General features: G+C 46.3%; 4 protein-coding genes and 1 long non-coding RNA gene across 5 annotated transcripts; 3 read left to right on the top strand and 2 right to left on the bottom strand.

Annotated features, from left to right (window-relative positions):
• Positions 1-14,942: 14,942 nt before the first annotated feature.
• LOC123103859 (BTB/POZ domain-containing protein NPY1) lies at positions 14,943-20,887 on the top strand. The gene is made up of 4 exons (XM_044525543.1): positions 14,943-15,527; positions 17,656-17,725; positions 18,584-19,750; positions 19,974-20,887. Exons 1-4 carry the CDS (start codon positions 15,466-15,468, stop codon positions 20,586-20,588), a joined length of 1,914 nt encoding a protein of 637 aa, XP_044381478.1. The 5' UTR covers positions 14,943-15,465; the 3' UTR covers positions 20,589-20,887.
• A 196-nt stretch (positions 20,888-21,083) lies between these two features.
• LOC123103860 (ubiquitin-NEDD8-like protein RUB1) lies at positions 21,084-23,007 on the bottom strand. Its single transcript, XM_044525544.1, has 3 exons — positions 22,755-23,007; positions 21,528-21,787; positions 21,084-21,358 (listed from the first exon to the last, which is right to left on the bottom strand). Exons 1-3 carry the CDS (start codon positions 22,845-22,847, stop codon positions 21,250-21,252), a joined length of 462 nt encoding a protein of 153 aa, XP_044381479.1. The 5' UTR covers positions 22,848-23,007; the 3' UTR covers positions 21,084-21,249.
• A 2,131-nt stretch (positions 23,008-25,138) lies between these two features.
• On the bottom strand, positions 25,139-27,416 carry LOC123103862 (uncharacterized). The gene is made up of 2 exons (XR_006449997.1): positions 27,213-27,416; positions 25,139-25,673 (listed from the first exon to the last, which is right to left on the bottom strand). It is a non-coding gene; the product is annotated as an uncharacterized lncRNA (long non-coding RNA).
• A 25-nt stretch (positions 27,417-27,441) lies between these two features.
• Positions 27,442-30,918, top strand: LOC123103861 (26S proteasome non-ATPase regulatory subunit 9). The gene is made up of 5 exons (XM_044525545.1): positions 27,442-27,693; positions 27,819-27,879; positions 28,506-28,613; positions 29,542-29,851; positions 30,618-30,918. The coding sequence occupies exons 1-5, from the start codon at positions 27,553-27,555 to the stop codon at positions 30,637-30,639; spliced, it is 642 nt and encodes a 213-aa protein (XP_044381480.1). The 5' UTR covers positions 27,442-27,552; the 3' UTR covers positions 30,640-30,918.
• A 7,300-nt stretch (positions 30,919-38,218) lies between these two features.
• On the top strand, positions 38,219-42,931 carry LOC123103863 (uncharacterized). The gene is made up of 5 exons (XM_044525546.1): positions 38,219-38,975; positions 41,630-41,687; positions 41,779-41,862; positions 41,941-42,082; positions 42,266-42,931. Exons 1-5 carry the CDS (start codon positions 38,408-38,410, stop codon positions 42,635-42,637), a joined length of 1,224 nt encoding a protein of 407 aa, XP_044381481.1. The 5' UTR covers positions 38,219-38,407; the 3' UTR covers positions 42,638-42,931.
• The last annotated feature ends 28,243 nt before the right edge of the window (positions 42,932-71,174 follow it).

Consider the following 71,174-nt stretch of genomic DNA (forward strand, 5'->3'; position numbering starts at 1 on the left):
AACCTTAGGTCATCCACTTGAGGGAAATTTGCTACTATCCTACAAAACTCTACGCTTGGAGGCCCAACACGAGTCTACAAGAAGAAGGTTGCGCAGTAGACATCAACAATCAAGGAATGAGCACAAAATGTGAAATACACGGAAAACGCTCGCACAACTCAAGGAGACGCTGGCATGATTGCTCAATAGGCGGATATGACACTTGTGCACAACCTATAAGATGCAAAATGCATCAACTTTCTATCCCAAGTATGCTATGTCTGTATGGTCTGGTGCTTTAGCACAAGATGATCCGAGATGATCGAGTATGCTACCATATGATATATTGTAATGCACTATGTTACGATGCTATGGATCTTGCTTACAAGCTTCTTTGTTTTTCTCTTTGCTTAAAAGCTTATTCTTTTTTTGATATGGTCAGTATGCGAAATGCACAAACCAAGATAGCAATTGTGTATATGCGGGGAACAATCTTGTGACACAAGAGATGATATGATACCAAGATGATACCAATCTGGTATGGTATATATGCAATGGAAGGTGTGGATCAATGATCACTAATGTGCATAAGTAACGTTCCCGGGCAATACTCAAATGGCTAGTCTCGATAGGCAAGTAATGCAAAATGGGCTAGGGGTTATCAATGCAATTGCAAGGGGAATATACAATGGTGTCGTCGAGGTTACCGTCAATGTTTTGTGATGTGTACATAAGGACGGATAATGATGAAGTGATCAATGTCGATGAAGACCTCGTGGCGATGATGAGTGGCGGTGTTCTTGATGTCGAACCGTTCCTAATTAGCCGGAACACCTTAGGAAACAGAAAAACCGCGAACTCAAAATCTCAAATGTGATATGGTGGTAGCGGGAAAGCGGTGGTGGTTTTGTGGAAACTCAATGGGATTGCGGAAATGCAATGATGGATTTGGGAGTAAGTAATGCGGAAGTGGAGGTTATGTTAGTGGAATATACACGATGTCAAAGTTGAGGTCACCGTCCCTAAGTAGCCGAAACACCTTAGGAGACTCGAATCACTACTCAAGCAACCGCTAATGCTATGGGGAACAAAATGAGTTAGGTTGCGGAAGTCGATGGTGGTAATGTTGATGATGTGGTTAAGACCCTAGGCAAAGATGCTAAAATTTCAAAAAAATAATTATAGAGTCAAATGATGTTGTAAGTGTTTTTGTGGCATGAGGGGTGTCAAGAGCTTCAAAATGAGCTAAAGAACGTCGAAATCGGAGTTCGGATGAATTAGTTATGGCCGAAACAAAAATCAACCGAAGTCGTTATCTATAGGGACCGGACGTCCGGTAAGTGTCGGATGTCCGGTGGACGGACGTCCAGAAAGTCTAGAAATCTGAGATTTCAGCTCGGGTTAGGGGTCCCGGTCATCCAGTGAAGGTCGGACGTCCGGTGTATCGGGGTCAACGCGAGATTTGAGTCCCGGGACGCGGTTTTGGGCGGAAATTGGGGATTTGGGGCTCAAAATTGAGTAGATTTTGTGGATGGAAAAGTGGGGAAACTTGGGGAGTTGCTAGATCCACTCGAAACCAAGCAAATCCATGGAGAAAAATCAACAAAACATCATCAAAACAACAAATCACAATAAAATTTGGGGCTATTTTTGGTAGGGATTTTCGAAATTTAGGACGAAATCAAGCAAAATAAGGCTAGAAAACGGTGGGGGAGACTCCAGATTCATGATAAACGTGGCTCATGATACCATATGATGTAGGGTAGAACCCTAGATGCCGGATCTTTCACAAAATGGAGGGGATCCCATGAAGAACACGAGGGAAAACACGAAGGAAAACGAGAGGAACAGTCAAGAACAAGTCCAATCACACATCCACTAGACAATCAAACACACAAGATCCACAAGATACATGAACAACAAAGGGAAAGATACAAGGTAAAGTTCATCTCCGTGAGGAGGTCTTGAGGGGGGTATTCCCGTGAGGCATCTTGAATCCGCTTGGGGGATCTTCTCCGAAGAGGTCGTGGACTTCGATGAAGAAGTAACCAAGTGGATGAGCAAAACTCTATCTCTCAAATGAGCTAATCCTTTGCTAACCCTAGAAAGGAGGTGGAGGTGGCCTATTTATAGTCTAGGCCACGAAGGGGTAAGTGGGAGACGGATACAAGGCCAAAGGCCTGGCTGCGCACAGGCACTGTCGGACGTCCGGTCGCTCGCGGGGGTCCGAACGCCCGGAGAGCGTCGGACTTTCGACGTTTCCTCTCTGGACTGGTGGCACCGGTCGTTTGGTCGGTGTCGGTCGTCCATGCGCTGGGACTTGTCGGACGTATGGTGGTCGTCGGTTGTCCGGCCGCTGTAGCGTCTTCGTATGTTGTAGTCGATCTGGCTGGTGGAGTCTCCAGGCATCGGACGTCCGGAGATCGTCGGTCGTTCAGAGGTCGTTGGACGTCTGAGAGCTGGAACTTGTAGCAACTCCGTTTCTTCCGTCTTCTCTTCCATGCTTCCTTCGCGGATGGCGTAGTTGTTCCTTGGCTCTTGCACTCTTCCTCGTCATCCATGAAGCTCCAGCAATACATATGCATACACACGAGAGGAATGTCAAGTAGTATACCATCTTCGAAGGGGTCAAGTGAGCACGTGTAAAGGAGATGATGATGTCTGTACGATGCTCCACTTTATGTATGTGAAGTGGAGGTCGCACGTGTCACTTGTTAAACGGACTCTTGACATGGTGATGTCTGTAGGATGCTCTGCATCACAAACGTACGGGTCTTTGCTGGAGTCCGAACATGCACAATCACATGAATGGTCTGCCTCTTCTTTTTCTCCTCCCAACCGCACAGGCATGGTCCCCTGTCCTTTTTCCTCCCAACCGGGAACAAAACCACAAATATCCCACCACATGCATGATCCTCACCTGTTTTTTCTTCTCCCAACCGGATACTTCGTGATTAGCATTTGGTGGATCACTCCCGCATCATGTATGCAGACCACATCCGAACATAAAAACAGACATATACTGGAGAGATTTACAAGTCAGCCTTGGAAATGCCCTAAACTAGGGCATGTACAATGGGGGCGGTACCTAGCTGCTGCCCCAGCCCATCTAGCTAGATTAAAGATGTGAGGCTACTAGTCAATTTTCTCTCATCCTATGCTAAGGCATGAGCCTTTTGTGGAGCCAATATGTTGAGCTCACCTAGATAGAGGATGTGTCCATCTCTCACTTCCTTTCCCTCTGCTTTTCCTCTCTCTCCTTCCTTTCTCCTTGGAGCAGCAACCTCCTCTGCAGGCTACACCATGACCTGCAGGGCGACCATTTTTTGTCAAGCATGCCATCCAAGCCTAAGAGCATCTACAACCGGACCTCTCAAACCCGTCTCAAACGGCCGGGTAGGTCGTCCGGTCATTGACTGGTTGTGAGAAAACGACCCAGATGGGCTCCTTAAACGGGCTTGAAACGCCCGGACTGACCGGCACCCCTCATATGAGCCCAAATATAGGGCGGATATGGGGCGTCCGAGCACGTCCTCCACGTAGGCTTGGCCTAGCCTGGCCCACCCAGACCCCACAAATATCCCCATCTGGAAAACCCTAGACACCAGTCAATGCGAACTCCACTTCACTCCTGTGCTCGTCCACTCCACTTCCGATCACCTCCCCGTCGATCCAATGGTCGGCAAGAGAAGTAGTGGCGGCTCTGGCGAAGAATCTGACGCCTCCACCATGGATGTGGAGGAGTGCCCTCCGCATTGCATTGAGTTGGTCGCTGCTCGACCAAGGCAGCAACGGCAGTGGTAGTGGCAGATCTTCTTCCCGAGCGTTATCACCTGTCAACGCAGCGTAGGGGACGTCGCCGGCCCGTCCCGCCCGGCGGGCAGCTCTGGCCGCTCCCCTCCCGTCATCCAGGTACGTTGGCAACCTCCCTCTATTCAGGAAGTGGTGCCCGGCTACCGCTAGGTCCTCGTGCCCGCGCAGACACCAGCGCGCACGAGGACGCTCGAGTCTGAGGCACGAGCAGCCCGCCGCAAGCGGCAACGAGCAAGGGAGAGGGCAGCAGTGGGGAGGCGCTGGCCGCATGGCACACGCGACCGCGCCGGTCGATCCCGATTCCGCGCTCCTCACGTCTGTCCTCCGTCGCTCTCTCACGACGGCAGAGACGGATGCGCGGCTCCTCCATCACAAGAATGCCAAAGCACTCTGACTCGCCATCGAGTTGTCGGAGCGCGAGGCAAGCAAGAAGGCGAAGGCGAAGGCGGCTTGCCATGCCAAGGAGCAGGACCGCCTGGTCCGCAGGCTGTCGAGCTGAAGCTGCTACTCGGACTCTGACTTGACCAGCGGCTCCACCTCCAGTTCCAATGACGACGGACCACCGCACGTCGACGCCTACACGGAGGAGGGGCATAGCCGCATCGACGACCGGAAGGGGAAGGGGCCGGCGTGCAAATGGTGATTTCCTCCGCCCTTCACCCTTGTCTTTATATTTTAACTAAGTTTTAATTAGTTTGTAGTACGAATTTCCACTACTCCGGCGAACTATGCTTCTTTTGTCCGGCGATGAAATGGTAATCTGATAAACTGCGTGTGATGATCGTCTTTTATGTAGCGTTGCATGCTTTTGTATGGTTTGAAGGTTTCAGACATGAGGGACACCTGCGGGAGTACAACCTAACAAATAAGGCGTGTCTGGTCTGTGTGGGCACGTCCAGACACGTCCGCGGGTGTTTGAGGGTCCGGATTTGTACATCTCGGCTGTAGATGCACTAAGTGGACAATGGGTCAGCAGGATTGGGGCATGCTATTAGTTCGAGCATGCACCTGGCTTCACCCTTGAACTCAAGAAAGGTGTAGGCCTTTCCACCCAGGTCACGTCCGCGGGTGTTTGAGGGTCCGGATTTGTACATCTCGGCTGTAGATGCACTAAGTGGACAATGGATCAGCAGGATTGGGGCATGCTATCAGTTCGAGCATGCACCTGGCTTCACCCTTGAACTCAAGAAAGGTGTAGGCCTTTTCATCCAAGTCTTCTATTTCCAGCAGTCCACAAAGTACCGAGCATCTGATCGTGGTGACTTTTCCAAAGCCGGTAGGGTGGTGATTTGATTAGCCACAAAGTTAACCATCCACGTCGTTTGACCGAGATTCTCTCCCCCGTTTAACAGAAGTGCCCGCGCCCGCCCGTTGCCATGCGCACCCCAAAGTACATAAACAGCTGCTGCATACGCTACCCACGAGGGCCGTGACGAAAAAGGATTATACATGACACCAATAAAATGTCGCAAAATAGAGTAAAGTTTGTAGTGTTTTGGGGGTAAAATTTTCGGCTATTTATCAAACATCATAACAGTACGAAAAGAACACAAGAAATTACACAAAATGCATCCATGTATGTAGACCTTTAACGACGACTACAAGCACTAGAGCGAGGCGAAGGTGCGTTACCGTCATCGCTTCTCCCTCACCGAAGTCGGACAAACTATGTTGTAGTGTACAGTCAAAAAATCGTTATGCTAAGCCCCCAAAAGACTAACGCCCCATAATGACATTCGTCGTCGATGACGAGAAGCATAAATTGATGGGATCCAACTTGTAGACATAACATAGACGAACAAAGATCAAATCCACGCAAATCTATCAAAAACAAACACCGACAAAATCCCGCAAGATCCGTCCGGACGCAAGATAAACTGCCGGGACAAAGGCTAGGCGGGTAGAACCTTATTTCATCGTTAAAGAGCCGCCGTTGCCTTGCCTTTCTTAGCAACACTAAAATGAAGCATGAGTCCTCCCGCCAACAAGGGTCGAAATCCAACGCGCCTTCATGACCCTAATGACACAGGAAACAAGCCAGATTAGTGATGACGCTGGCAGGAGGCGGGGAAACCCAAAGTACCTAGGAGCCTTTCTTTCTTTCTCAAGATGAAAGAAAACACATGTACCAGATGTGTTCCATTCAGTAGGATACAACTATAAATTCTATTTGTATATGCATATTATGCAAAACTAAACAGGAAAACAACAAAAATGTTTCAAGACCCAGACGCTCATACATATGCACATATACTCACTTCAATGAATGTATGCACGCATGCTCTATCCCTATGAGCACATCTAAGGGACTGAGCCAACACATTATCTTGAGATTGACGAAGCCGCCACTGGCGCCTCCGTAGTTGACGGAAACGTCTCTTCCCACAGAACGAATATCGTCAGAAAGCTTGAAATAAATCTAGAAAAATGGAAGCATCGGTGTCAAGTCTATGATTAAACCATGATGGACTAGTTCCATCCAAAAAAACTAACCATGTTAGTTAGTCTCTGGCAAAACCATATTTTGCTAACCCTAAACTGAGCATGTACCTCGCCCTAGCATTGAACTCAAGAAAGATGTAGGCCTTTCCGTGCAGGTCCTCTATTTCCATCAATCCATCAGTGGAGACGGTGGCTAGGCAGGGAGAACCTTATCCAGCCCTCCCACCTGCAGGGGGTAGAATCCATTGCACCTCCATAGCCCTAAAGCCATAGTGTTGGAAATATGAGCAATTTACGAAACAACTTTGCTGACCGAAATACTAGATAAAGCATGACTAATATAGCAGAGATAAAGCAAGTCATACAATTTGACAAAGAGAAGGTAAACAACATCTTCATATATGAGCTGTAAGTAAACATATCTAGAGCAGACAGTATAGCAAGTAGCATATATGAAGTAGAACCTATCATGTGTAGGACAAGGACTAGAACAAGGAACTGTGGCAGAACGTTTAACAGAAAAAACAAGAACACGTATGGGACAGCAGCAGCAGAAGCGCTGGACTTGGGGTCGGTGTCCTCGCCTGCCATGTCGTCGAGGAGGTTGTGGACGTCGGGGAAGAAGTCGTTGTCGACCGGATCGTCCGTGATGAAGAAGCCAGTAGTCGCGCTGAGCGCTCCCCAAAAACCTTATCACCCTTCTCCCGTACGGGACTCAAAAGGTGCGGTTTCAGAGGCCTACTGACCCGACTCGCGGTGCACGCCGCAAGCCGGGATGAGGAAGACAACAGCAGCTCAGAGATTTGAACCGGTGGCGAGAGGAAGGAGAAGTTCTGGTGTGTCTCTCTGGGAGGAGCGACCTCCCTTTTATAGGCGCAAGAGAAGGAGGCGAGAGGGCAACGACGGGAGGCGAAACGAAGAGACAGAGGCGAAGCGAACAGCCAGGAGCCGAAGGGCTGCACCGTTCGCATTCGAACTCCACTTTCGCAAAAATCTTTTCAGCTTCCGTGTGACCTTTCATATACCCATAGTGCGTGGAAAAAATTTAGACATCGGCTTGGCTCATTCCCGCAACCCGCGGTGCGTCGTGACGAGGCGTGGCGTGGATTGGCAGGCGGCGGAGGAGGAGCGCGCGTGGATATCCCTCTTGTTCTCATGCTCGTACAAGTGGGGAAAGAACCTCCCTTATAAGGAGGTCCAACTCCCACTAAACTAGCAATGTGGTACTAAACTTTAGTAGTATCCCTTGCCTTGCACAAATGGGCTAAGTGGGCCTCTAGGATTTATTAGGAATTCCTGAAATAGTTATTGGGCTGCCCAAAATAGACTAAATTCCAGCAATCCCCCACCAGATCCCAGAGGCACACAGAAATTTGCCTTTGGTTCCAAAACACTGTTTTATATACCGGTACTGCAGTGGAGACTGTTAAGTTGAATTTCCACCTAGAACTCTATGCTACACTAGTAAGCAACTTGAATAGTGGACTGGGCCTTGAACTGCAAGTTTTCTGTGAATCTAGCTTCACATAAAGCCTTGATCAATACGTGGCTACCGTGGGTCTTCTCCGCGGGTGGAGCTTATGCGTCATACTCCGTGACCTTTCATGAGTTTACTAGAGAGAACCCTACTCTCATAGATTGCGACGTTTGACAATCAGACTCATATAGGTGTGTTATTCAAAAGATGTTCTGCAGGATAACATCTCTGCTTAAATAAGCCACTTAGAACACATTAAGATATACATCAACCTGCCATGCAGATTAGGAAAGTATTGCATCTTCATGGAGTGGTATTGTGAATAGTAAGGATACTCTCCTCTCAGTTGACCAACAGCTTGTCTTCCACATCTAATTCACGGGATCTCCGATCACAAAGAATAGGTTACCACTGTGAACAACTCATATTGTGGGTCTCATACCCATCTCCCTCGATGCATTATCTATCACATTACGTGATAGACCCTTGGTAAAAGGATCTGCCAGATTTTTAGATGTTTGGATATAATCCAACGCAATAACTCTGGAGTTTTTCATTTTCCTGACAGACTTTAACCTTCTCTGAACGTGTCTTGATGACTTCATGTTATCCTTTGAGCTTCTCACTTTCTTGATCACAGTTTGATTTTCGCAGTTCATAAGGACACCCGGTAGAGGTTTCTCAACAACCGGCAAGTCATTCAAGAGCCGGCGAAGCCAATCAGCTTCAACCGTAACTGTATCTAGTGCTGTGAGTTCTGCTTCCATTGTTGACCTCGTTAAGATGGTCTGCTTGCAAGACTTCCAAGAAACAGCGCCACCTCCATGAGTGAATACATAACCGCTCGTGGCCTTTATCTCATCAGCATCTGAGATCCAGTTTGAGTCACTATACCCTTCAAGCATCTTTGGATGCCCGGTGTAGTGAATTCCATAATTTGCAGTGCCTTTCAAATAACGCAAAACTCTCTCTAGAGCTTTCCAATGCACATCTCCTGGTTTTGAGACAAACTGACTCAGTTTGCTAACAGCAAAAGAGATATCAGGTCTTGTAGCACTTGCTAAGTACATAAGCGAGTCAATAATATGAGAATATTTCAATTGATCTCTAGCAATTCTTGAATTCTTTCGAAGTAACACACTCGCATCATATGGTGTTGGAGAGGGCTTGCAGTCACTATAGCCAAAGCGACTCAAGATCTTTTCCACATAGTGAGATTGAAGGAATGTAATCCCACCATCATCGTCTCTCAACAACTTGATGTTCAGAATGACATCAACCACTCCTAAATCCTTCATCTCAAAACAACAAGATAGGAAATCCTTGACCTCCTTAATAACATTCAGATTTGTTCCAGAAATCAGTATGTCATCAACATACAAGCAAAGGATAACTCCCTCGCCCCCACCATGGCGATAGTACACACATTTGTTAGCTTCGTTCACAACAAAGCCTGCAGCTGTTAAAGTTCTTTCAAACTTCTCATGCCACTGTTTGGGTGCTTTCTTAAGTCCATACAAAGACTTCAGCAACTTGCACACTTTCCCTTCCTGACCATCTAGTACAAACCCATCTGGTTGTTCCATATAAATTTCCTCGTCCAACTCTCCATTTAGGAAAGCAGTCTTAACATCCATTTGATGAACGAGAAGACCATGCGAGGCAGCTAGTGAAAGTAGAACTCGAATAGTGGTCAGTCGAGCCACAGGTGAGTAAGTATCAAAGAAGTCTTCACCTTCCTTTTGGGTATAACCCTTAGCCACAAGCCGAGCCTTGTACTTTTCAATAGTACCATAAGGCCTAAGCTTCTTCTTGAATACCTATTTGCATCCTATAGGTTTGCACCCATAAGGACGATCAGTTATCTCCCAGGTTTCATTCGCCAAGATGGAATCCATCTCGCTACGAACCGCTTCCTTCTAGTAGTCAGCATCTTCAGATGCATAGGCCTCTAAAATAGAACTGGGAGTGTCATCTATAAGATACACAAGAAAATCATCACCAAAAGACTTTGCAGTCCTGTGTCTCTTGCTCCTAGTAGGAACTTCATCGTTCTCCTGCACAGGACTTTCAAAGTGTTCCATCGAAATGGCAGGTTGGGTAATTGTAACTGGTTCCTGATTCGATGAACTAGGCATCTCCTGATTAGATGAGGTAGCCATATCCTTCATGGGAAATATATCTTCAAAGAAAGTCGCATCATTCGACTCCATGATCGTACCGACATGTATGTCAGGTACCTCAGATTTTACAACCAAGAATCTATAGCCAATGCTATGAACAACATATCCCAGGAAAACACAATCCACAGTCTTTGGTCCAAGCTTCCGCTTCTTTGGAATTGGAACATTGACTTTCGCCAAACAACCCCATGTTCGTAGATAAGAGAGTTTTAACCTTTTCTTCTCCCATTCCTCGAATGGAGTTATCTCTTTGTTCTTTGTGGGAACTCGGTTTAGGATATGACATGCAGTCAATATCGCCTCCCCCCACCATGCCTTGGAGAGACCCGAAGTGTCTAACATGGCGTTAACCAAATCTGTTAGAGTACGGTTCTTTCTTTCGGCCACCCCATTTGACTGAGGTGAATAGGGAGGCGTCCTCTCATGGATTATACCATGTTCCACACAAAAAGCATCAAATTCATTGGAAAAATACTCTCCACCACGGTCAGACCTAAGCCTCTTGATTTTTCGATCAAGTTGGTTTTCCACTTCAGCTTTATAGATCTTGAAAAAGTTCAAAGCCTCATCCTTAGATTTCAGAAGATACACACGGCAGTATCTAGTGGAGTCATCAATTAACATCATGAAATATTTCTTTCCACCTTTTGTCAACACATCATTCATTTCACATAGATCTGAATGTATGAGCTCTAGTGGTGCAAGATTTCTTATTTCTGCAGTCGTGTGAGACTTACGAGGTTGCTTAGCTTGCACACACACTTGACACTTAGATCCCTTGACGGTGGTGAAACTAGGGATTAAGTTCAACTTCGCTAGTCGCGACATGCAACCAAAGTTAACATGACAAAGACGTGAATGCCACACATTGGATTCAGTATTGTTGCAAATATGATTAACAACTTTATTGCAAATGTCTGATAAGGATAAACGAAACAAGCCTCCTGACTCATAGCCTTTACCAACAAAGGTTCCATACTTGGATATTACAAATTTATTCGACTCAAAGACAAGCTTGTAGCCATCTCTACACAGAAGAGATCCGCTAACAAGATTTTCATTGACGGAGGGGACATAATGCACGTTCTTCAGCCGCACGATCTTCCCCGAAGTAAACTTCAGATCGACCGTGCCAACACCACGAACAGAAGCACTTGAACCATTGCCCATCAACACGGTTGAAGTTCCTGCGGTCTGATAAGACGAAAACATGGAAATATCACTGCATACATGCACATTAGCACCCGTGTCAATCAACCAGTCAGGAGAATGACATACTGAAAGAATAGTGGGAAATATACCATACCCAGCATCCTTCATGTCAGTGTCTCCAATGACAACATTAGCGGTCTTGCCGCCTTTCCCGGGATGACGCTTGTCATAGCGATTAGGGCAACTAGGAGCCCAATGATCAGGATCCCCACACACATGACAAGCACCTTTCTTCTTGCCATTATTCTTCTTGAAGTTCGTGTGTTGCACAGCCTTGTTCTTCCCATCAAACTTGCCCTTGTTCTTGAACTTGTGGGGCTGAAAGTTCTGCTTCTGTACCACATTGGAACTAGATCCTCCCTCAATACCTCGAGCATGTGTGTCCTTTGATCTCGCCTTTTCTTCCACATCAAGAGTGCCAATGAGATCCGGGACGGAAAACTCCTGCCTCTTATGCTTCAACAAGGTAGCAAAGTTCCTCCATGAAGGAGGAAGTTTAGTGATGATACCTCCGGCAACAAAATTGTCTGGTAGCATACAACTGAAGTGCTCAAGTTCTCTAGCAAATGATTGTATCTCATGAGCTTGCTCAACCACGGAGCGCTCTTCAGTCATCCTGTAATCATAGAATTGTTCCATGATGTACAGCTCAGTGCCAGCATCCGAGACCCCAAACTTGGCCTCGAGTGCATCCCACATATCTTTTCCATTATCAATTGACGCATAAGCATCAACTATGTTCTCACCAAGAACACTCAAGAGAGCAACCTTAAACAGAGTATCCATTTTCTGAAAAGCTTGTGCCTGTTGAGCATCAAGCTCTCCTTCAGGTTTGCCGAGAGTGGCGTCATAGCAACTCATGGTTTGAAACCATAAGACTGCTCTCACGCGCCACCTCTTATAGTGGATACCCTCAAACATAGGAGGTCTCATGGAAGCAGCAAAACCACTCGGGGTAAATTGCCTATAATAAGGTTTTTGGATTGTTGGAAATATGAGCAATTTACCAAACAACTTTGCTGACAGAAATACTAGATAAAGCATGACTAATATAGCAGAGATAAAGCAAGTCATGCAATTTGACAAAGAGAAGGTAAACAACATCTTCATATATGAGCTGTAAGTAAACATATCTAGAGCAGACAATATAGCAAGTAGCATATATGAAGTAGAACCTATCAGGTGTAGGACAAGGACTAGAACAAGGAACTGCGGCAGAACCTTTAACAGGAAAAACAAGAACACGTACGGGACAGCAGCAGCAGAAGCGCTGGACTTGGGGTCGGTGTCCTCGCCTGCCATGTCGTCGAGGAGGTCGTGGACGTCGGGGAAGAAGTCGTCATCGACCAGATCGTCTGTGATGAAGCAGCCAGTAGTCGCGCTGAGCGCTCCCCAAAAACCTTATCACCCTTCTCCCGTACAGGACTCAAAAGGTGCGGTTTCGGAGGCCTACTGTCCCGACTCACGGTGCACGTCGCAAGCCGGGATGAGGAAGACAACAGCAGCTCAGAGATTGGAACCGGTGGCGAGAGGAAGGAGAAGTTCTGGTGCGTCTCTCTGGGAGGAGCGGCCTCTCTTTTATAGGCGCAATAGAAGGAGGCGAGAGGGCAACGACGGGAGGCGAAACGAAGAGATATAGACGAAGCGAACAACCAGCAGTCGAAGGGCTGCACCGTTCGCATGCTTCCGTGTGACCTTTCGTATATCCGTAGTGTGTGGCAAAATTTTAGATATCGGCGACGAGGCGTGGCGGGCGGCGGAGGAGGAGCGCGCATGGATATCCCTCTTGTTTTCATGCTCGTACAAGTGGGAAAAGAACCTTCTTTATAAGGAGGTCCAACTCCCACTAAACTAGCAATGTGGGACTAAACTTTAGTAGTATCCCTTGCCTTGCACAAATGGGCTAATTGGGCCTCTAGGATTTATTAGGAATTTCTGAAATAGTTATTGGGCTGTTCAAAATAGACTAAATTCCAGCACACAGGAGATGAGGCAGATCGGCGACGGTGCCGATGGGAGGTGGGGAAACCCTAAATACTGGGAGCCTTTTTTTATTTTCTTAGAAGAGAGAAAAACACATGTACCACATGTGTTCATTTCAGTAGGATACAACTATAAACTCTATTTGTATACGCACATTATGCAAAACTAAAGGGCTCCGGTATGGAGTGGCGATAGCGACTCGGTCTGGCGGTAGGTGTGGTTTTTCGGCGGTCTTGAAATCTTGATGTAGTTTTTGTTACAAGGATGAACTTTTATTATTGATTTGCTCTTTTTCTTTTTGCCAAAAAAAAGAGAAAGGGCAAAAATGTCTCAACCAAACACATATAAACCGACCATGCACCTAATAAATTCACTCAAGAAAGATGATTCTCAAAAAAAAAAAAAAACTCAAGAAAGACATAGGCCTTTCCACCCGGGTCCTTTACTTCCACCGGTCCACAAAGTAACGAACGAGCATCAAAGCGCGGTGACTTTGGCAAAGCCGGCAGGGTGGTGATTTGTTTAGCCACAAAGTTAACCGCCCCCGTCGTCGTTTGACCGAGATTCTCTCCCCCGCGCGATCGACCTGACACCCTCAGCCCGCGCGCGCAGCGCCCGTTGCCATGCCATGCGCACCCCCAACCCAAATACATAAACAGTCGCTGCGTACGCCACCCATGGGCGCCGGCCGACGGAGAGCATCATCCTGCGCTCGCTCATTGGACCGCCGTATCTGAGCCTTTTAACTAAAGAACGCGGGCGGGGCACATGGGGCGGAGGACGCGCGGACACGTACCGGCGCGCCGGAGAGATGGAAAGCGCATGAGCGTATTTGCCGCGCTGGGACGTGGCGTGCGCGCCGGCCGGCCGGCCGACGGCGGGCGGGGCGTGGAAAGGTGGCGGCCGAGCGAGCGTGGTGCGCGGTGCGCCGGTGGGAATGCGTGACAAACCGAGGGCTACGGATGGATGGATGGCGCTGCCACCTTTTGCTGGTCGATTAACTTATTGTTGTTCCGATACGGGCAGATGATCCTGCGCTGCGTTTTTCAAAAGTTTTTATTTGCTCGCGGACGACGCAACTGACCTGACCCGGTGCTTCTCGTCCAAGCAAAAGTCCAGCTTCACCGCCGTTCAAAAGGTGAGCATGGAACGACTGCGCTGCGTTTGACCGAGTACTTTCTTCATCCGAAATTAGTTGACGCTCAATACATCTACCACATACGTCGGTTTTGATTCCGGGCGGAGGCAGTAGTACATACTCCTACAACACAACAGGGGACGGATCTGCTCTACTCTACCACTACCAGGCCAGAGCACTGCTGCACATCGTTATTACTGGGCATGTGTCCGCCTGTGAAGCTGGCGCGCGCCGCACACAGAAAGCGACCTGTGCCGCGCTGCTGCTGCTGCTGCTGTTAAACGCTGCGCGCAGATAGATTGTTTGTTGCACCTTTCTCTCCACCACACAGGCGCAGAGGCACGCAGGCGCTCCTCTCGCACTCGCACTCGCGCTCGCGCACGACAGGCAGGGGCAGGGGCAGGGGCAGGGGCAGGGGCGCGCCACCCCACCCGTTTCCCTGTAAAGTTCTGCCGCACCCTCGGGCATCAAAAGACTAAACGGATAATTAGCCCGGCTAGCTAATCCTGGGAGCATATTATACAATCAAACAGTGGAAGAAATACCACGCCCTTTTCCTAACCCAAAAAGTATCATCGCCGTGTGGTTTTCATGCAGCAGCAGCAGCAGCAGGAGGAGCAGCCGGGGGCGAGTTTTTAACATATTGCGCGTTGAGGCGAAGGAAAAGAGGAGCAGACGCAGAGGAAAAGGCTAGAGAGAGCGAGAGGGAGATACTGCTGCTACTGCGTCCTGCCCACACCACACCACGTTGAGCCATTGACATTGCGACGGGCGGAGCGAGCAGGAGAGGAGGCGGCTTTGGCAGCCGCGGAGAGCAGGCAGAGCGCAGAGAGCAGAGCAGCGGCCGAGGAGGAGTTAATAATACCAGCACCACCCCTTCCATGGCTCACACGCCACGCCATCACCATCATTGCCGCCTCCTCCCTCCCTCCCTCCATATCCCCTTGTTTAATTGCTGCTGCTGCGTTCAAGCCTCCCCCACACCAACCCAACCCAGCCGCGCCTCTCTCTTGCTACGACTCTCTTCCCCTGCTGCCGTTGCGTACTGCTGGGTGGTTTTTTCGTCCGTGCTCTGCTTCCCGCTGCCTCTCTCTCGCGCCGTCCCGGGGTGGGAAGGAAAGTGCATGGGAAGAAGAAAGCACCGGGCCGCCTGAGTGAGCGTCAGACGGACAGACAGTGAGGTCTTCTGCGAGGGTGCGAGGGAGCTAGAGGCTGCTGGAGAGGGAGCGAGGGAGAAGATGAAGTTCATGAAGCTGGGCTCCAAGCCGGACGCCTTCCAGTCCGGCGGCGCCGACGTCAGGTCAGTCACCCTCTTTCCGTCTTTCCTTCCTCTCTCATCCTCCTGTCCATCTCTACCGTTGCTTCCTTCCCGCTCAAACCGTGGGCGGGTTTTCCCTTCCCCTGCGCTGTCTGCTGTCTTACGTTTCTTGCTCGCGCCGCCGCCGCTTCTCCGGTTCATGGCGGCGGAGCAGAATCTCCTCTCGTCCATGTCCTCCCCCTCTTGCTCTACACGTAGCTAGGCGCGTTTCGCCGCAAGATTCTTGCCACAGACACCTTCGTCTTCTCCCTTCCTTCTGTTAGTGCTCCCGGTGAGATTCTTGCAAGCGTATTCATGCCGTGCGTCCCTTTGGAACAGCAGAGCTTATAGAATGGCGGCCGTTCGGGAACCGCTCTTATCGCATCACCACCTTCTTACTCCGACTGTCATGCTTGCGCCTCTTCCTCCTGTACCAGTTTATGTGGAGTTTTGGGCCTGGCATTGCGCTTGGATCTTGGTTACTCACCCCCTGTCCGATTGCTAATGCGCCATAAAAAACAGTTTTGCTCCAAAATACGGCTGTTTCATTTCGAGCCACGGCGTGAGTTGACTATTGGTTCTTGGGAAGTGCGGAGTGCTAGGCTGTGTGCGCCGTTTCTATCTATCTATCTCTACCAGTTTCTGCCTTGTCCTGTCCCCTCTGCCCGCCTTCTTTTGTTTATGCTTCCTCCATGTGTGGCTCTCTACGCTTCTCCCAACTGGATCTAGCACTATGATACCAGTAGCAGAACGGAGTTTCTCCAACTGATCCCTCGAGCTGGCATTCCTTGTTCCTCTCGGGATTAGTTGTTCGTGTCCGTCCCATTGTCGCCATCCTCCCCCCTAGCCTCTTATACGGTTCAGTTCACAGCGATGAGCAGTCCTCTGATTAAAAAACAACAACGAAAAACACTCTTCTTGTAATGTGTACTGTAGTTCATTCATCCTTTGGTTGGGTCTCATTTACTTACTTGAAATGTTCTTGCATCTTTTTCCCGGCGTCCGTCAGTGCCTTTCACCCTCATGTAGATTGCTCTGCATCATTTGCTCGCCCAAAAGAATGATTGACTTCCTTTTGTCTTTTAAATCCAAACATGTTGTAGCACTTGTTTTCTCCCCTCTTTGCTAGTGCGGAATAGATCTGAGTGCTAGGGGCAATGCGCTGAGCGCCAGTATTAATCTAATGCAGATGCCACTACGCCCTGCTGTTCGTCTTGGCATGGCAACTTGGTTAAAGTTGGCCAGGGTTAAGTTATTGTCAAGGAAGGAAGAAAACAATTGTCATCTCCCCATCTCACTAATCATTGATCAGGCCTCACTTTGCCTCCGGTTAATCTAAAGAATCCACTGCAAGTTGATGGTCTCTCCAAGCAATCCAGCATTCTTTTCTCTGAATGCCAAGTGCTGGTGGTAAAAAAGAAATGGGTTTAAAGCACAAAGCAGCACAAAGCAGAGCTTGAGCCTGACATATGTATCTTCTTGGCAAGGTGCTTTTGTAGCCAGTTAACTAGATGAAGAAACATTGGAAAGGGATGGTGTCAAGCTCAAGTTGAGCCTGTGGGATTTCTGGACCTTGTTAGTTAGTAATGAACTAATGATTAGTGGCCAGCCGATGGCATGCATACGTGTCCTGTTCACCAACTCCAGACCCCTAGTGCCCTGCTTCTTCCCTTTGCTGAACTGGAATAACTGGAAAGCGAGCCGCATACACAGTCTAGTTTAACTGCCACTGCATGTTTTTCCTCCATTATTGGTGTGTTGTAGATGTAGTGGAGGTCTTTACAGCTTAGGATAAGCTTCATGTCTACGCTGTTGTCATGTGTTTCGAGAGAGCGACTAGTCAATGGTCTGCGGGTGACGGTCGATATGTTGTTTTTTTGCGGGAGACTGTTAACATAATCTCAGATGTTTGTTTCATTCTGATAGTTTTGACATTTTCCTGAGCTTCTCCACAATTGGTATGCGTGATTTCGGGGGTGAAAGCTTTGTAGGAGCGTTAGGCGGGTACAAGAACTACCTGTATAAAACTAAATCTCTGTAATGTTTTTTTAACATTATCATGGTTACCAAAGAGTGTTTGTGTGTTCTGTTTCGCAATATGATATGCTTACAAGTTTGTTCATATGCACAGATCGGTGGTCTCTGACCTTGCAACGGATGTTATTGTGCATATTGGTGAAGTCAAATTCTACTTGCACAAGGTCAGTGTGCTAGTATTTTCAGCAATTTTTGCTGAAGTCAACACTAAGCATTTATATTTGCTTCTACAAATAACGGCAAGGGTGGTGGAAGTAGATATGTGTTACGTCCTGGATACGTAGTTCTTCAGACACCGAATGTTCAACTGTCGGGGTCTCTTTGTCATGCCATCAAGAGTAGTAACATCATCAACATTTATGCTTCACGTCTGATTGTTGTTGGGCTGTCTCTTTCCAATCTACTGGGTCCTGTTTCACACACAAATTATTTTCACTGCCAAGCTGATTATCAACACCACCTTAAAATATTTTTGATGCTTAATAGACTGCCTTCAGCAATCTAACCAAACAAATCGAAGAATCATCCATTGCATTTATGTTACCATTCTTCAGCCTAACAACACCTTGTAGCAACCCTATGCCGTTTTTTTTCTTAACAAGGTCTGCTTGTAGCTTAAAGTAAAGAAAGTGATTTGTGTTGTCAAATTGTGTTGAATCAAGTAAAACCTACCTGCATGGAACACTTCAGTACTTAATATTGGTGCTGGTAAACTTTAGTTTTACCAGGGTATCAGTTAGCTATTTAAAACTTGCCTAAATTTTAGGGTTGCTTCAGACTCCCATGACAATAATTCAACTCAAAACACTGCTGAAGGAAAGAATACCCTGATAGCATTTGCATAGATACAAGCTTAATCATTTTCATCAAGTGCTTGGCATTTTGTTACTTCAGTGTTATAATCACCAGTGCTGCATTATGTAAATGATTTATTTTCTAGCTGGTGATAACTCATATGCAGAGCAATATCTGATTACCAATCATGACTGAAAATTTATGTCTGTGTTGATTGTTGTATGCAGTTTCCCCTTCTGTCCAAGAGCAGCAAACTTCAGAAGCTAGTCCTTAAGGCTACTGAGAAAGGGACAGATGACATCCACATAGATGATTTACCCGGGGGAGCAAAAGGGTTTGAAATATGTGCAAAATTCTGCTATGGGATGGTTGTCACCCTCAGTCCCCACAATGTTGTTGCAGCAAGATGTGCAGCAGAGTTCCTTGGAATGACCGAAGATATGGACAAAGGGAACTTGATATTCAAAATCGAGGTCTTTATAAACTCCAGCATCCTCCGGAGCTGGAAAGACTCGATCATTGTTCTCCAGAGCACGAAGGCACTGTTACCTTGGTCTGAGGAGCTGAAGGTTGTCGGTAGATGTATCGACGCCATTGCTTCGAAGACCTCTGTAGATCCTGCAAATGTATCCTGGTCATACAGTTATAATAAGAAAGGAGTAGCCTGCACTGAAATAATTGAGCCGGCAGGAAAAACTTCGGTAGCTCCCAAGGACTGGTGGGTTGAGGACTTGTGTGAATTGGATGTTGATCTCTACAAGAGAGTTATGGTTGCTATCAAATCCAAGGGGAGGATGTCACCTGACTTGATAGGAGAAGCCCTCAAAGCCTATGCAGTTAGGTGGCTGCCAGACTCTTACGACGCTCTGGTCGCTGATGATTACATGAGAAGGAACCAATGCTTGGTGGAGACCATAATATGGTTGCTGCCGTCAGATAAGAGCTCGGGTTGCTCTTGCAGGTTTCTCCTGAAGCTCTTGAAAGTTGCTATATTAGTTGGGTCTGGGGATCATGTGAAGGAGGAGCTCATGAGAAGGATCAGTTTCCAGCTGCACAAAGCTTCGGTGAAGGATCTCTTGTTGCCTGCTGCTTCGCCCAGTGAGGGCATGCATGATGTTCATTTGGTCCATAATCTTGTTCAGAGATTTGTTGCAAGAACAGCATTGTCTCACAATGGCGATTTCGTCGAGAAATCTGATGAGAAAATGATTGAGCTCAACTTTGAGCAAGAATCCACTTTGGCTCTAGGGGAGTTGGTTGATGGGTACCTATCTGAAGTAGCTGCAGATCCAGACCTTGAATTCTCCACCTTTGTAGAACTAGCTACGGCGGTGCCAGAAGCAGCTAGACCTGTTCATGACGGCTTGTACTACGCGGTTGATGCGTATATCAAGGTATGTTCAATGCACTTGATGAACCTAAATTTGCTCAATGGTTGCTGTCAGTACTTTCTGCTATACTGAATGGAAACTTGATCCTAATAATCTTATACAAATCTTAACCATAGTTATACTAGTCTTTGGTTAAGCATGGAAGCAGACTTGATAAATCGCCTGTTTGCTATCTCACCTTTTATAAGACCATAACCACACCTGATCATTTGCTTCTTCTAACCAGGAACATCCAGACATAAACAAAGCAGACAAAAAGAAGATCTGCAGCCTGATAGATGTCAAGAAGCTTTCGACAGATGCATGCGTGCATGCCACACAAAACGACCGCCTGCCTCTCCGGGTGGTGGTGCAGGTCCTCTTCTTCCAGCAGCTGAGGGCGGGTTCAAGCAGTGTACCAGCCCCAACTGACGGCGGAGAGCATGCTTGTGCAAAGCCTGTGCAGGAACAAAGCGAGCACTGCGAAAGGCGGATACCGAGGCACCCAAACAAGCTGGATAAGCAAGTGACAAGCCTAAGCGCAAGAGGAGAGGGCGAGGACCGGCACGTCGAGCTCAGGGGAGGCAGAAGCAGCTTCAAGGATCAAGTTGTTGGCAGAAACAGCTTCAAAGATCAAGTTGTTGGCAGGAACAGCTTCAAGGACCAACTCGGAGGCCTCCTGCTGCAGTCGCGGTCGAGGAGGATATTCGACAAGCTGTGGAGCAGCAAGGGGCATGGAGAGAACGGCAAGGGTTCAGAGACGTCCGGCAGCTCACAGAGCCCGCCATCGACGGCGAAGCCCACGGAAGTGAAGCCCTCTCCTCTCCCCCCTCTTAGGAACAGAAGGTATTCTGTTTCATAGGGGCTCTTCTTACTCCTTGTCCCCCCTCTTGTTTTAGTTTAGCTTTGGGTTAGGTTTGTACAGGAAAGAGAAGTTATCAGCTGATGCTCATCATTTTTGTTTGCTCCCTGCTCTGGTCAATGAAGAGAAAATATGTTTGGGAGGACTGTAAGCAGCTCAATATGCTGCTCTCTGTATGGTTATCTAAGTCAGAGGCCCGTAGCTTACCAGTGTATCTTAACTAGAGGAAAGATCTAGTATGCTTGGTTCTTCTCTGAAATGTTTATGAAGAAAAAGTTAAAAGGGTATGTGCGAACACTCGTTCTTGTGTCCAGAGCAGAATGTTTTCAGGATTCGGCGAACCAGCCTCACATGAATATAATTTATATTTTCCGATCAATCTTTCTGCATTTAGCCCTACATCAAACTTGAATTCAGGAAAGAGTGGCGAAACACAATCAAAATTCAGGTGATATATGGATCTTACTACGCAGCAGAGCTAATAACAGAGGCGGATAAAGTTGCGACTAGTTTTGTCAAATCATATAGGCAGATAACATGGAAGACAGCCCCTCCCACTAAGCAAAGCTAGTTTGTTATTATCTCTTTGCAACACCAACACAGGTTCCATGCCACCAATGGTCACTTCTCTCAGGAGGCAAGTGTTTCCATTACAGCTTAACTAGTAACCACCCCTCAGAGCAAGGACAAGATGGAGGACCGAGCCACCTTCGATGTTGTAGTCCTTGGCAGTCTTGTCATCTGCAAGCTGCTTACCAGCGTAAATCAGCCTGCAAGCAGAAAATAATTACACCGTTAGTCTGGGCCATCCAAATACTAGATACTACAAAGTGTCCCCCGCCGTTGTTACAGATATGAGGAACAGAGAGAGTTCATTTGAGCAGAATATAATGCACGTAGAAAGATCGAAAGAAGAGTAATATCAGGCTTTGTTATTACCTTTGCTGCACAGGAGGAATGCCTTCTTTCTCCTCAACGCGCTCCTTGATCCTGTCAATCGTGTCGGTGGGCTCAATGTCGATTTCGATCTCCTTCCCAGTGAGAGTCTTGACCTTGATCATCGTGCCGCCCCTGAGCCTGAGGACCAAGTGAAGAGTCGACTCCTTCTGAATGTTGTAGTCAGCAAGCGTGCGTCCATCCTCCAACTGCTTGCCAGCAAATATCAAACGCTGCTGGTCCGGAGGAATCCCTTCCTTGTCCTGTGACAGTGCACAAAATAGCGTGAGTTTCCACAAGTGCTTGAGGTAGGATATAGCCTGCCACTTGACCAATGCAGTAGCTATCTTGATACAATGCCAAGTGAAGAAAGCAAAGTTCGCAGTGCAGAATTATTTTCTGGATTATGGTCACAGCTGTGACAGACATGACGAAGAATGGATGCGTGATTTGAAAAAGAGCATAGGTACCTTCACTACAACAATTATACAACAGTGAAAAGCATAAAGGATGGATGTGTGATTTGTAACAGATTAATAGGAACTACAAGAATGAAACGCATAAAGGCAGTGATCTCATCATTTTCTTGGGGAACAAAATAAAGGCATTCTTGGATATATTCTACCCTATCACAAGGAGCAGCACCAGCACAAGATATCAAGTGAGATATCCATGTGTCACAACAAAGAATGTACTGTATTCCTTTTTGTAATTAGTTACTGAATCAGATACCCACTATACAACACAATGATAGACTTTGTATACAACTACAGTCTCAGCTTCACAAAGAGGAACTACCTTAATTGTTCTAATTTTGCATACCAAAAGGGATTTGTTTAATCTAATTTGACAGAAGAAAGGGGTGAACCCTTGCATACAACTTTAGGCGCAGCCCCGCAAAAGAAACCCTACAGAGTTTGCTAAAAACGTCCCGGCATGCTTGCCCTGATTCGGGCAATCCGAACTTCGCCCGATAACATCCCTGCCAGGAAACCTGAACACAACTCCGAGTGCCTGCCCGAATAAACGCAGCGCAAGCTGAAATCCTAACAAACATGCGCAGAAACAGCACGCCGTCTAAAGAACTAGGGCAGAACCAGATGGTCCCCGGGCGGGATAGGAGCGGCACACCAACGATTTACCGGACGCATCGCCTCAGCAAAATCAAACCGGACCAATCAGCGGGTAGACCTAGAAAGGATTAGGAAGGGGGCGGCGGCGGCGGCGCACCTGGATTTTGGCCTTGACGTTGTCGACGGTGTCGCTGCTCTCGACCTCGAGGGTGATGGTCTTCCCCGTGAGGGTCTTGACGAAGATCTGCATCTTCCTGCTGCTCGTGCGTGCGGTGCGGGAGGGAGTCAAGCTGCTGGTCGCGTGAGGACGACGGAGCGGGGGCGGAAGCGGACGAAAACGAAACGAAAATCCTTTCTTTTCTCCTCGGGTGGGGTGGGTGTCTCTGCGGCCGGGTCCGGCTGGATTTATTGGGGGAGGGGTGGCGGCGTTGGCGTCGGGAACCCGCGGGCCGGTGGGTGTTCCTGTTCCAGTCGGGCCCGACCCGACGCCTCCTTTTGATTAAAAAAATACATTTTTTATACTCGCTCCGTTCCACAATATAATTTATATTTACACCCTAAAAGAATTATATTTTGTTTTTTGAAAGTTTGTTTGATGAACTAAAAAAAATCAATACTCACAGTACAAAAACCACTGTTATTAGATTTATCATGAAGTGTACTCTTTTTTTTTGTATTTTAGATGTCTATACTTTATATCCCATGAAGTACTCACTCCGTTTCTAAATACAAGTCTTTTAGAGATTTCAATATAAACTACATATGGATGTATATAGACATATTTTAGAGTGTAGGTTCACTCATTTTGCTTCGTATGTAGTCCATATTGGAATATTTAAAAAGACTTATATTTAACAATGGAGGGAGTATAAACTTTGTCAAATGTAGACTATCTACAAGAAATATTTTAGAGTGTAGATTCGCTCGTTTTGCTTCGTATGTAGTCTATATTGAAATATTTGAAAAGATTTATATTTAGCAATGGAGGGAGTATAAACTTTGTCAAATGTAGACTATCTGCAAGAAAAAGACATGTTTGACTTTCAGAAAACAAAATATGCCATACGTTACGTAATGGAGGGAGCAGAATTTTTATAGGATAGGATGTGTATCCTTATAATTTTCTCTATATATAGTGTTTGATTTGTAGGATTAGAATCCTTGGAAAAACATTCAAAGGACTAATTTGCACGCTATCTTAGAGGAAAATTTATATCCCGCGCAGATCATTTTTTCACCATCATTTGTTTTTCGTGTGATATTAAACACTCTCCAGTCTAAATTTTTATAGTTTGCTAATCTTATAGGATTCAAGTTGGCATGTCACCCTAATTTTGCTCACCACAAAAAGACTCCTAGACAACTAGGTTTCCTCCTCCTCCCACTAGTGTCTCCGTCGGGCCTCTCCACCTTCGATGCCTTTGGGCAGTGGAGGTGTGGAGGACCTCGGGCTCTCACTGGCGGAGGGACCCCACTCTCGCTTTTATTAGGTTTAGCGTCTTGGTTAAGGTCGTGTGGTTGCGGCGATGCCCCTTAGTAGAAATAATGTCTTTCAAGTTTGATCCTCGTCTCAATGATACGTCTAGCCTTGTCGGAGGGCGTGTGGAGGAGTGTCTATGTGGTTTCACGAGATTTGGTCGGTGTTGGTCTTCATCGACAATGATTGCTGCTCTGGGGCACTGGTCCTGTGAGATTTTCGCACGACGACTTCCCAACCGTTTAGTACCATAAAGTTTGCCCAACTATAGTGAGGGAGGACGATGATGGTGGCGCACCTTCGACTCACTTCAGTGCTTGTATTCCTCCTTAGATGGTCCACATATTTGGTTGTATTTTTTTGTTATATCTCTTGTGATATCTAAAATGTCGTGATTTGATTACGAACAGATCAAGAATTTCACCGAAAAAAAAATGTGAATCAAAGAGGCCCAAGTTGGTTCGCATTTTTTTCTTTCCTGCCAACTCTTCCGGGAAAGAAGTTACTGGCATACCCGTGCACACAAAACCCAGGGGCGCACGCACAAACGAATCAGTTCGCGTGGTAGCGTTCGCGAACCAACGGGCTGCGTCGGCAGCGTCGCAGGTAAACTCGTCTACTCAAAGTTCAGCATCTGCTTACATCCCACGCAGCCCCCGCCGCCAGAAATAAAAAGCTGACGGCGTGCCCAACCCATCCACACGTTACGAGCACATATTCCACAACACCGTGTGGTGCTGCTCCGTTCAGCCAAAGGAGGCAACAGGCAACAGGCGCCGGCAACAGAATTACAAACGGGGGACCGTAAGCAGCATTACTATGCTAGCACGATAATCTTCTATATCTAAATAGCTAGCCCCCACTAACATATTTCTCTCAACATGTAAGCATGTCACATCATCAAGCAACATGCATGGCAAAAGGCCTACCACAACATGCATTCATGCACATGGAAATATCCACCTCAACATGCAAACATATATTAGATATTTTACAATACATTAATCAAACACAATAAAGCATATGGATTTGCAATTTTAGTTTTCATAGTATCACTATTCACGTTCCATAGAAATCACATATCATCGAAATGTATTGCAAATGTTTCCGCAACAACGTGCGGGGTATCATCTAGTTCAGTGAAAAATCCAGCCCAACCAGCAGACAAGAAGAAACAAGAATGTCTCCAAACAATGACACCGTTTGGAGAAAGCCCAACACGGTACCATTTATAACAAAATTCCATATATCATCTGTGGCGCTGAATGCCTATTAGGGGGGAGAACACCCCTCCCCGCAAACTGGAATGCCCAGCGATCAAACTGTTAACCGACATTGTTCGTCGTTCAGAAGTGCGACGCTCTTAAACGTATCAGACGTTGAACCCTTCGGCTCTCAAGCATAGGCGATGGGCTTCGATCCACTTCCCGCACGCATCCTCGCCATGCTCCACGATGCACTCGTCCCTCAGCCTCTTTGTGTCGGGGCAGGCGCAGCATATCTTCTTCTTCGGCTTCGTGTCAGGCGCTGGAGCTTGCCCGGTTTTTCCTTCTGCAGTTGGGGCGACGGTTGTCGCAGATGCACTGTTCCCCATCTCCTCTGAAATTAATCGTAATGGTACCACATCAGTGTCAAATGTCAAAACAAAACGGGGCAGCAAGACCAACAGCTTGATTGTTCAGGGATGAATCACAGAGGCTTTAGAACACTGCACCTGCTAGTATTTTTAGAAGATACACAGTTTTCGTTACCTGGATTTTGAAAAGCCTACACATAATTCATTTATGTGCTGGGATTACTTGTTTCAACATGTTCAGAACATACCCAATTTGAAAGCTAAGTAGTACCACCTGCTAGTGAACTTTTGTATGATCATGTTCAGTGTAAACAGTATTCAGATAATGGAAGTCAACAGCATCACGGAATCTGAACCATGGATGTTTTTGAACCCTGAACCTAGTAGTGTAATTTTTAGAAGACAACACAATTTTCATTACCCGGCTCTTAGAAGGCAACAAAGTACCAGTATCAGATTATGTGGTGCATAGTGGGACCACCAATTTCAACAAGTTCAGAATTCAGCCAATTCGAAAGCCAAGTAGTGTATGCCAGCACAATTTTGTATGATCACTTGCAGCGTATACAGTATCCAGACAATGGAACATAATAGCAACATACTAGCTCCTTGTGGCAATAACAGGAGTCTCAGAAGAAGAACACAGCTACAATAGTTGCAGGAGAGAAAAGGGCCAATGGCGAAATAGATATCCTATCCAATCAAAATTGGCTATGTACCCTAACAGTGTTGTCAACACCATTCGGGATGTTGAGGTAACAAACCAATCCAAATGGAGCCTTTTGTAATTCCATGATTTGCAATCAAAATCAAGGGAAACAACAGATCCTTGTGTTCCATGATTGGCAATTTTGCATAGACAACCCTTTTGTAAAAGAGGGCGGCCTGCTATATTAAGACCGTATAACTTTAACCATCCTCAAATTTGAAGGATCTACAGCAAATGTCTAGGCAGCCTAGCTCAGGCAGTAAGTTATTGCACAGCTTTGCTTGCGGTATTGTGCATCACCCTCGAGTTGGAGAAGCGAAAGCTGGCAATGAGCATCTTCCGACAGGGTTACGGATTAAGCATGCGCTTCAAGCATTTGTAGATAATATATGCCTCTGAATTTGACTACTTGACAATGTCAAGAAGCCTCAGTACTCTACCGTCACAAACTCCCGTATACGGCCTCATGCGATTTGCGCATGGTAAATCCAGATACACACGCTCGGTTATGTAGAAATCCGGCAAGGGGACTGCGCCGAAAATTCCATTTCCTACCCCACGTCGCACAACAATCATCCTATTCACCCCCCCAAGAAATCAACGGCAATTCAGGCTAAAGTAACACTACCACCTAAACAGCAGGGAGCAGTAAAATACATAGAAGAATCGCGGATACCGAGCCGATAGCATCATCCTAGTCCCGGCTACCCAAATCGCCCATCAGTATCGAAGGTGAGCAAGGCTAGGATCACATCTTGAATTCTTTTAACAAAGAGCACCACGCCTCAGCATCGGTCGAGGTACAGACTAGCATGTCACGGAATGGGCACGGGAAAGGGCCGGCGGGGCTTACCGACGAACGGAGCTCCGGGATTCGGCGGGAGAGGGCGGCGGGAGCTGGAGGCCCCGGATCCAAAATCGCTCTTGCCTTCTGAACGAAAGAGGAACCGCGCCGCACGGCAGAGGGTTCTGGAGGAACAAGACCACTTTGCTCCGTGTGAACCGAACCAGATTTACTTGGCCCCGTCCGATCGCGACCGTCGGTTTTAGATCGAACGGTCCGCAACGCTTCGACTGGACGCGAGTAGAGACTTCCGACCCGCGCCGCACGCAAACCAGTCCCCCTCTTCCCTCGGCCGCCGCAGAGAGAGAACAGCACCGCAGCGGAGAGGGGAGAGAGAGACAGAGGGAACATGGTGGCGCCGAACGTGAAGGCAGAGACGATGAGGCTGATGGACCGGCGGTCGGCGCTGGAGGCGGAGATGGACGCCATCATCGCCGCCCTCTCCGCGCCGGGCGGGGCGGGCATCACGGGCTCCCTCGTCGACGCCGAGGTACCGTCGCGCCCTCGCTTCCCCCCGCGCCCTAAACCCTAGCAGCATGAACCCTCTGCGTTGTCCTCCGCTCCTTCCTCGACGGGTTATAGTTTGCTAATCGCGGCTGTTTTGGTTCGGCTTAGGGTTTCCCCAGGGCGGACATCGACATCCCCGCCGTCCTCGCCCAGCGCCGCAAGCTCGGTGGTATGCTCTCACTCGGATTCTCGTCCTACTACTTATCATATCGATGCGCTTGTTTCTACCGTATGGCTACATGTACTGCTGACGCGTTGCGTTTGTTTTGGCGTATGCCGTGCACCTTATGGTGCTCCATTCATGGTCCGGGATTATGAATTGATTTTTGCAAATACGGTGACATTTGTGGCCAGTAATGGGGATGCAAGAGTTGTAGTTGAATTGCTTCTCCTGCGAGGGTGGTGAGTTCTGGGTGTTGGGAGGTGGCCCTGATATGAGCTATGCCTGGCGAGTGTTCAGCAAGTTGGATATCAGGGCATGCCCTTTTGGCATCAGTAGTGAACTGATAGTAAATATAGAACATTCATAGGAGATTAGGGGTGAAGCATAGTGTTATCTCTTATGCTGAACTGATGGGTGTTAAGTGTTGAGAAAAAAAAAAGAGTTGTCCTTTTTTTGTAAGTTCAGGATCATCGTTTTTCTTCATTGCTGAGTACATTTACAGATTTGGCTTATGGGCTTAGGCCGACTGGCAAGAACTAATCATTGCACATCATCATAGTGTGTATATTCTAAATCTTCTCAGCGTGCTGTAAAGTATATTTGGTACTTACACTGTATAATGTACATTGCAGAGCTGAGGAATGACCACAAGGATGTTACAAGCAAAATTGAGAAGAATCTGGAAGTTTTACACTCTACAAAATTAACAAGAAATGAGCAATCAATCCCAAGAAGTTCTGGTAAGTACTGGACACTCTGTGGCTCTGTGGTCACATTAACTTGTCATGATGGGAAATGTGCTTCCAAGCTTATAGATTTGCCATTTGTATCTTCTCAGATGTCTATAAGGAACACATGAAAATAAATATATCTTATTTTCCGTAAGTACTGTACTCCTGTCCACAAATTAGACATTTCTTTACTTTTGGAACTCCAATGCACGACTGTAACTAATTTCTATCATAATATACTAGTAGCTAAATAATACATAGAACTCGTGTATTATGGAAGCACTCTACAAAACAAATCGAATGAAACTAGTTTTGGTGATTCTATATCCTTCTTAATACTGGTCAAAGTTTCAAAAAGGTTGACTACATGCATCTGAAGTTGACCTATGTTTGGAGATGGATAGATTAAATTAAATCTGTGAGATTGGACATATTCAAAGTTCGTATTGGTCTCTCAAGTTCTTGGTTTACTCTTTACTGTGGTGTGTCTTGGCTTTCTTTTATGACATATCTTCAAATGATCTTTATAACCTCACCAACACTTTGTAATTTACTCATGCTCACTAACACTGACACTTGAAATACCCTCAGTTACAAAATGGTTTAGCATTTTAAGAATTATTATTTTTACTGTGTGAACACAAACTGATGACCAATGGATGCCATAGCATTATTTGCACATTGCCGTGTTAAACATCCAGTTACCTTGAAACTAGTGGCGACAGCAGCACCAAAATGCTGTGTGTTCAAGTGCACTAAACTCTCTAAACCTAACGGTGAATGAAAAAAGACTGTCGAGTCAGCTGACCCCATAGCTTACATGTAGAATCATCACTGCATGGAACAAGGCCCATTCTTAAGCATGAATTAAATTATAATAATTATAATGGTAAGGAAATTAAAGTTGCTGATCTCCATCATATTTGATCGCATGCAGGTATATCAGCTCCACTGCATGGTGGATTGTCTCAAAATGATCCTATGGAAGAGGATGTGGTAACCAGACTTCCTTTTGCCATAATTGATGACATTGCAGATGGTTCTCCTGCTGCTTTGGATGGCTTGCTGCTTGGGGATGAGATAGTGAAGTTTGGGAGTGTAGAGGCTGGTGGCAGACTGCAAGAAAGGCTTGTTTCTGAAGCCGTTTCCAATGAGGATAATCAAGTATCTCTACTCATCATTCGTCAGGGATCACCAATGAACTTGACAATCACACCAAGAAAGTGGCATGGAAGAGGACTTATGGGGTATGCTTTACTAAACTTCTGTATCAATTGTTCTGTTGCGTTTTTAGCCTATCAAAAAGTATCAGACCTTTCTTTTTCAATATTTTGTTAATGTAAATATTTAGGATGCCTTTTGTTGTCACAGCAGATCCCTGTACTTACTCCCCTTGTTACAAATATTACTAACAAAAGTGTATACCTTGGCTGTTAAATGTGACCGGGTTGACATTAGATGCGACACAACGCTACCTCAGTTGTGACATGCACATATTTTTTTGTAGAGGGTCATGGAGACTTATATTGAACAAATACATGATGGCAATTTGTTCTAGTCTACTATTATGTTGAAAACAGCTTTTATAGTAAATTGCAGAGAACTGCATGTCCTCCTACCTTATACATGAAACCTCAGGTTCTGGAGAATTGTGCAACAAACACAACCCCTATTTTGTAGTAATGTCCCTCCTAGTCAGCAATTTGCCGATTAGGCACCACTTACCACCTCTTCGGCAACCCTACCTGGTAATAGGAAATAACCAGAAGCAGCATGTGAAGTGCTTGTGAGGATCTTACCCGGACATAATCACACGACATGTTGGATAGACTGAAGATGTATGTTCTTTGTTAGTTCTGTTGATCCTTCTGCAGTATTTTTTTTTCTTCTGTCGTTGAATGCTAACAGCAGATCACATGTAAACCATGCCATCTCTAGCTGACAAGCTTATCATACGTGTTAATGATTTGTTGATTGATGTCTTAACTGTAACTTGGTTTCTTGTTCTCACAGGTGCCATTTCCGAATCTTATGAAGGGCCGGTCTATATATTCAACTGAAGAATGGCGTGCTTTCACGTCTGCACTTGTGCTGACAGCTCTTGCCGCTCAACGTTTCAATCGAGTCGAAGTAAACTGATAACCTGAATGCCTGTACTTACTTTACCTGTAGCTGCGCTTAAAGTACAATGCCACTTGTGGAACCTGTAGTTGCCTTGGTTACAAGCTTTATTTGGTACAATTCCTATAGCTGCGCTTAAAGAACTATGCCCATCACATTTGGTAATGACGATGCAGAAAACCTGGAGTCAAAATGGAGTTGGGTCGATCGTGTGGACGCAGAGAAAAATAGTGTCAATTCTCGGTGCAATTGTGGAAAGGTCCCATCTGGTCTTTGGCGACTTGGTCTTACATACACAACGCAGACTGCTCAACAAGAACAACAGCACGTCGGTCACTTGTATACGCGTGGCGACTTAGTGAGAATGCATCGCTTCAGGAATTGTTCGGCCTCGCATGGGAGCATTAAGCATCCACCTAATAAGCTTTAGCCCAACTTTAGACTATCGGCTGTTGTTAATTAGCCCTAAATCGGCAGCCGGTTGCCAGAAACTGCGTAGGAAAATACCTTTGGTTCTTATATGAGCATGCTGTATAATTTATCTAAAGAGAGCATGCTATTTAGAGACATGATGATGCGCAGACCTGCTATTTAAACAACAAACAAAACAAAAAACAACAACAAAGCCTTTAGTCCCAAACAAGTTGGGGTAGGCTAGAGGTGAAACCCATAAAATCTCGCAACCAACTCATGGCTCTGGCACATGGATAGCAAGCTTTCACGCACCCCTGTCCATAGCTAGCTCTTTGTCGATACTCCAATCCTTCAGATCTCTCTTAACGGACTCCTCCCATGTCAAAATCGGTCGACCCCGCCCTCTCTTGACATTCTCCGCACGCTTTAGCCGTCTGCTATGCACTGGAGCTTCTGGAGGCCTGCGCTGAATATGCCCAAACCATCTCAAACGATGTTGGACAAGCTTCTCCTCAATTGGTGCTACCCCAACTCTATCTCGTATATCATCATTCCGGATTCGATCCTTCCTCGTGTGGCCACACATCCATCTCAACATACGCATCTCCGCCACACCTAACTGTTGAACATGTCGCCTTTTAGTCGGTCAACTCTCCGCGCCATACAACATTGCGGGTCGAACCGCCGTCCTGTAGAACTTGCCTTTTAGCTTTTGTGGCACTCTCTTGTCACAGAGAATGCCAGAAGCTTGGCGCCACTTCATCCATCCGGCTTTGATTCGATGGTTCACATCTTCATCAATACCCCCATCCTCCTGCAACATTGACCCCAAATACTGAAAGGTGTCCTTCCGAGGTACCACCTGGCCATCAAGGCTAACCTCCTCCTCCTTACAGCTAGTAGTACTGAAACCGCACATCATGTACTCGGTTTTAGTTCTACTAAGCCTAAACCCTTTCGATTCCAAGGTTTGTCTCCATAACTCTAACTTCCTATTTACCCCCGTCCGACTATCGTCAACTAGCACCACATCATCCGCAAAGAGCATACACCATGGGATATCTCCTTGTATACCCCTTGTGACCTCATCCATCACCAATGCAAAAAGATAAGGGCTCAAAGCTGACCCCTGGTGCAGTCCTATCTTAATCGGGAAGTCATCGGTGTCGACATCACTTGTTCGAACACTTGTCACAACATTATTGTACATGTCCTTGATGAGGGTAATGTACTTTGTTGGGACTTTGTGTTTCTTCAAGGCCCACCACATGACATTCCGCGGTATCTTATCATAGGCCTTCTCCAAGTCAATGAACACCATATGCAAGTCCTTCTTATGCTCCCTATATCTCTCCATAAGTTGTCGTACCAAGAAAATGGCTTCCATGGTCGACCTCCCAAGCATGAAACCAAACTGATTTTTGGTCACGCTTGTCATTCTTCTTAAGCGGTGCTCAATGACTCTCTCCCATAGCTTCATTGTATGGCTCATCAGCTTAATTCCACAGTAATTAGTACAACTCTGAACATCCCCCTTGTTCTTGAAGATTGGTACTAATATACTCCGTCTCCATTCTTCTGGCATCTTGTTTGCCCGAAAAATGAGGTTGAAAAGCTTGGTTAGCCATACTATCGCTATGTCCCCGAGACCTTTCCACACCTCAATGGGGATACAATCAGGGCCCATCGCCTTGCCTCCTTTCATCCTTTTTAAAGCCTCCTTCACCTCAGACTCCTGGATGCGCCGCACAGAACGCATGCTGGTCTCATCAAAGGAGTCATTCAGTTCAATGGCAGACCTGCTATTTATATAAACAAAATGCGAGGATTAATTAAGACGCCCACCATAGGACTGGCGAACCGACCGATGGCAAGAGCTAGCCTACTTGATTCTCTGATAGTACTCCCTCCATTTTTATATATAAGGCCATTATGGAATATACATTTTGCATCTATACAAGGCCACGGACAGTAATCGAGGCACAGTTAATGATATTTTCTCGTACTAACAACATGTTTAATAATTGCATGCATGCAGTCATAATGACAGTCAGCTACTTCCTCCACTCAGTTTCTTTGCATGCATGCGGAGTATTAATGATTCCAGTAAACAAGAAAAAAGTTGACTTGTAAAGCAGGCATTAAATTTTACATTGGTATACAAAAATGGAGGGAGTACTAAACATGGAGAGTTCGTTATGCTCACAACCAAACATCTACTCCTAGTGGACAATGTTATTAAACAAAAACATATAGTGGACAAAGTCCACAATATTTTATTTATTTATTTATATACCCTCCAATGAGGCCAATCTATGCCTGCACTAATTAATAACCTCACCTAAACACCCACCCTAACATATGCACCACTGATTAGTTCCACTTAAACTTGTGTACTTAGCCACATGATGATGTCCAAAACCAGGAGTGCTGCAGGTTAACGTAGGACAACATGTCATGGACGTTTCTTTAATTATCGGATATTATGCTATAAAAGTGTTCCGATTTGGCCGCTCTTGTCAGTGGGTAATGGTCGTCTCGTCGTAAGCGTGTTCCCTTTGCAGATTTTTGGGAGGCCATAGAGACCAAGGCCCCCACTGCAAAGAGGTATGGAACAACCTTGTGCTCATGATTAGAGCCATGGAGGTATGACCCGGCAAAGATATTGTTGTGATACAAAAATGTTGGGCGGCAGCATAAAGGGAACACTGTTCGTATAAAATGCGACTCCATGATGCGGGGCCCCTGCCATGTAAAATGTTTGATGGCTACGAGGTACCTAACCAAATTAAATTCCCTGGGACTCTATGAGGTGAAACGGCTCATGGGCGCACAGTTCGTCGCTTCATCTGTCCCATCACAAGTCAACAGTGAGCCAGGTTGTGCAGTTTGAAGCTAAAGTTCATGTGCGCTGTGTTTCAAGCTAAAGTTCAGTGTGTCCAACCGTTTCTCATACGCTAGAGCAACTCTAGCGGGGCAGCCTCCATAAATATACATGCTTTATACTCCATCCGTTTTCCAAAATATAAATCTTTTTAGTGTGTAGATTCATTCATTTTGCTCCGTATGTAGTCTGTAGTAAAATCTCCAGAAAGACTTATATTTATAAACGGAGGGAGTAGTATTTTAAAGACCGCGAATGTTGTACAAACACAAAGTCGTCATAATGTCAAGAAGGGGTTTCCGTGCCATTTTTAGGACTGTATTGCAACATTACTATCCACATCCTCATTGTGTGTGTCCCCCCCCCCCCCCCCCCCCGCAGCGACGATCTTACATGGTAGGGGATTGCGGCAAGGCGACCCTCAGTCACCGTTGCTGTTTGCCTCGACGTGGGTAAACGGTGGGCGAGGGACCACTTTCCGCACCTCGCTGCACGTAGACGTCGCCGCGATCTTTGTTGCTCCTACCAAATAAGACATCTAAAATTTTATGATCATCCTGAGTTCCTTTGGCGAGGTCATTGGGCTTTCGACCAACTTCCAGAAGAGCTATGTTGTTGCTATTCGATGTGGACACCTCAACGTCGACGACATCCTTCAAAATTTGCCGGCCACGAGAACATCTTTTCCAATCAAATACCTTGGCCTACCTCTCTTTGTGTGGCAGCTAAAGAGTCTGGATTTCCAACCGCTCAAAGAAAAGATCACGACCAAGCTCCCATCTTGTCAGGGGAGAAACGTCACCACGATTGGCTGAACCGCTCTGGGAAACTTACCACACCACCCCTCTTGTCGTCCCACCGAAAGTTCTCAATAGTGTCAAAAAAGGTGGAAAGGGCCTTCCTTTGGGCAGTGTCCGATAAGACCACTGGTGCGAGATGCAAGGTCAACTAGGAAACGGCCGGCCATCCCACTCACCTTGGGGGCCTTGGTGTGCTCAACTTAGAAAAAATCGCAAGGGCGATGCGGTTACGTTGGCCTTGGATCGAGTGGACTCCGAGCAAGCTTTGGGTGGGCGTGGGCTATCCTTGCGATGTTGTCGATATGGAGCTCTTCTACGCATGCACTAGTATCACCATTGGCAATGGGGCCAAAGGCTCCTTCCTGGGATTCGCCATGGTTGAATAGTAAGAGGCCGAAAGACATTGCCCCACTTGTCCATGAAGTCTCCAAGAGGAAGAAATGGACAATTGGGAAGGCTCTTGCAGTCAATGCATGGATCCCACAGATCAAGTTAACCGACGATTTTACCATGGAGCATTTATTTGAGTATCTTGAGCTTTCGAAAATGATCTCGCACGTCCAGCTCAACAACGATGTGGAGGAGGTAATCTTCTGGAGGCTGGCGGCCAGTGGTACCTACTCGACAAAATCGGCCGACAAAGCCCAATTTCTCGGTCCCACACTTACTTCTATGAACAGGATCGTGTGGAAGACTTGGGCTCCTCTCACGGTCAAGTTTTTTTTTGCATGGTTAGCCACTGAGAATAGAATTTGAACCGCTCACTGCTTGGCTAGGAGAGATTGGGATAACCGTGGGCTATGCCCCCTTTAATAAATTTTCAGAAGCTAGCCCATTAATTCTCGAAGCTGGTTAGGTTCACACCTACATCGGTTCCCAAAGTTAGCTTCTTTTCATGGCTATCCATAGGGGTTGTCTCTAGTTGTAAAACTTCATCTCCCCCATCCTTTAGAAAAATCTTTTGTCAAAGCATTTAGGTACAAGCTTATGCAACACGACTGTTAGAGATCCAAGAATTACTTACTACCTTTGCTCTCTAAGTTCATCCGGATTCACGAGAAGGAGCCTCTGGTCCCCCCTAATTCGTGCTCTACAGTTCTGGTTGTTTTGTGTGGGTTAGTACCGGTTTGTGGTTCTGCAATTGTTCAGACAGCGGGTTGAAGTTTTGCAGCTCCGGTCAGCCATTCCCAATGTAAGGGTTGCATCCAGTGGCGGATCTAGGCCCCAGGCCTGGGGGGGGGGGGGGGGGGGGCAGGCCCGGGGCGTGAGGCCCATTTTCTTTGTGGGCTGTAGGAAAAATACTGTAGCAACTGCTACAGCATACAAAGGGGGCCCGGGGCGCTGGGCTGGGCTGGATCCGCCCCTGGTCGCATCCAATCTTGGCAGGTATAAAACTAGTTATCTTGACGATTTTTTTGATAATTATAATATGTTTTTTGGGGATGGAGAATACATGATCCATTTGAACATGATGGAAGTTTTACTATATATATCATGCTATATGTTTTATGTTGTTTAGCTATTTTAGTTCAAGTCAAAATCCTAGTGTCTAAGGCTTGGTGGTGCGTCACAGGGAAAACTTGGCTTCATGGTCCAGATTGGACACGATAATAGCTGCGAGCTAGTTTTAGTGAGAGATTGCGACTGTATTTCTGAGCAAACGAGATCGTTTGATTGTTCCTACGTCGTGTGGGACAATCGTCCGCTCGGCTTACTCCCATGGAGGAACGTCAGCTAGCTATTGGAGTTCTATTTATAACGCCCGTTAAACAGATTACCTATATACTGTATAAGGCTACAAGAAAAGATAGTGGCTCGTGGGACGCTTGAGATCAGAATCGTCTTTTGGCTCGATCCGAGACCGACTCAAAAAAAAATGAGTTGAGTATGGTCACCTTATGTAGCTCGATTGATATAATATAATTATATAAAACAATCCTTATATTAGAAGGAAATATGATAATTTATTCATATATGTTGTAGTATATGATTTTTCTCCATTTATCTAGTACCCCGGTTCTTTTTACTCAACATATAAGATTTGTGTCGAGTCAAACTTTGCAATTTTTGACCAAACTTATCTTAAAAACTACTCCCTCCGTCCCATAATGGAAGACAATTTTTTACACTAGCGTAGTGTCAAAAAACATCTGACATTATGAGACGGAGGAAGTATCATCTACAATACCAAATATATATAATATGAAACTACATTCTATAATGAATCTAATGACATTGATTTGATATTGTGGATGTCAATACTTTTTTTCTATAAGTTTTGTCAAATTAGAGGTACTTTGATTTCAGACAAAACTTATATGCAAACTAAAAATGACTGGAGGGAGTAGCAAACATGGAAACCTAGTTATTCACGGAGAAAAAATAAATTAGACCTCAATATAGTACATGGTCAGACATGTGTAAAATATCTTGTTGTTTATTTTTTTGACCAAAATTTGAGAGGAGGCGCATCTTTTGTTTTCTTCTTTTGCTAATTCATGCACGATCTCTTGCTATTAGGTACGGAGAGAATAAGCCAAACTACCTTGAAAATTATGTCATCGTTTCGATTGTAGTGATATTTTATAATGGTTTCTTATCTTGTGTTGTGCCCTGTTTTGTTTGAGAAATTGCCCTGAATTATTTTTAAAAACCTACTAGTTATTTCACTTGAAAAGTAGCTCCAGATCCACTTGAGATATAAACTGAGTACGAGCCACTTTCTACGGGTTGATTGTGAGCTTCGCTTAATTTGAGCTCGCACGAATTTTAGCATAAGTTGAGTCCACTCTAGCCCAATTCGCTCGAGCTCTACTCGTTTACAACCTACCTGTACAGCAAGAACCGAAGCGTGGCACGACAAAGAGGCGGTTGGCCTCTGCCTCACACCACCACAGTGCCTGCCTTTGGCTCTTTCGCGTTGCGTTCTTCTCGCCGTGCGTGAGGACCATGGATCGGATCGATCGGCCAACCTCACCTCGCACCCACCGGACACGGCAGGATCACACCGCCGTGCTCTGTCCCTCCTCCCTTCTCCGCCGATCGATTGCAGCAGGGGGGCCGGGACAGGAGAACGAGATTTCGCTGGGCTGGGCTGGGCTGGGCTAGACCTAGCTAGCTGCCTCCGCGCACCGGCGTGACCGCGACGTGGACGTACTTCGATCAGCTCAGCTGAGAGCTGACACGTCCTCCCCCGCAAAAACCTCCCATGGCAACAGCGCTCTCGACGCGCCACCAACCGCCCGCCCGGCGCTCGACCGATCGCGCGCGCGCAGAACGTACGTACGTAGCCAGCACCCGCCCGCCACCCACCAGCCCCACGTACGTTGGGAAGGCGATCGAGAGCCACCTTATAACAGCCCGCACACTCCGCAGCTCGCAGTTCGTTCGCACACTGTACCTCTCAGACGGCAACGCCGGAGCTCGATCGCCACCGTCTCCATCATCGATCGCTCCATTCCATATATCCGTCCGTCCTCGGCCGCGTCCGCCTCCTCGTTGATCGTCCTACGTACGCGTCCACGCGAGGCCGACGGAGCACCGCGAGCTGAACGGGAGCCAGCCAGCCAGCCAGGCAGGCAGGCATGTCCGCCGCGGGGCCCAGGGTCGCCGGTGCAGCCCGCAGGCCGTCGTCCCCGAGGCCTCCGTCCGCGGGCGCTGGTGGGAGGGAGAGGCCTCCGTCGGCCGGCGCCGGGGGCAGGGAGAGGCCGCAGCCGACGACGCGGCGCGGCGACGAGGACCCGCGTGCGGCGGCCGACGGCAAGGCCTCCAACTCCAAGAAGCGGCTGCCGACCGCCGCGGCGGCCGCGAGGGGCGCGCTCCCGTCCATGCTGCTGCGCCGGTCCGAGCTGCTGCGCCGCGGCGGGAAGAACGGGAACATGCAGTCGCTCAACGTGTCGTGCGCCTCGGAGGCCTCCGACGACTCCTTCTGCAGCCGGGCGTCCACCGGCAGGATCGGCCGGCCGGCGGGGGCGGCTGCCCGGCGGAGGGCGGCCGCCGGGTCGTCGGCGGGGCCCCCTTCCGCTAGGAAAGTGGCCACCGCTTTGCCGGACGGTGCAGGAGCAGCTGCTGCGGTGGCGCTGGGTTCGATGATCGGAGAGCCTACGGCGGCGCCGGGGCCGCCGAGGTGCCCCTGGGTGACCCGTAACACTGGTAGGTGCTCCAAATTAATCCCGACACTAATCATGTGTGATAATGGCTTCTTTTCATTAAGGCAAGGACAAATTAAAGGGGATGCTAAATGCAGTCAGTAGTATACAAGTGGATAATCATGCTTTCTCCTTTAGCTATCATGCATGCTATTAATTTGCTTTTATATATCATCAGCAGCTCATTTTCTAACTACGAATAGCAAGTACTCACACAATTAGTACTCCATCCGTCTAGGTGAGTAAGTCATCTTAGGTTGTGCACCGTGACCAAGGAGAAGGAGAAAACGAGAGAACTTAATGTTCATTTGCTAATTAATAGCATTGCATGCAATGAACTAGCCACTGCATGTCGTGTTTGGTAGTCTCAAGTCATTAAAAACATGTACACCCCACATCTCTTATTGGTTGATATGTCAAGAAACAAGAAACGAGATAGAATTTAATGCACCGCGCCTAAGTGTTTTAGGATTATTTGGTTTTCATAAGATGACTTACACACCTAGACGGAGGGAGTACTCTCTATACCCTAATACTAGAAATAGCAAGTGCTTACATAATTTGCTAGTATGATATATACTCTTTGGCATACCCTCTATACCCTAAATACCCTAATACTACTAATCAATGAACCTGCGCAAATCCGTGCCACTAGGAGTACGTAGTATTTTCTGTTTCCTTGAAAAATTCAAATTCTTTTTATTTTATGCACTAAACCAACATGGAAGTAGTCTTCAATGACTCAAAGCATAACTTTAACCAGAAATTCAGTCTCTCTTCCAACATAGTTAAACATGTAACTTGCGCATATGATCTTCACATATCGAGCTTGAATATTTTTTTTAAAAAATACCAGTAGTCAAGAAAACGAAAATTTGTAAAAAGGGAAAACACTTTTTGGGACAATGTCTAAATGATGTCTTTTGAGAACTAGGGGAAGTAATGTATAGTAAGTGCCGTCAATACATGGCAGACAGTTACTAATGATGCATGAGACCTTGATGACCCCTTGATGACTCAGTCATCAAGGCCTGATCATGCATCATTAATTAGTAACTGTCAGCCGGTATATTCAGCCGTACGTGCTATCTAGCTAGCTTAAAATTTACACAACTCTACACGGGGCCTTTCTCTATCAAAGCTACCCTGCCCTAGCTATAGCTTTTTGGACCAGCTGGATTACGAGTCGTTGTGACTTGTGATGTTTCCCAAGTATATATCCGATTTCATCACGTTTTCAGAATACAGCACCGCGTCTGCTACAGAATTGTACATCGTATTCTCCATGCTAGATCACGTCTATCGCACTGTACGTACGTACATACTCATGAGAGAGAGACCCTTTGCCTCCGTCTATATCGGCCTGTGAACCCACGTCCAAACGGAGACCGCCTCGTAACATAGCTGTCCCAAATAATCTCAAATTAGTAATGATACTGCTGCTGCATCGACATAAGCTGCCAAGCAGCAGCGGCCTGTGCTTGCGTATTATTGCGCCGACGTGAACGTTTCACCTCTCCCAGGAGAAAGAGAGAACACCTCCGGTATCTTGTACTAGTACCATAATTAGCATTAATCTAGGAGGCGATCGATGATTGCGGTTAATTAGATCATGTGGCATCATAAACGTTTGGTGGCGCTGCACAATTGACAAAATGCGCAATCAATATAAAAGATGCACTCAGATGTTCGGTGGCGCGTCCGCTATCCGGCGAGTACTTGTCAATTTTATCTCCCCGGACCAAAGGATTCCTTCCATTACCCACTAGCTTGTCGGCAACAATATTTCCTGAAATCTAATCAGGTTGTTAAACCCTCGACTTAACAAAACCAAGTGGCATGAGCTCAACTTTTCTCTTCAGTGCAATTGGCCAGTGAGAAATTTTTAGGTGCAAACACAAATTCAGTGTGGTGAGCAGGGCTTAGCTTGACCTGAAATTTTTCGCGTTACGTCGTAAACTTGTGATGCGGAGGAGGTCGATGATGGTGGCGCGGGGCTTTCATTCTCTCTGATGTTCCGAGAAAAGAATGGCGTCCCAGGCCCCGGGATACATATCTTTTCTTCTTCTTTGTTCCTTTTCTCTTGGTGGTGGTGATACTGATGTGCTTATCATTGCTCTCCCCTTTAAATTTATGCCAGTTGAGCTTTGCATCTTTTCTGCAGCGCATTAGGCAGCGGAAACGTATTTAATTGCTCTGGTTGTGCTCCATTTGCAGTTCCTTGATGTTGTTAATTTGCTTGCAGCTTTAATCTTCCTATTTGTGGGTTTGTGCCATTCTTTACTTTCAAGTACTCTTTAGTAAGACTGTAAGAGTATAGGACAACAAGAGAGCCGTACAAACTACTACGTACTTGTTTGTAGCATTAGAAAAGCTGGGCTGCCTTTTCATACTCAACAGTAGTACCTGATGATGTCTGGTGATCATACACCTAATTAACTGTTAAGCTGGGGCCTCTGGCTTTTTGCACAAAAACATTCTGACTGTACTATGAACTCTACACTCTACAGTACTCGGAGTAGAGATCCTTAATGTTGGTGTCTAACTAAAATACTCTCTGTCTAAATCATCCTTGCTCTGATCTTCGCAAACTTTCTAAGAGTGACACCTTGCTTTCACCTGACGGTAATGAAATTTTTGATTTCACATTTGCAACAGACCCATGCTACACTGCCTTTCATGACCAAGAGTGGGGAGTTCCAGTACACGACGACAAGTATGCCCTAAGCCTAATAAAATCATACGAGGTTAAAATCTCAAAAAACAAATTAATTATATAGTTACAACTTTCAGTCTTATATTCACAGGAAACTATTTGAGATGCTTGTTCTGTCTGGTGCACTGGCTGAGATGGCATGGCCTGTAATCCTCAGCAAGAGGGACGCCTTCAGGTAAGCACTCCTTTTTACCTCTAATAACAGCTCACCAAACGCTCAAATCTCATCAAACACCATGCATGCATTTCACAGGGAAGTGTTCATGGATTTCGATCCTCTGCTGGTGTCGAAGCTAAACGAGAAGAAATTCCTTGGGCCATGTAGCCCGGCCAGGTCCCTGCTGTCGGAGCACCGGCTCCGAACCATCGTCGAAAACGCGCACGAGTTACTGAAAGTAAGTTCATCCATCCACCCACCATGTCAGCCATATCTGTCCAGATCTTGATCTTGATGTCCTGAACAGCATTGACAGCCAATTCAATCTACCCAACAACCACTTTGTTTTCTCTTCTTAATCTTAGACTTAATGCCGCCACTGTTTCTTTCTGACATCAAGTCTGAACCTCGCTGCTGATAGATCATAGAGGAGTTCGGGTCGCTGGACGAGTACTGCTGGGGCTTCCTCAACTACAAGCCCATGGTCGGCAGGTACCGGTCGCCCCGGGAGGTGCCGCTGCGGACGCCCAAGGCCGAGGCGCTCAGCCAGGACCTGATGCGGAGGGGCCTCCGCGGCGTCGGCCCGACGGTGGTCTACGCCTTCATGCAGGCCGTCGGCATGGCCAACGACCACCTCGTCACCTGCTATCGCCTCGACGAGTGCGCCGCCACGGACGGCGACCATGGGAGCACCTTGGTGAAGGAGCAGGAGATGAGCAAGATGTGCGGGATGATGATCGAGTGCGTCAGCCTGGAGAGTTCCATGGCCGCCGCCATGATCAGCATCTCGTAGGCCGTACGTAGCAGCGGCAGCCGGAGATCGTGGCTGCGGCTTGTGTATATGGTTGTTTGATTTGAGGGTTGGTTTGAGCAATGCGTTTGATTGATTGAGTAGTCGCCATTGAGCTTGTGTGTGCGTGTGTGGGAAAAGAAAAGATAGGTGTAGCTTTGACAGGGGAAACCGCGGGACGAAGGTTTGCTCCACGATTGACGTTAACAATTCGCAGGGTGGTGGAGCCGTCCCGGATATTGTAAAGTTGAGAGATTGTTCTCTGATTGATTGATGAGTATATATACACACACTGAAAACAAGGAGGGTCTGATTCTTGGGCTTTTGTTTGTTTGATCGCTCGGATGTCACTGAAGATGGATGATAAAACTATGTTAGTAAAGTGGACCGTTGCAGCGTCGACGTCGTGGCTTTTGGCGCCTTTACACAAATGGAAGAATGGAGCGCAAGAGCAGGACCACGTTTAGGGCCGGATCACTTGGGTGTACTCTCTCTAGTTTCAGATCAAGATATAAACCGGCGTTTCGTACTGCATGGTTGGTCCCTAGACACAACTTGATCACCCACTTGAATTAGTTGTGTATTTATTTATACGGTCTAAAATTATGCATGTCATCATGGTTTGAGTTTGCCTCTGGTCTGTTTCTTCTGCAACCCAAGACGTAACTGTGGTACTGCCGCTGCCAAATTGTTGCATCGAGAGTTCGAGACACACACAAGCGCGTGTGCGCGTGTGTGTGACCGGAGGGCCCGGGGGCAAACCCATTGGTCCCTAGACTGTTAGGACATGTTTGGTTGCTTGCAATCATTTTCGTCACTTTACATTTGTGGTTCTATTGAGCTTAGCTGAGGTAATACAACCTCTGAGCCATGTTCCGGGATATCGAAAAAGGCTTTCGTCCCGCTTTATAAATAAAGCAACGTCGAGCATACAGAACCAAGGTTCCAATCATACAAACACGCACTCACGCAAGGCCACCGCACTCAATCCGACACACAGTCACACACGAAACCCAGGTTCAGCTGAGGGCACAGCATAACAAGCCCAACATCGAGGCCACACACACATCCAACACAACAAGGCGGCGGCGACGAGGTGAAGAAGATCTAATCCGGCTCCGGCGGTGGTGGGGAAAGTGGAGGAGCCATCCGGAGCGCCATCGAGCGAAGCTGGGTGATGAAGGCGGTGATGGCGTTTCTCTCCAGGGGACAGCTAAGCGGCCGCCAAAGCTGCAAGTAACCAGACCATTTGAACAAAGTATCAGTAGCACGACGAAGAGGAATGCATTGAATCACAAGCTTATTCCTAACAGTCCACAACGTCCAGGCTAGTACGCCAATGGTCAGCCACCCAATGTGGCGCATTGGGGGTGCCAACGCCTGGAGTTTCGCAAAAAGTGCGGGGAAGTTGTTGTGGTCCTAGCTTCCACCCACTAATTCGCGGAAATAGCTCCAAAGGAACTGCGCGGACAAGCAGGAGAAGAAGATATGGTTAGAGTCCTCTTCAGGCCCGCAGAGCGGGCATCGCCCATCCCCTGGACCGTTGCGCTTCAATGCCTCTACGCCAGAGGGGAGACGCCCGCGAATCCATTGCCACAAGAAAATCCTAATCTTCAGAGGGAGCTGAATTTCCCAAATGGAAGTGAGAGCCTCATGCCCCATCGAAGGTGCAATGGCCTGGTATAGAGATTTTGTGGAAAATTTCCCTGATGGCTCTAGCCGCCATCTGGAGCGGTCTTCACCCATCTCGAGAGCAGGCTCGTGCAACGCTATGCATTCCAGCAGCTCAAGCCAGTCCGCGTTCTCAGCCGGGCCAAACGCACGCCGAAACACGAGGTGCCCTAAGTCAATAAGGGCCGTCCCGACAGAGATCCGAGGATCAACTGCGATGGAGAAAAGTCGGGAAACCAGGCAGCAAGGGGGGAGTCCCCAACCCATTTGTCGAACCAAAACATTGTGGAGGTACCCGATCCAACCGCGATCGATGTTCCAATGCGTAGTATCGGTAGGAGCTGGATGATGGACTGCCAGAATTGTGATCCTCCGGATCCCTGGCAGAAGGCAAGTGGCTGGCCAAGGAGGTATTTCTGCTGAATGAGGCGCAGCCACAGGCCCCCTTCTCCGTTGGCAATCCGCCACAACCATCGCGTTAGAAGGGCTATGTTCATGCGTTTGGATGACATGATCCCGAGGCCCCCTTGGTCCCGTGGTTTATATATCTCCGACCAACGCACCATGTGGTATTTCTGCTTGTCTCCCTCGCCTGCCCAGAAGAAGCAACCCTGCACAGTGGCAATCTTGTGGTGCAAAGTCTTCGGGAGGCTGTAGAAGCTCATGATGAACAAGAGTAGGCCGGAGAGGGACGAGTTAATAAGCACTGTCCGGGCTGCCTTCGAGAGCCACCGACCCTGCCAAGGCTCAATGTGGTTTTGGAGCTTCCCCACCGTGGGGCGAAGCTCGGCCACCGTGAGCCTCGAGTCGCTAATGGGGACCCCCAAATACGTCGTGGGGAAGCACCCAAGCTGACAGTTGAGCCGGTCCGCTATGCTCTGGCGCTCGTCTTGGGAATATCCCAAGATCATAACCGCATTCTTATCGAAGTTGATCCTAAGGCCAGACATCTGTTGGAAGCACAGCAGGAGGAACTTCAAGTTCATGATGTCGGTCTCCGAGCCTTCCACCATGATAATGGTGTCGTCCACATATTGCAGGAGGGAGATCCCATTCCCTCCAACTAGATGTGGGACAATGCCCTTAATGTGGCCAGCCGCCTTGGCTTTGTCCAAGATAGCTGCCAGCGCATCGACGACCATGTTGAAGAGGAACGAAGAGAAGGGGTTGCCCTGGCGGACCCTACAGAATGTGGGGAAGAAGGGGCCTATCTCGCCGTTGATGTTCACCGCAGTCCGGCCCGAGGATACTAATTGCATCACTCGGGAGATCCACCGGCCATCGAAGCCTTTCCTTAGCAAGCATTCCCAAAGGAAGGGCCAACTGACCGTATCATACGCCTTGTGGAAATCCAGTTTCAGGAAGACTGCCTTGAGGTGTTTGGAGCGCACCTCTTGGAGAGCTTCATGGAAAACCAGGACTCCGTCAAGGATGAATTGGCCCTGAATGAATGCCGACTGGTCGGGGTGGGTGATCCCGTCGGCAATAGGGGCCACCCTAATGGCAAACCCCTTCGCAAGGATGCGAAAGATGACGTTAATCACCATAATTGGCCGGAACTGGCGGATATCTGAGGCCCCGGTAACTTTGGGGATGAGGGTAATGATTCTGAAGTTCAGTCTGGTGAGGTCAATGGAACCCACGAAGAACTCCTCAAACAGGGCCATGACCTCTGGTTTGACCATGTCCCAGAAAGTCTGGAAGAACTTCACTGGGAGGCCATCCGGCCCGGGGGCCGAAGAAGAGTTCATACCCTTAATTGCCGCCCACACTTCCGCATCGGAGAACGGGGCCGTAAGGGCCGCATTGTCCGCAGGGGAGACGCAACGGTGGGCCAGCCAGATGTCTTGCGCCAGGGCAAGACCTCCCTGCGGAGAGGCAGAGAATAGGTCTCTGTAAAGGCTGTCAACATGAGACCGGATGTCTTCCGTCCTTTGCAGGAGGTTCTCGCCGTCCCAGAGAAGCGGAATGGAGTTCCGGCGACGGCGTCCGTTGGCAATGGCTTGGAAGTAAGCGGTATTGGCACCCCCATTGAGGATCCAATTCTGCGTACCTCGCAAGCGCCAGTAGGACTCCTCATCCGTGTAGATGACCGTGAGCTGATCCTCCAAATTGTACCTAAGCATCCACTCCTCCGAGGTGAGACCAGCGAAGTCGGCCTGCATATCGAGGCCCTGGATGGCCTCTAGGAGGGCTTTCTTACGCTCACAGATGTCTCGGCCCACATTAGCTCCCCAACCTTTCATGAATTGCCGTGACCGTTTAGCACAGAAGTGCCAGGAGTCAACGACCGATAGCGAGCGGTGGGGAGCCTCCCGCGCTTCGCGCCACAGGGCGGCCACCGCCGCGGCAAACCCGGGTTGGCGCAGCTAGAAGGTCTCGAATCTAAAGCAGGGTGGGAGAGGTGGTCGTTCGTTCTCCGAAGATAGGAGAAGGGGCACGTGGTCGGATCCAATCCGCGTGATCGCCCGGAGCGAAGCTAGGGGGCATCTAATGTCCCACTCAGCGGAGGCAAAGACCCCGTCGAGGATCGACCGGGTCGGCTCCACCTGTCGGTTGGTCCAGGTGAACCTGGCACCGACCCTCTCGAGCTCCCGAAGGCCCATGTCCGCGATGCTGTCATTAAACATCTGCATCCGGAGGAAGTTGACCAAATTATTGCTCTTGTCCTCCTCCGGCCGGATGAGGTTGAAGTCTTCGCCCACCACCACCGGTAGCTGGGCGGCCGCCACCTTCCTTTGGAGCTCCGCAAGGAAGGTCTCGGACCGGCGATGGTCAGCCGGGCCGTATACCGCTATAATTTCCCATTTGAAGTTTAGGGCATCCTCAAATACTTCCATACTGACAAAGAACTCTACCCTATCCATGCTACCAATCTCAAAGGTGGCATCCTTCACCCCTAGGAGGATGCCCCCCGAGTAGCCCGCACTCCCACTAGAAGGGAGCCAGTGCCAAGCAAATAGGTCGGAGCTCAAATGCTCGAGCTTCGACAAGGAGAATTCCGTACACATAGTTTCTTGGATGGCTACGATGTCAATACGCTTGGTTTGCATGTACTCGATCAGTTGGCGTCGGCGGCCGTCTTGGCTGAAACCGCGGATGTTCCAGAAGAGGGTCCGCATCACGAATCCATCGGGGGGCTGCTTGACCCCAAGACACGTGATGCGCTTTGAGCGCGAAGGGCTGCAGTGCAGGACCGGGTACGTCCGCGGATCTCCACTGGATCAGCCATAGAAGGTGGCGGGATGTGGGTGGAGGCGCCGGAAGCCGTACCCGAGGTGGTCGTCATACACGCGCGGGATTCCGCCAGATGTCCATCGAGGATCTCCCTCGCGTGAATCGCCTCAATCTGGACTGACGGGGGAGCAACTTCTCCCCGGAACACGACAGCCGAATCCGCAGCCACCTTTGCAAGGTGACCCAGCGGGCATCCTCTAGAGCAGAGAACGAACAAGTAGCAGGAGTAGCAGGAATGGGTGGAGTACCTGGCTCAAGGTTCCGGGCAGCGGCCCGAAGCTCTGCCCGCTCGGGGATAGGCAGAGCTGGGCTACCCACCGGCCTGGATGCCTCAATCCGGGCACTGCAACGGGAGGACGTCATCGGGGACGAGGATGATCTGCCCCGCTGGGAGTAGGCTGCGGTCCGGGGCGGGAGAGGGGGGCGGCCACCGGAGTGGTCACCACTGCCGACCCCTCGCCACGGGCAAGGCCCAGGGAGCACGGAGACGAGGCGGGCGTAGAGGCGGGTCGGGCGGAGATCAGCGCCTGCGAGGCCGAGGCGGGTGGAGAGGCGGGCCGGGCGGAGAAGCGCCTGCGCGGCCTGGGCCGGGGGCCCGTCGGACCTAGACACCACCTAGTCCGGCGTGGAGCGGGGGATCGCGGGGTGAGGGTCCAGGATGAGGATTCCCCTCCCGCTGCGAGCATAGCCAGGGTCGTCGATGATGACCAAACAGGAGGAAGGGAATCAGCCTCAGCAGGGGGCGTTATCAGGACCGACGTGCCCAGCGAGGAGGGCGGGGGGAGGGGGGGAGGGAGGGTCCCAGGCCCCCCCTCCGCCGCAGCCGGTGCAGGAGCCACCGAAGGGGCCAGGGCAGGCGGCTCCGAGGCCACCCCCACCGAGGGCCCGGTGGAGAAGTCGAGAGGGGCGCCGACTGGGGAGCGTGGGGACGAGGCCGGGCAGACCTGGAGGCTCGTATTAGAAGTGTCGCTGCCATCAGAGGTAGGCAGTGGCTCCGAGCAGCGCTGACGTCCGTCCCCAGCGCCACCCCCTGCCAGGCCCACGGTGAGGGCTGTCCTCATACTCCTCGTCATCCTCCTCAGATCCGGAGTGGTGGGAGTGACGAGGGCCACAGTCGCTGCGGTGGCCCTCCCCACCGCCAAGGCCGCCCCCCAGGATGCTGTCGTCGGGGATGCAGGGGCGACCGATGTGGTTGGGAGGTTCGGGGGAGATCCAGAGGTCGAAGCCCTGATCGTTGAAGAAGACCCGGACGGTGGCACGGAGCTTGGATGAGTCAAGGGCCTTAACCTTGACTCGCACCTCCTCCTCCTTACGGAGGTACAACTCGTCCACCACCACCACCTTTCCGAGGATGCGGGACATGTTGCGGATGACCCGCTCCGAGCGCGCAATGTCGGGCGGCCACCTATGAGGATCCATGCCATGTCCAGGACGGCCACCGCAAGAGGGTCCCGGACAGGCACCGAGATGTCGACCACGAGCTTGTTGAGCGCAAGGGTGATGTCACCGTTGCGGGTGCCGTAGCCGTGGCTCACGGCGTCGGGGGACACCACCGAGAACTGGTTGCCCGTCAGCAGGGTGATCTGCCAGTCCCAGGTGCAGTGGTAGAGGTGGTTAAGCTCTTCCTCAATCATCTCGGGAGATTCCACCCCATCCTTCACGGCAACGATCGCAAGGAGCGAGGGCGAGTGCGGGAGGATATCTGAAACCTCGATGTGGAAGAAGCCGAGGCCCTCGATCCCATGCTCGTACATCATCAGCTCCTCTGACACCGGCCGGCCAGGGCAAAGAGCAGCCGGGTGATCGGGGTCGGAACACACGAAGTAGCACTGCGACCGTGTGCAAGTCACCTGAGAGTGTCCCATGGTGCCACAGTTGAAGCACTTGACGAGGCTGGTGGCTTGGTCATCAGGAAGCAGGGCAGTCGAGGCGGAAGCCGCCGGGTCACGAGGATGAGAAGCGGTCACGGCCGGGCCGTTGCCATGGCCTAACCCCCGCTTCTTCTTGCGTTTGGGGCCCTGCTTGCCCCGGCCCGCATCGGCCGCGCCTGGCGGGAAGCTCGGCTCGCTTCGGGGCGGTTGGTAGCCGTGCGTGATGGTGCTGGGAGGAGTGGGGTGAGGGCGAGCTGGAGAGCGGGAGCGGCCGCCGCGAGGGAGAGCGGTCGCCGTCGTGCCGGCGGGAGGGCGAGGGGGAGTGGCGGCGCTGGCTCCTCCACTCGGAGGCCGGCAGGGGCGAGCGGGACCGGCGGTCAGCCCAGGTCGGAGAGTGACGAGGGGAAGGCCGGCGGTCTGCAGGGGGAGCGACGATCAGAGTGAGGCGGAGACCGTCGGCCATCATGCGAAGATAGCTGGCGACGGAGGTCGGCTTCACGACGAACGGCGTCGGGTAAGGAGCGGCCATGGTCGCGGGAGTCGTCCGCCCACCGGGGCGCGCGCCCCCATCATCCCATGTGCGCGTCATGGGCTGAGCCACGAGCGGGGAGGGGGGAGGGGCGGCGGCGGTGTTGGGGGGGCGGGCGATGGCGGGTAGGGTTTCTGGGGTGGGAACAGACGGGGTTGGGGGTCGGGGGAGGCCGGCCTGGAGCCAAATGGCCGAACCGCTAGGGCAGGCCGTCCCTAGAGGGGGGCCCACGAGGATGTCCCGGCGTGGGGAGGGCCAGGACCGTGGCAAGGAGCCAGGCCCAGGTCGAGGTCGGCCCACCTGTGCGCGGCCCAGCCAGCGAGGCAGGGGGTTGGGTGCGAGGGTTTCCCTCATCGCCGCCGCCCCCGCCGCAGCCGGTGCCGGCGTCGAAGGTAGGACAGACCAGGGCCGTCGTGGGGAGAGCCGGGGAGAGAACCAGAGGGAATATGACCCAAACGCCACAATAAAGGGACGTAAGGGGGAGACACAGTGGAGCGGCTGGGATCCCGCCGGAGGAGCGTCCGAACTATGGGGGGAATGGCCGGCCGCCCGGGCTGAGGGAGACGCTGGCGAGGAACGCCACGAGACACAGGCACCTCCCAGGTCGGACCGCCCAGCGACGCCCCACGCCGGAGCGCGGCGGCGGCGAGGAGTCCGGGATCCTCGGGAGGGCTTTTGCCGGAGCGGAGCCATCGGGGTAAATTCAGCCGACCGGCGCGCCTGCGGGAGGTCCACACAGGTGCCGCGCCGGGCCGACAGCTCACTCGCCCCGCGAGGCAAGGCAGGCCGGGTCGGGGGCGCTCCACGGACCACCGGCCGGCCGAGGGCCTCATCGTCCAGCTCGGCCAAGTCCGCCCAACGGGGTACCGGGAAGGGGGCGGGGGGGGGGGGGGGGGGGGGGGGGACGGGGGAGGAGGGAGCCTCAGCCGGCGCGGGCGTGAGCGGGGGTGAGGGGAAGCAGGACTCCGGCGAGGCCGCCGGCGACATGGGGGGTTGCGGCGAGGCCACGGGCGGTGAGCATCTGGGATATGTTTGGTTGCCCACAAAGCAGAAGGCTGTATTAGGGAAGCAACAAAGCCTCAATGTTTGGTTCCCGCGTTTCGGGATTTTGGGTTGGCCTGAAGCGGTTCGATGTGTTCGGTTGTACACATTTAGCTCAATGTTATTATCTTGTACGTCAATATGGCGAGCTTATAAGTATCATCCTTATCATCGTTGTCATTTCATGTCAAATACGATCACATGTAACACTGATACGACAATGATGACGAACTAGACGACGAATATCATGTTCTTCAGCCTATTGAACCCGACATGACATACACCCTTGCCTCTTCATGACTACTCTTCTCTTTAAGAACATACCTGAGAACAAACCTGTAGTAATCGCCATCTGCCTCCTCCCTAGTCTTAAATCCTTTATAGCGACTGTTCTTGTATCCATTCACTTGTTCATGGCATGTCTATCATGAACCATAGGCTCCTGGAACCCTCCCTGGGTACGCCACATACCACTTCATCTAGCAAGATAGAAGAACAAAATCTCAACAAGCTAGACAAGTACCACAACCTATGGGACAGAAGCAACATAAGCATTCATGATTCATATACTAAGTCATCACAAGTTCATCCTACCTACTATGGTGTCATGATACTACCATAAAAAAGATGGTGGAATCCTACCACCACAACTTCACCATCACCATGTGAGGGGTTAATATCTACCAACTCAACAAAAATATACAGGCCATCAAGAGTTTCCATGCCCAAATACCACAAAATGTACATCATCATGCATGCATGCGGACACCACCAGAGACCCTTTGCACTACACGTAGTAGTGTTTTCTTAGCTAGGTCTTAATCTATAGCATCGTGTGCTCCATTGGCATCCCAACAAACCCAAGACCTTGTGCCATGTTGAGGTGGTGGTTAAGAGCGACCACTATAGCCTTCTCACCAAAGCCAATGTTGTCATGATAGAGCTGTAGAGGGAAGGGTGTGTTGGGGAACATAGTATTTCAAAAAATTCCTATGATCACGCAAGATCTATCTAGGGGAATCATAGAAACGAGCGGGCAGAGTGTGCCCACGTACCATCGTAGACCAAAAGCGGAAGCGTTTAGTAACACAGTTGATGTAGTCAAACTTCTTCGCGATCCAACCGATCAAGTACCGAACGCACGACACCTCCGCGATCTGCACACTTCAGCTCAGAGACCTCCCTCGAACTCTTGATCTAGTTGAGGTCGAGGGAGAGTTTCGTCAGCACGACGTCATGTTGACGGTGATGATGAAGTTACCGGCACAGGGCTTCACCTAAGCACTACGACAATATGACCGAGGTGTAAAACTGTGGAGGGGGCACCGCACACGGCTAAAGATCAACTTGTGTGTATATGGGGTGCCCCCTCCCCCGTATATATAGGGGAGGAGGAGGCTGGCCGGCCCTAGGGGGCGCACCCAAGGAGGGGAGTCCTACTCGGACTCCAAGTCCTAGTAGGATTCCACCAAGAGGGAGAGAGGGGGAAGGAAAGAGAGGGGGAGAGGGAGAAGGAAAGGAGGGCGCCGCCCCTTCCCTTGTCCAATTCGGACTGCAAGGGGGGGGGGGCTGCCCTGGCTCCCCTCCTCTCTCTCCAATAAGGCCCATGGTGGCCCATTAGTTCACTCGGGGTTTCGGTAACCCCTCCGGCACTCCGGTTTTACCCGAAACCATCCGGAACACTTCTGGTGTCCGAATAACATGGTCCAATATGTCAATCTGTATGTCTCGATCATTTTGAGACTGCTCATCATGTCCGCGATCTCATTCGGGACCCCGAACAACCTTTGGTACATCAAAGCACATAACTCATAATACAAATCGTCATCGAACGTTAAGCGTGCGGACCCTACGGGTTCAAGAACTATGTAGATATGACCGAGACACATCTCCGGTCAATAACCAATAGCGGAACCTGGATGTCCATATTGGCTCCTACATATTCTACGAAGATCTTTTATCGGTCAAACTGCATAACAACATACGTTGTTCCCTTTGTCATCGGTATGTTACTTGCCCGAGATTCGATCATCGGTATCACCATACCTAGTTCAATCTCGTTACCGGCAAGTCTCTTTACTTGTTACGTAATGCATCATCCCACAACTAACTCATTAGTCACATTGCCTGCAAGGCTTATAGTAATGTGCATTACCGAGAGGGCCCAGAGATACCTCTCCGAAAATCAGAGTGACAAATCCTAATCTCGATCTATGCCAACTCAACAAACACCATCAGAGACACCTATAGAGCATCTTTATAATCACCCAGTTACGTTGTGACGTTTGATAGCACACTAAGTGTTCCTCCGGTATTTGGGAGTTGCATAATCTCATAGTCATAGGAACATTTATAAGTCATGAAGAAAGCAATATCAATAAACTAAACGATCATAGTGCTAAGATAACGGATGGGTCTTGTCCATCACATCATTCTCTAATGATGTGACCCCGTTCATCAAATGACAACACATGTCTATGGCTAGGAAACTTATCCATCTTTGATTAACGAGCTAGTCTAGTAGAGGCATACTAGGGGCACCCTGTTTGTCTATGTATTCACACATGTACTAAGTTTCCAGTTAATACAATTCTAGCATGAATAATAAACATTTATCATGATATAAGGGAATATAAATAACAACTTCAACAGTGAACAGCAAACAATGAACAATGAATATTTTATGTCCACTGTTCATTAAGTGGGATATGTGTGTTTAGTAGGATAACTACCTAATTGATGTTGGCCATGGAGTACTACTGATGTATCATAGTTCCTTTTGTCATCTGGATATAACAACTAACTTAAACCATCAATCTAAGGTTGTTGCATCTAAATAATTCCATCGCAATGACATGAGTACAATAAAATTTCAAACACACAGGAAGTACAATCCCCTACTAGATTGCTATTTCTTTCATGTTTATGAATGATCATATCTTCATACATAGGTGAGGAGTTAGCACTATGATGTCTCCATTGTGAGTTGCAATCTTCGGGTAAGTGGTATTAGTTATGCACAAATCTATGGACTACAGAAAAAAAGCAAAGCACTTTTAGATGTTCCAACATGAAGAAAGCATATAAAAGAAGTACCAACAGTTAACATAGTAGCAAGTGCATTTGTTTGATAACATAAATCATTGAGGTGGCATGAGCTAAAAGCAACATAATACAAGTTATGCTTACAAGCTCTAGCTATTTTCCTTACATTTTCTTGTGCAACTATAATATGCCGAGAACATGACCGAGGACAACAACAATCTTTAGTAGTTCAACAATAATCATTGGGAGATTGGAAGTGCAGAACTCTATAGACTTAGATGTCCTCGCTAGTAGAATTGCTACTGGAACCAGGACAAAGACTCCTTTTACTTAGTTCCACACAAGTACTCACTACATACCCAGATGTATTGCGCACTATATACCCAGATGTACTAGCATATAAAACCATCAGGACCAGGAGTTTTTTTTTGGGGGTGATGATCCAGATGTAGCATCCTCACTATAACCCAGATGCATTCGCATTTACAGCTTCCTATAGAACCATCAACACTAGGACATTGACTAACACATACATCATGTATTTCACAAGAAAATCACTAGTAATACTACATGCCATTGGTTTGACTGTATGTTTAAATCTTTTGTTGGTAAATGTAGTTAACTATTGGTCTGAAAAAGATCATAGCGTAGTTTTTTTCCGTGGCAAAAGCTAACAAAAAGTATTAGAGAATTTCCTTTTGCTGCTCTAAAAACAAGTAAGAGGACATGCATGGAAGAGTCAATGTTGGAATTAGTGGTGATGACAAAAGATGAAATGCGTCCAAGTGGTTGATAAAGAATAGTAATGGATACAATAGTATAATTAAATCCTGGGTGGGGCAAGGATCAAGATCTCCATTTTCCATGTGTATATCACAACAATTAGTGACTGGATTGTGCAGATCATACATGGTAGGCGGAGGTATTGCAAGTGTGTATTTTCTGACAAAATATTGCAAATAGGTACTACTAATGTTTTACCTACCTCGGTGGTAACAGCTAGAACTATCAGTCTAAGTGAGCATGTATAAAGATGCACCTAATCAACATGAGAAAATTCACATAACATACTGATACGTCTCAAACGTATCTATATTTTTTGATTGTTAAATGCTATTATGTTGTAATTGTTACATACTTTGGTCATCATTTTATATCATTTTACATTATTTTTATGGACTAACATATTAATCCAGCGTCTGTGCCAACTGATGTTTTCTTCTTGTTTTTGCTTTTACAGAAAAACAATACCTACGTAACTCCAAACACCACGAAACTTTTTGATGATTTTTTTGGACAATAAGAGGCCTTAGAAACTTCGCGAGGAGACAAGAAGACCCATGAGGGGGCCACAAGCCAGGGGGCACACCCTGGGGGGTAGGGCATGCCGGGTAGCTTATGGGCCCGATGCTACTCTGTTTGCCCTAATTCTTGGCCTATAAATACAAATATATTTCAAAACCCTCAAAAAGCGACGCAGAACAATTTTATCACCGTCACAAGCCTCTGTTCTGATGCAATCCCATCCGGAGCCCTGTTCTGGCACTCTACCAGAGGGGGAATCATTGGGGATGCCATCTTCATCAACCTTGCTGCCTCCATGATGATGTGTGAGTAGTTCTGTTAGGATCTACGGGGGTCCATAGTAGTAGCTAGATGGTTCTCTCTCTCTCTCTCTCTCTCTCTCTTGATATTGATCTTCAATACAATGATCTCTTTGGAGATCCATCCGATGTAGTTCTTGTGATGTATTTGTTTGATCCGATGAATTGTGCATTTATGATCACGCTGTTCATTGAATTTATTCGAATCTCTTCAAATTTCTTTACGATGTAATTTTATAGCTATGTATGCTTTCCTATCTATGAGTCTTCTTTGGCCAAGTTTGATAAAAAGATCTTTGGAGGGAGTGGTGCATAGTAGTAGGTTCAATCTTGCGGTGATCTTGTCTAGTGATAGAAAGGACTAAGGCACGCATTGTGTTGTTGCCAGTAAGGAAAAAAACGATGGGGTCAATCTTATTGCTAGGTTTCTTCTGTCTACATTATGTCATCTTACTTATTGTGTTATTCTGTTTCTTGTTGGTGCAAGCAATTTGTTTGTTTGTGTGCAAGTACTGTCAACGTTGTTAACTTGGTGCCTCATTCTGGTTCGATAAACCTTGGTGTGCAGAATGCATCACACACACCCATCATTTGAACTTTCACATACATACTTTCATCTCTCCATTTCTTATGTAAATATCAACACATGGAGATGACACCTCCAAAATGCACACGCTTAACACAAACAACTACTATAAGTCTACAATTGTCTGTAGTACACTACTAAATTATGGGCTGAAGCTTGTAGCAATTCAAGATTTTATCTTTGCTTGTTCACAACTTGAAGCTTGCTTCTTCAGGTTAACTGAGGATAATCTAATAACAAACAAAAAAGAATGCCATGTTAGACATAGTTTTTTAGCATAAAATAAATAATAAATAATCCTTTAGCAAAAAATATCCTTGCATCATAGAGGCATGCATTACAACACTCTTGATGATTTTTTATTCAAGTACATCGTATATACCTCATTCTCACCCCCTCTTGCTCTAATGATGCATCTTTCTATCTTTCTCGGTCTGCAAAACACAAAATAAAGAAATTAGGAAACTAACAGTGTGAATAACAAAATAAAAACTTACTAACTTGTAGGTCCGAGTTAGTCCTGTAAGAGAATCAAAAGCCTCTACGGTGGATCTTGGGTGGGCATGGCGAAGGTAGACGGCCATGGGGAGCTGGACGACATTGCTAAGGTGGCAATGGTAGAGCTATATAGTGGTGTGCCCTAATCCCTATTGCATCATCGCGACGAGGTGGGTTAGATGGGGCACCACAGGATAGCTTAGACATCCCACATCTTTGAACCCTCTACTTGTGAGTTCCACGAATGGAATAGTGTGGGATATTATGTGGTCATCGTGAGCAACCAACATCCACTTGCAACTTGATCGCTACCTGCCACAATCCCATACTCCCATGTCATAGGTGTATCTCAGTTTTTCAATTCATTTCAGACCCTCTTCCAGTGCTCCACCTTGTACTCAAACCATGCCACATGCACCTACTCTTAACACATATGCATTAGGAGCGACCTAATACAACCATACAATAATTATCCACCCAAGTGATACGTGTCCATCATATCTACTTTTCAAAATACTTTTGCCCTTGTTTTGGACTCTAACTTGCATGATTTGAATGGAACAAACCCGGACTGATGCTGTTTTCAACAGAATTGCCATGGTGTTATTTTTGTGCAGAAATAAAAGTTCTCGGAATGACCTGAAACTTCACGGAGAATATTTTTGGAATTTATAAAAAATACTAGCGAAAGAATCAACACCAGGGGGCCCAATCCCTGTCCATGAGGGTGGGGGCGCGCCCCCTGTCTCGTGGCCCCCCTGAGGCTCCACCGATGTCAACTCCAACTCTATATATTCACGTTTGGGGGAAAATCATAGAGAAGGATTCATCATGTTTTACGATACGGAGCCGCCGCCAAGCCCTAATCTCTCTCGGGAGGGCTGATCTGTAGTTCATTCGGGGCTCCGGAGAGGGGAATCCTTCGCCATCGTCATCATCAACCTTCCTCCATCACCAATTTCATGATGCTCACCGCTGTGCGTGAGTAATTCCATCGTAGGCTTGCTGGACGGTGATGGGTTGGATGAGATTTATCATGTAATCGAGTTAGTTTTGTTAGGGTTTGATCCCTAGTATCCATTATGTTCTGAGATTGATGTTGCTATGACTTTGTTATGCTTAATGCTTGTCACTAGGGCCCGAGTGCCATGATTTAAGATCTGAACCTATTATGTTTTCATGAACATATGTGAGTTCTTAATCCTATCTTGGAAGTCAATAGTCACCTACTATGTGTTATGATCCGGTAACCCCGAAGTGACAATAATCGGGACCACTCCCGGTGATGATCGTAGTTTGAGGAGTTCATGTATTCACTAAGTGTTAATGCTTTGTTCTGGTACTCTATTAAAAGGAGGCCTTAATATCCCTTAGTTTCCAATAGGACCCCGCTGCCACGGGAGGGTAGGACAAAATATGTCATGCAAGTTCTTTTCCATAAGCACGCATGACTATATTCGGAATACATGCCTACATTACATTGATGAACTGGAGCTAGTTCTGTGTCACCCTATGTTATAACTGTTGCATGAGGAATCACATCCGACATAATTATCCATCACCGATCTAATGCCTACGAGCTTTTCACATATTGATCTTTGCTTAGTTACTTTACCGTTGCCACTGTTAAAATTACTACAAAACTGCTACTGTTACTTTTGCCACTGTTACCATTACTTCCATATTACTTTGCTATTAAATACTTTGTTGTAGATATTAAGTTTTCCAGGTGTGGTTGAATTGACAACTCAACTGCTAATACTTGAGAATATTCTTTGCCCCCCTTGTGTCGAATCAATAAATTTGGGTTGAATACTCTACCCTCGAAAACTGTTGCGATCCCCTATACTTGTGGGTTATCAAGACTATTTTATGGTGCCGTTGCCGGGGAGCATAGCTCTATTCTTTGAGTCACTTGGGATTTATATCTATTGATCACTATGAGGAACTTGAAAGATGAAAGAACCAAGATTTTTCCCTCAACTACGAGGGGAGGTAAGGAACTGCCATCTAGCTCTGCACTTGTTTCACTTTCTGTTTTGAGTAAACTTGCGACACCTACACCTGCTATTGATTCTAATATGTCGCATGTTATTGATGATGCTACTTCTGCTATGTATGATGCTTATGATGAAACTACTTCTATGCTTGATATTACTGTGCCATTAGGTGAATTTCTTGATGAACAACTTGCTAGGGTTAGAGAGAATGAAATTATTGAAACTGATAATATTGATGAAAGTGATGATGAAGATTCTCCCCCTAGATATGAATTGCCTGATGTGCCTGAGGGTTATGTTATGGATGAAGAAACTGCTAGAGATCTTTTAGCTTGCAAAGATAGATATGATCTTAAGAAACTGTTAGCTAAATTGAAAGAAAAATCTTTGAATGCTAGAATGAAATATGACCCTGCTTTTGCTACTTCACCTATCTGTATTTCTGATAAGGATTATGATTTCTCTGTCGATCCTAAGTTGATTACTTTGGTTGAATATGATCCTTTTTATGGCTATGAATCTGAAACTGTTGTGGCACATCTTACTAAATTAAATGATATAGCCACCCTATTTACTCAAGAGGAAAAATTTTGTTACTAATATATCCTTAAGTTATTTCCATTCTCATTAAAGGGTGATGCTAAAATATGGTTTAATTCTCTTGATCCTAGTTGTGTGCATAGTCCCCAGGATATGATTTATTACTTCTCCGCTAAATATTTCCCCGCTCATAAGAAACAAGCCGCCTTAAGGGAAATATATAATTTTATGCAAATTGAAGAAGAGAGTCTCCCACAAGCTTGGGGGAGGCTTCTCCGGTTACTTAATGCTTTGCCGGATCGTCCTCTCAAGAAAAATGAAATACTTGATATCTTTTATAATGGACTAACCGATGCTTCCAGAGACCACCTGGATAGTTGTGCTGGTTGTGTTTTCAGGGAAAGAACTGTTGATCAAGCTGAATTATTGTTGAATAATATGTTGAGTAATGATAATGATTGGACACTTCCTGAACCAACTTCTAAGCCAACTCCGAAGAAAAGGGATATTCTATTTCTCAGTCCCGAAGATATGCAAGAGGCAAAGAAATCTATGAAAGAAAAATGTATTAAAGGTGAAGATGTTAAGAATTTACCACCTATTGAAGAAATAAATGGTCTTGATAACCTAACACAGGTAGTAAAGGTAAATTCTCTTTATAGATTTGATGAAGGTGATATTCCTCGTAATAAGTCTGCTAGCCAATGCTTGGATGAGTTTGATAATTTTATTGTTAAACAAGAAAACTTCAATGCTTATGTTGGTAGACAATTGAAACGTAATGCTTATATGATTGAACACTTGAGTGATTATATGTCTAGAGTTAAAGGTGAGCTTAAACTTATTAGTAAACGTGCTTCTATGGTTACCACTCAAGTAGAACAAGTGCTTAAAGCTTATAATGATTTTCTCAATGAAATAAATAATAAGAAAAATGAGAATGATGTTAGAGTTGTGACTAGAGGTGGTAAAATGACTCAGGAACCTTTGTATCCTGAGGGCCACCCTAAGAGAATTGAGCAAGATCCTCAGAGAACTAATATTGAGGAACCTGGTTCTTCTAAGAAGAAGAAAAAGAAAAATGATAGGACTTTGCATGCTTCTAGGGAACCTGTTGTTGACACACCTGAGAATCCCAATGATATTTCTATTTCTGATGCTGAAACACAATCTGGTAATGAACATGAACCTAGTGATAATATTAATGATGATGTTCATGTTGATGCTTAACCTAGCAATAACAATGATGTAGAGATTGAACCTACTATTGATCTTGATAACCCACAGTCAAAGAATCAATGTTATGATAAGAGAGACTTCATTGCTAGGAAGCACAGTAAAGAAAGAGAACCATGGGTTCAGAAACCCATTCCTTTTCCTCCTAAACCATCCAAGAAAAAGGATGATGAGGATTTTGAGCGCTTTGCTGAAATGATTAGACCTATGTTTTTGCGTGTGCGTTTGACTGATATGCTTAAAATGAACCCTTATGCTAAGTATATGAAAGATATTGTTACAAATAAAAGAAAGATACCGGAAGCTGAAATTTCCACCATGGTTGCTAATTATACTTTTAAAGGTGGAATACGCAAGAAACTAGGAGACCCAGGAGTACCAACTATACCATGCTCCATTAAAAGAAACTATGTTAAAACTGCTTTATGTGATCTTGGAGCCGGTGTTAGTGTTATGCCTCTCTCTTTATATCGTAGACTTGATTTGAATAAGTTGACACCTACTGAATTATCTTTGCAAATGGCCGATAAATCAACTGCTATACCAGTCGGTATTTGCGAGGATGTGCTTGTTGTGGTTGCAAACATTACTATTTTAACAAACTGTTATTCTTGATATTCCCGAGGACGATAGTATGTCGATTATCCTTGGTAGACCCTTTTTAAATACTGCAGGGGCTGTTATTGATTGCAACAAAGGCAATGTCACTTTTCATGTTAATGGTAATGACCATACGATACACTTTCCGAGAAAACAACCTCAAGTCCACAGTATCAATTCTATTGGAAAAATTCCAACGATTATTATTGGAGGTTTTGAATTTCCTCTTCCTACTGTCAAGAAGAAATATGATATTCTTATTGTTGGGGATGTGCATATCCCCGTTAAGGTAACCTAGTGTTATTCGAAAAAATTTCGGTTTCATGCGATTCAGAAAGAGTTTGTTAACAAGACTTGATCAACCTTGTTAGTGGATTCCTTTTGATGAGCATGAGATGGATGAAGTTAGAAAGCACAACTCTTTGTACCCTCCTTTTACTTTCTGTTATTTAGATTAAATAAAGCAAAAGTAGTATTTTATGTCTGTTTTCTGAATTATCCTTGCAATAAAAAGGTACCATGAAAATAAAAGTTCTCCAATTGTCCTGAAAATGAAATATGTTTTTTTCTAGAATATTTAAGAATTATTGGCACTGAGAACACATCGGGGGGCCACACCACCTGGCCACGAGAGTCCAGGGTGCCCCCTGCCTCGTGGACCCCACGTGGGCCCCTCCACTTATTCCTACACCCACACACTTCGTCTTCCTCCAGAAAAAATCATCCCACAGCTCAAACCCGTGTTCTAGCTCATCTTGCTGCCATTTTCGATCTCCTTGCTCAAAGCTCCATTCACAAACTACTTTGGGGGATTGTTCTTCGGTATGTGACTCCTCCAATGGTCCAATTAGTTTTTGTTCTAGTGCTTTATTTATTGCAAATTTTTGCTGCTTAGGTGACCCTGTTCTTGAGCTGGTATGTCAAATTTATGTGGTCAAAAGTAGTTTTAATGCATGATATGGCCTCTAGGCACTTGTGGGAGTAGTTGCTATCAATATTGTTAAGTTCGGTTCACTTTTATTTTGAGTCACTAAAAATTTCAGAAATTTTTCAGAGAAAGAAAATGATGAAAAGATTGTTGAGGGGCTCTTCGAGCCGAAGCTCGAAGGATAAGCAAAGTGAAGAGAATAAGAAGCCCAAATATAATCTCCCTCGCACTGCGGAGGTTCGGCCGTGCGAATGGCCTTGTGATGAGTTCTTGAGAGTAGCCGGGATTTATGAGGACTTTTATTATTTGGCTGAGAATGAAGGCCTCATCGACTTCCTCCGCTACCAGCACGAATAGTATCTCCTCCTCACTAATATTTTCGTGCAAAATTTTACTTTCATGCTAAGAAATCGCCACCTTCAGTGGAATTTCACTTATATGATGAGGTTAAGGAGATGTCACTATATGATTTTTGTCGGGTCTGTAAGATACCCTTTGCGGGCAGCATAGCGAAACCACATCGTAATGATGTGGGGGGGGGGGGGTTTATTGATACGATTGATGTAGGAGAAACGAGGAAAGTTTCCGATGCAAGAATTACTAGCATACATTTTCATGTTCTACATTACTTTGCAATATTTGCTAGCAGTTGTTTAATTGGTCGCGGGAACAGTGAAAATCCCAGTGCTCCTGATATTGTTATTTTGCGCCATGCTTTGTTTCATGATACCACTTTCAGTTAGGTGCTATTGTTGCTAAACGATTAAATCTGAATTGTACAAAGGGCCCCATCTTCGGAGGCATATTTGCTTCGCGCCTTGCTGCACACTTTAGGATACCTATTAGGCATTATGAGAAAGAGGAAAAATTGTGGCCCCCTATTTTTCTAGATTATAAGAGTATGGTAGCACATGATTTAATTGTTAAAGATAAGAAGAAGATGCTTAAGTATAAATTGATATTTGATAAAAATTACTGTGAGATTATTACCTTGCCCGCGCCCTTTTTGTTTAACATCTTTTCAGGCACGTACCTCATTTTGCCGGAGGCCATTTATGCATACTGGAGCCTGACACCAGCTCCAGAGCCTGAGCTGGAGCCATCCCTTGACCCTTATCGATAGTCTGTTTATCAGTGGGATCCGGAGGAGATCGCCAACCAGTGGCACCCAAAGGACACTCCTCCGTACACCGGAGAGGGTAGCTTTGAGCCATGGCCTAGACCAACTTAGGCCAAAAGCCTAAGCTTGGGGGAGTACGTATTTCTCACTGACATTACATTCATGTTCACATGCTCATTTTAGTTATCAGTGCTCATACTTTTTCATTGTACTATCCATGCTAGTTTATTTTCTTTTTAAGCCTTCTTCTTGTGTGTTTGAAAAACCTTAAGAAAAACCAAAAAAATAGTTGTAGCTTTTAGCTAGTTTACTTCCCATGCCTGTAGTAGTAGTAAATTAAAGAAAACCCACAAAGATTTCTCGTTCTTCTTTTGCTTGTTGGGAGCTTTCCTGTGTAAATAGTTTTGTTTCTTTTCTTTTCTTTGGGGTCGAGAGGAGAAGACCTTGATGAAAATGTTGAGTGGCTCTCATATGAATTATTGTTGATCTAACCAAGAGCCCATATTACCTTGTCTTCTCCCTTGTATTAAATGCTTGCAGATTCCAGCTTAGTCCAATGCACATGCACTATTATTATTATCCACACCGTTCGGTCGTGCAAGTGAAAGGCAATAATGACGATATATGATGGACTGATTGAGATGAGAGAAGCTGGTATGAACTCAACCTATCTTGTTTTTGTAAGCATGATTAGTTCACCGTTCCTGATTCAGCCTATTATGAATGAAACATGTTTGCAATGACAATTAGAGATTATAGTTGCTCATGCCATGCTTAATTAGCTAGGAGTTTATAATGGTTTACCTTGTGTGCCAACATGCTATAAAAATAGTTGTGATGTGGTATGATAGGGTGGTATCCTCCTTTGAACGATTCGAGTGGCTTGACTTGGCACATGTTCACACATGTAGTTGAAACAAAATCAACACAGCCTCCACGATATTTATGTTCATGGTGAATTATATCCTACTCAGGCTTGCACTCAGTGTTGATTAATTTTAATGCATGTTCATGACTGTTGTCGCTCTCTAGTTGGTGGCTTCCCAGTCTCTTTCTAGCCTTCACTTGTACTAAGCGGGAATACTTCTTGTGCATCCACTTCCATAAACCCCAAACGTTATTCCATATGAGTCCACCATACCTTCCTATATGCGGTATCTACATGTCGTTCCAAGTAAATTTGTATGTGCCAAACTCTAAACCTTCAAATGAAATTCTGTTTTGTATGCTCGGATAGCTCATGTATCAACTAGGTCTGTCTATATCTTCCATGCTAGGTGGGCTATTCTCATGAGGAGTGGACTCTGCTCCTCATTCATGAGAAAATGGCTGGTAACTGGGATGCCCAATCCCATGCTTAAATTAAAATAATTGAAAACAAACCACCCTAGGATTGTTGTTAGTTGGAGGCACCCATTGTTTCAGACAAGCCATGGATTGATGTTTGTTGGTGGTGGGGGAGTATAAACTTTACCATTCTGTTTGGGAACCGCCTATAATGTGTGTAGCATGGAAGATATCAAGATCTCTTGGTTGTTATGTTGAAAATGAAAGTATGCCACTCAAAATTTTATTTATCTCTATTTCAAAAATCGAGCTCTGGCACCTCTACAAATTCCCGCTTCCCTCTGCGAAGGGCCTATCTATTTACTTTTATGTTGAGTCATCATCCTCTTATTAAAAAGCACCAGTTGGAGAGCACCACTGTCATTTGCATGCATTACTATTAATTTACATTGAGTATGACTGTGATTGGATCCCTTTTACCATGAATTACAATGTCTGGTCAGTCCTTGATCTTTAGAGGTGCTCTGCATTTATGTTTTGCGGTCTCAGAAAGGGCTAGCGAGATACCATCTTGTTATATCATATTATGATTGTTTTGAGAAAGTGTTGTCATCCGAGATTTATTATCATTGCTCGCTAGTTGATTATGCATTGATATGAGTAAACATGAGACCTAAATGTTATTGTGAATATGGTTAGTTCATAATCTTTGCTGAAAACTTGAATCCTGGCTTTACATATTTACAACAACAAGAGCAAACAGAGTTTGTAAAAGTTTCTCTTTACCACTTTCAGTTTGTCAACTGAATTTCTTGAGGACAAGCAAAGGTTTAAGCTTGGGGGAGTTGATATGTCTCCATCGTATCTACTTTTCCAAACACTTTTGCCTTTGTTTTGGACTCTAACTTGCATGATTTGAATGGAACTAACACGGACTGACGCTGTTTTTAGCAGAATTGCCATGGTGTTATTTTTGTGCAGAAATAAAAGTTCTCGGAATGACCTGAAACTTCATGGAGAATATTTTTGGAATTTATAAAAAATACTGGCAAAAGAATCAACACCAGGGGGCCCACACCCTATCCACAAGGGCGGGGGGCGCGCCCCCTGTCTTGTGGGCCCCCTAAGGCTCCACCGACGTCAACTCCAACTCTATATATTCACGTTCGAGGAAAAACCAAAGAGAAGGATTCATCGCGTTTTACGATATGGAGCCGCCGCCAAGCCCTAATCTCTCTCAGGAGGGCTGATCTGGAGTCTGTTCGGGGCTCCGCAGAGGGGAACCCGTCGCCATCATCATCATCAACCTTCCTCCATCACCAATTTCATGACGCTCACCGCCGTGCGTGAGTAATTCCATCATAGGCTTGCTGGACGGTGATGGGTTGGATGAGATTTATCATGTAATCAAGTTAGTTTTGTTAGGGTTTGATCCCTAGTATCATTATGTTCTGAGATTGATGTTGCTATGACTTTGCTATGCTTAATGCTTGTCACTAGGGCCCGAGTGCCATGATTTCAGATCTGAACCTATTATGTTTTCATGAATATATGTGAGTTCTTGATCCTATCTTGCAAGTCAATAGTCACCTACTATGTGTTATGATCTGATGACCCACAAGTATAGGGGATCTATCTTAGTCCTTTCGATAAGTAAGAGTGTCGAACCCAACGAGGAGCAGAAGGAAATGATAAGCAGTTTTCAGTAAGGTATTCTCTGCAAGCACTGAAATTATCGGTAACAGATAGTTTTGTGATAAGGTAATTGGTAACGGGTAACAAGCAATAAAAGTAAATAAGGTGCAGCAAGATGGCCCAATCCTTTTTGTAGCAAAGGACAAGCCTGGACAAACTCTTATATAAAGGAAAGCGCTCCCGAGGACACATGTGAATTATCGTCAAGCTAATTTTCATCACGTTCATATGATTCGTGTTTGGTACTTTGATAATTTGATATGTGGGTGGACCGGTGCTTGGGTACTGCCCTTCCTTGAACAAGCATCCCACTTATGATTAACCCCTATTGCGAGCATCCGCAACTACAAAAGAAGTATTAAGGTAAACCTAACCATAGCATGAAACATATGGATCCAAATCAGCCCCTTACGAAGCAACTCATAAACTAGGGTTTAAGCTTCTGTCACTCTGGCAACCCATCATCTACTTATTACTTCCCAATGCCTTCCTCTAGGCCCAAATAATGGTGAAGTGTCATGTAGTCAACGTTCACATGACACCACTAGAGGAGAGACAACATACATCTCATCAAAATATCGAACGAATACCAAATTCACATGACTACTTATAGAAAGACTTCTCCCATGTCCTCAGGAACAAACGTAACTACTCACAAACCATATTCATGTTCATAATCAGAGGGGTATTAATATGAATAAAGGATCTGAACATATGATCTTCCACCAAATAAACCAACTAGCATCAACTACAAGGAGTAATCAACACTACTAGCAACCCATAGGTACCAATCTGAGGTTTTGGGACAAAGATTGGATACAAGAGATGAACTAGGGTTTGAGATGAGATGGTGCTGGTGAAGATGTTGATGGAGATTGACCCCCTCCCGATGAGAGGATCAATGGTGATGACGATGGTGATGATTTCCCCCTCCGGGAGGGAAGTTTCCCCGGCAGAATAGCTCCGCTGGAGCCCTAGATTGGTTCCGCCTCATGGCGGCGGAGTTTCTTCCCGTAAGCTTGCTTATGATTTTATCTCGGACGAAATACCTCATATAGCAGAAGATGGGCACCGGAGGCCTGCCAGGGGGCCCACGAGGCAGGGGGCGCGCCAGGGGGGTAGGGCGTGCCCCCACCCTCGTGGATGGTGGGTGGCCCCCCTCTGGTACTTCCTTCACCCAATATTTTTTATATATTCTGAAACATGCTCCCGTGAAGTTTCAGGACTTTTGGAGTTGTGCAGAATAGGTCTCTAATATGTGCTCCTTTTCCAGCCCAGAATTCCAGCTGCCGGTATTCTCCTTCTTCATGTAAACCTTGTAAAATGAGAGAGAATAGACATAAGTATTGTGACATAATGTGTAATAATAGCCCATAATGCAATAAATATCGATATAAAAGCATGATGCAAAATGGACGTATCAACTCCCCCAAGCTTAGACCCTGCTTGTCCTCAAGCGGAAACCGATATCGAAAAATACGAGAACATGTTTAGAGATGGAGGTGTCGATAAAATAAAATATGAACATAAGGGCATCATGATCATTCTTATAACAGCTATATATATATAAACACTATTCTGATCACGGGATCAGAATAATATTCTGATCACAACCTGACCTGCCCCGCTAGTAGTACGTTGAACTTCCGTGTGAACTAGGTTGAACTTCCGCCAACATTGCCCAAATGGGGCTTGCGATATACCATTGGAAAGCTATGGACACCAATATCATGACCCAACTTAAATTTTTGGAAAAATATAAGCGGTTTAAGAGCAGTTTTTAAAACCATTTTTTCTTCGCACAAAAAACATGAATCGTATTTTCGATCGCATTTCTAAACCGATTATCGGAATGAGGCATATAATATGGCGTTGGAAAGATGCTGCAAAACTGCTCCTTCCACATGTTGAAAGTTTTCTCTAATTCCCTATGGTTAAAGAGTTATTTGAAAAAACGTAAAATTTCGTAAACCGAACAGCCGAGTTCGTTTTTTCGATGTCATTTCTAAACAGCTAATCCAATGGAGGCATATGATACGGCGTTGGAAATATTATGAAAATGCGCTACTTTTTCATCTTGAAAGTTTTTTCTAATTTTGAATGGTTTAAGAGTAATTTAGAAAATGGTCCAAGTCCTACCGAGTTCGTATTTTCGAGCTAATTTTTTAACCGTTTGTCCGAATGCAGCAAATGATATGGCATTGGAAAGCTTGAACAAATGCAAAACTTTTTGGTATGTATTGTTTCTCCCAATTCTTTACGGTTTTAAGTCAGTTTCGAAAATGGCAAAAAATGTATTTTCGCCATAATTTCTACAAACTTTATCGGAATGGGGCAAATAATATACCGCTGAAAAGCTACGGAAAATGCAAAACTTTTTCATGTTGATGGTTTTCTCTGATTCCTAGCCGTTTTCAAGTAATTTCGAAAATGGCGGGATCATGCGTTCTGCCTTTATCGCGAAACAGATTCTTCGAAAATGCACCGCGTGAAGAACCTGAACTTCTCAGCGTGTGTGCTTGAACTTCACTCTGTTTTTCACGGGATTTTTTTGCTCTCAGCTCTCCATCCACTGCTTGTAACTCCATCCACTCACCGGAATTGAGCAAGTGATATACCAGTGGAAAACTGCTATAAGCACATAACTTTCCCGTGTTGATCGTTTTTTCATACTCGTGATGATTTTAAAAGTTTTTCATCTGAAATTCATTCAGCGTAGTAGTTGAACTTCATACTGTTTTCACGTTGGACTTCTGTGACGTATTTTCGTTTGTAATTTTCTCATCCATTCATCAGTGTTACACAAATGATATTCTTGTTGTACAAACCTCTCTCACAATAATTTTTTTAACTTTCTCCGACGGAGTACTTGAACTTATAATGACAACAAATTTAGCCTTTGCATTTTTATTCCTTTTTAATACAAAATGCACACCGTGTAGAACGTGAACTTCTGATAGTTTATCAACCTAAACTTCTCTCGGTTACGTGAAAATATCTAAGTTTTTTATAAATATTAATATGAATTTATTAATCCTTTTTTTGTGAATTTTGAAGCGCTCCATTTTTTAAAGTTGAACTTCTTGTTATTTTATTTTGAACTTCTTGCTTCCATTGTTTCATAACGAGGGAAATTTGAGTTTTCTATAATCATCGAACTTCTGCATCTTTTTAATATGGACTTCCTGGTTTTATTTCTTAATCTTTTTTATGAAATTTTGAAGCGCTCTATTTTTAAAAGTTGAACTTTTGTTTCCATTCTTTAATAATGAGGAAAATCTGAGTTTTCTATGATCATCAAACTTCTCCATCTTTTTAATTTGGACTTCCCGGTTTTATTTCTTAATCTTTTTTATGAAATTTTGAAGCGCTCTATTTTTAAAAGTTGAACTTCTTGTTATTTAATTTTTGAACTTCTTGTTTCCATTATTTAATAACGAGGAAAATCTGAGTTTTCTATAATCATCGAACTTCTCCATCTTTTTAATTTGGACTTCCTGGTTTTATTCTTAATATTTTTTATGAAATTTTGAAGCACTCTATTTTTAAAAGTTGAACTTCTTGTTATTTTATTTTTGAACTTCTTGTTTTCATTCTTTAATAACGAGCAAAATCTAAGTTTTCTATAATCATCGAACTTCTCCATCTTTTTAATATGGACTTCCTGGTTTTATTTCTTAATATTGTTTTTCAATTTGAACTTCATGGTTGATTCTTCAATACTAAGGGACATTTGAGTATTTTAATAACGGTAAAATCTTGGGGCTTCCCTGTATTTTGTAGTTTTATTAATCGAAACCAACATACTAAAAACACAATTTTTTTGTATCAACTCATACTGTTAAACTTCAGGAAAAAGTACAAAACAAGAAAGTAGACAACATGATGTACAAATGGGGGCCAAATAAACTAACGGTCAGATTCCCTTCTTATGCCTCACTGAATTTCACATGTACAAATCGACTTCATTTCACTGTTTGACCTTCATCATACACCTCGTATATCCAGCTCAAAATCAAAATAAAAACCATGCCTCTCCAAACACAACATGTGCATAGAGAGCTATAGTTGTTCCTTTACAACTATTTCTGAACTTCTACGGCCAATCCATTTTTCTGTAGTAGATGCATAATAACTATAGAATAGAGATTTTTTTGCTGGATGGACACAGAAGTTTAACGTCGTGGAAGAGTAGGATGCCCCGACAGAGGAGGACATTGGCTGGAAGTGGCCTCACAAGAAGCAACACTGCATCGCAGCAACACTGATTCTCACGAAGGACGACCATCTTCCTGAACTCAAACCATCTTTCTGAATGGCGGCACACATGTCCCTTGCACCTCATGTGTGACCTTCTCCCCTGCCATGTGGTGAACTTCTTTGTCCCACTGTTCATGTGGGTAGCGAGCAGCAGAGCGGCACGGAGGATCCTGGAGACACAAACTTTTGATCATAAACGAAATATGGAAGGCTCCAGCCACAACATGTTTGAAATGCCATAAACATACATGATTTTCAAAATAATGTATACATGTTGTTCTATGATTTAGTTCATGTGTGCACAAACATTATTTCAAAATAAGAGAATGTGCCATTTGTACTAATCTAGAATCAAAATTATGTGTGAAAATAATAACTGAAGCATAACAAGAAGGTGCTTGATATATCCACAATAACACAAAGTCTCCAAGATATTTGCAAAACTGAAAGATAACAAGAAGGTGATCACATGGTACAAGCGAATGGTATTGGTTTGGAAGCAGAGAGCTCCCAATCACCTTGCCTTGGTAAATATCCACGGCTACGATGTGCTTCAGCTCACCGATGGTGTTGTACATGCTGTCGACGTTTGAGTGTGTGTGATGACGGCTGAACACACACATCGAGCCTATCCATCCGCTGCTTTTTTTTCCAGAAATGATGATACACCTAATAATCAACTGATTAGGTAGTGGCGTCATATTAACCAGAAATTAAGATGTTTTTAGGATGTGTGCACACACACGACAACTAGCCATGACACTGGAAGATGGGTTGCACTAGCATCAATCA

Source organism: Triticum aestivum, chromosome 5A (genome assembly GCF_018294505.1).
Source record: "Triticum aestivum cultivar Chinese Spring chromosome 5A, IWGSC CS RefSeq v2.1, whole genome shotgun sequence".
In the NCBI taxonomy this organism is placed as follows: Eukaryota; Viridiplantae; Streptophyta; class Magnoliopsida; order Poales; family Poaceae; genus Triticum; species Triticum aestivum.

Coding starts and splice junctions, on each gene's coding strand:
- LOC123103859 (XM_044525543.1), top strand. CDS start 15,466: ATGAAGTTCATGAAGCTGGGCTCCAAGCCGGACGCCTTCCAGTCCGGC. Junction 15,528..17,655: donor TCCGGCGGCGCCGACGTCAG/GTCAGTCACCCT, acceptor TCATATGCACAG/ATCGGTGGTCTCTGACCTTG. Junction 19,751..19,973: donor CGGTTGATGCGTATATCAAG/GTATGTTCAATG, acceptor TCTTCTAACCAG/GAACATCCAGACATAAACAA.
- LOC123103860 (XM_044525544.1), bottom strand. CDS start 22,847: ATGCAGATCTTCGTCAAGACCCTCACGGGGAAGACCATCACCCTCGAG. Junction 21,788..22,754: donor ACGTCAAGGCCAAAATCCAG/GTGCGCCGCCGC, acceptor GCACTGTCACAG/GACAAGGAAGGGATTCCTCC. Junction 21,359..21,527: donor ATTCCTCCTGTGCAGCAAAG/GTAATAACAAAG, acceptor TTCTGCTTGCAG/GCTGATTTACGCTGGTAAGC.
- LOC123103861 (XM_044525545.1), top strand. CDS start 27,553: ATGGTGGCGCCGAACGTGAAGGCAGAGACGATGAGGCTGATGGACCGG. Junction 27,880..28,505: donor CCAGCGCCGCAAGCTCGGTG/GTATGCTCTCAC, acceptor TGTACATTGCAG/AGCTGAGGAATGACCACAAG. Junction 29,852..30,617: donor CATGGAAGAGGACTTATGGG/GTATGCTTTACT, acceptor TTGTTCTCACAG/GTGCCATTTCCGAATCTTAT.
- LOC123103863 (XM_044525546.1), top strand. CDS start 38,408: ATGTCCGCCGCGGGGCCCAGGGTCGCCGGTGCAGCCCGCAGGCCGTCG. Junction 38,976..41,629: donor CTGGGTGACCCGTAACACTG/GTAGGTGCTCCA, acceptor CATTTGCAACAG/ACCCATGCTACACTGCCTTT. Junction 41,688..41,778: donor GTTCCAGTACACGACGACAA/GTATGCCCTAAG, acceptor TTATATTCACAG/GAAACTATTTGAGATGCTTG.